The sequence below is a fragment of the Grus americana genome, chromosome 1, assembly GCF_028858705.1.
Source record: "Grus americana isolate bGruAme1 chromosome 1, bGruAme1.mat, whole genome shotgun sequence".
Taxonomy (NCBI): Eukaryota; Metazoa; Chordata; class Aves; order Gruiformes; family Gruidae; genus Grus; species Grus americana.
In genome coordinates this window covers 18,234,628-18,306,716 of record NC_072852.1, presented here as the reverse complement: position 1 = coordinate 18,306,716, position 72,089 = coordinate 18,234,628, and positions in this window count along the sequence as shown.

Genomic DNA, 72,089 nt, shown 5'->3' with positions numbered 1-72,089 from the left:
CACTTGCTGAATCAGGTTACTGAGTAAATGACATCATGCAGGACAAAAGTTAACAATTGCAATATCCCATCAAAGAGTTGATATTTGCATTTAAAGTCATTTGAAACACAAATCTGAATTATTAACTCTAAGTCAGCAGAGTTAAATCCAGTCTGAATTCCCTCTTTAATTACCTGGATAAATGCATTTGAGTCTTTTCAAGATATGAACATTCATTTACAAATCAAAGAGATTTTTTCTTAGTCCTCAGGCAATCCAGCCTTTTGAAGCCTTAAAAACTAGAGTAACAATTAACTGTAACAATACGTTATTGATACTACAGAAAATACTGGATGCTAGAAAAGTTCTTTCAGCTACCCATCCATTAGATACAGACTTAAACCCAGTCTTAAAGCCTATCCAAATCCCGTTTCATCACATTTTATCTAAGAGCTTATGATGTTTATTTAGACTTCTCTCATTTTGCAGAGTACAAGGGAAAACAGTAGTGAAAGAACTATGGAAAACTTAGTGAAAAGCATGCAATGAATTAAAACAGGCCCATCTTGCTACTTTTTTTTGGTAAAAGCCAATATAAATGCTACTCAGTGTGTACCATTCAATTAAACTGTTACTATTACTATAACACAGCTCACAACGCACATAGCTCGGTAATTAAAAACCCTGAGTACCTATGAAAATACAATTTTACCTTCTATTACTGTAAAAAATATTTTTATATAAAACTTATCGACATAAAATGTTGCACCAGCAGGGCTTGAGGATGTGAATTTAGATGAGTATTTTTTGGAGCTGTGAACCCTTTGCTTAGGAACAAGTTATACCAAATCAAAGATTGCCATCTTACTGTGGGTCAATTATCTTGCAAGTCAGAAATGGACTTTTTTTTTTGCTTCTGTAATGCAACCTCTCCTTCCCCCATATGTGAAGTATGTGAAAATATATGAAGTATGTGAATACAGATGATGGTGTCTATCAATTAATTAGGACTAGTTACTGCTTGTACGCAATGTAAAAAACCATAAATCACTTTTTTGATTATTGCATCATTGGGATATCTCAGGGTAGCCTCTTACCTCATGCAGTGTCCTGGTCAGAACAAGAGTATTACATACGTAGAAGAAGATGGTGGACTGATGCATGCTCTTGGCTCACTCCAGTCATTGACATAGGAATGAATATGTTCGTGTGTGCAAGACTTAGTCTTTCATTATATTTAGGAGATTTTAATGAAATCTAACAAATAACATTTCACACTGTTCCTTGAATAGTAAATGAAGAGTTATTATGTGTAGAAAGCACTTTTATTTTTACCAATAAAAAGATGTTTTCAATTCAGAGAAAGTGGTAACTGAAGTTTCTACATTTGACAATATGCTATAAATGTTCCAGTCATTTAAACAAAGCTGAGGAAAATAAATTTCAGCCATTGCTTTTTTTTATGCTTAAGATGATTTTACCCACTCTTCTATAAAGATTATAAGGAATATTATAAGGTATACATATCCCATCCCACCACCAGATGTTATTTCATGTTCATGTAGCCACAGAGGAACAGCAGTAACCTAGTCATCTACACTACTATCTTATGATACCAAAGAAAATAAAGCAGCACTTTTGACACTGACAGCAATTGGATTTTTCAGAAGATGCCTCGGTTTGCCTGGAAACAGTCCTGAAGAAGAATAAACACTTCTGCCTGCAGGGTTTCTGGAAAAGAAAGTGTCTAGGCAACTACTATAAGACTGGGGCGCTATTTTCAAATTGTCTGTTGACGTGTCATACATATTTGGACATGTTACCTCATCCTTATTTTTCCTCTCCTACCCTTCTTTAGTTTCATCTCTTTACACCATGCTTTAGGGCAGACATAGTCCCTTATGAGGTATGCAAAAAGAGGCTTCTTGAAGACTATTAGATATAACTGGAACTGAACCGAAAACTGGAATAGAAATAAATAGTAAGTAAAGGATCCTGGGCTACATCCGCAGGGGCATTACTAGCAGAGATAGACGTGATCATCCCATTGTACTCAGAGCTTATCAGACCACGTCTCGAGTACTGTGTTCAGTTCTGGTCTCAACAATTTAAAGAAGATGTGAACTGACTGGAGAGGATCCAAACGAGGGCATGAAGGCAATCAAAGGGCTGGAGAACCTGCCCTATGAGGAAAGACTGAAGAAGTTAGGTGTCTTCTCCCTGGAGAAGAGAAAGATCAAGGGCAACCTTATCAGAGTATTACAGTACTTAAAGGATGGCTACAAAGAGGACGAAGGCTCTCCTCTCTCTTCACAAGGAGCCACATGGAGAAGATGAGGAACAATGGGTATCAGTTGCACTGGGAAGGGTTTCATCTTAGAAGAAAGAAATTTTTTACAGTGAGATCAATCACTGGAACATGGTAGAGTGTTCATCACTAAAGGTTTTATAGATGCAGTTGGATAATCTCATCTAGGCTTCCTTTCTTATGACCAGATGATCTTTCAAGGTCCTTTCCAACCTGGGATGTTCTATGATTCTAAAAATCAAGAAGAATATGTCTATTTTTCTTGCTCTCCTTCCTCCATTTTTATTGGCCACATTTGTCTTGTATTTGTTCATTTCTTATCCTCCTTGCCACAGCATAGAAGGCATAACAAGGCCTTTTCTAATGACAGCAAATAGCATCACCTACATACATAAACAATGTACTATGTTTACATACATAAACTCCCATAGTAGGGAGTAACATATGAGCATTTGGTTTGCAAAATACAGCTCATGGTATCCAGTGTTTCAAGGTGTGCTGTGGTCAACAAGAATTTATTGCTGTCATAACAGCAATCTTTATCTTCAGTTTTGTTTTCTGGATTCTTTCAATTTCTACAAATGCCATTAACAATGTTTTATTAAAAAGATAAATTACACTTCTTCCTCAAAATCTCACCATTTAATGTGGATTTTGCTTTTTGTTTGCAATATGCTTTCTTTGAAAACTTCTTGCATGTTCATGTCTCTAGATTCCAGGAAATTTCAGAGTTATAATAGAGCACACAAAGTAGGCCAAAAAAAATTATCTGGGCTAAAGAGAAACTTCTGGAGTGGATCTTGACCTTTCGTTGACTGTTGTGTATAAGTATGTTCTTTCTTTAATAGAAAGGGCGGCTGATAATGTAGATTAATTTATAATCTTAATTAAGACTAAATCTCAGATTCATGTCACACACCTGAGTTGCTATGGTGTTTACTAGCTAAAGAAACCAGTAGATACCTTCAGAGGTCATTTCAGCCTATTACAATCTGATGGGCAGATGATACTATACCTGCCAGAAAGAGCTATTGCTGTTCAGTGACATTGTTTAGCAATATTAATCAGAATAATATCATTTTATTATTTATACTTTAAAAGAGAAGTCAGTTGTTACCTTTTTGAATATTATATCATCTTGTCTTCCAGCAAAAGCCTTTAATTCCAGTCAGGAAAAAAGGAAAGAACAAATAATCTCTTTTATTAATGATTTTATTATCTACATAGAATCCTTTAAACATGAATAAATTTTTCAAAGTTGGGGTGGTTTGGGTTTTTTTTGAAAATGAATCCTGAACATGTCATTTCAGTTTTAGTAAGAAATCCCAATATACTATCCATCAACAGTAATGTTGGCATTTAGCAAGAACTAAGAGAAGTTAAAGATATTTAATATCTTTTAAAGATTTGCAGTTGTTTCATATTGAGTACTTCAGAATAGATTGTACTTCAGATGATTGAGTTTTTTTCTGTATCTGTAAGGGAAACATTTGAAGCATAATTTGAATATTGTTGCAGGAGAGAGTGCTTTCTGCCACTGGCCTATCTCAGACACACATATTGATCTAAATAATTAAGAATTGCAAGATAGGATAATACCTTTTTTCCTGGATAGGTCTCCTAGTCTGTTCATATCTAATCACTATCAACATCCTGAGATACATTTTCACATTTCTGGTGAATGTGAAAAAGTCTGCAACAATGGGAAGTGATTTTAAAATATGGCTACCTACCATATCTTTACTGATTGACAGTAGACATAAATAAGTGATTTGGTATACTTACTCAATATTATTAGTATTTATGAGATTGCTTTTTGCGAAGTTATTCTTTTTCATTTGAAGTATTTTAGAAACTGATTAAACATGACAAATATTCTGCTTTATAGGTGAGGTAGAAACTCTAGATTTAAAGTTACATTTTGCCAGACTTGACTGGGAGAGGCTTCTAAGCTAGTTGGAATTATACTTTTATCAGCAGTGCTGGTCTTTTTCCAATTGCTAGAGAATTATCCCAGACAACCAATTTCATACGCCAAAATTTCTCATGGCTCAGATTTGGCAGGAGGACTCCCAGCAACAAGAATTGTTTAAGTTCTCTTTGCAGATTTCTTTGTACATACATTTGTATTTGTTTGAGTTTTTCCCCTATCAACCTCAGTTTGCTTTACTGTTTTTTTGTCAGCTGTTGAGTTCTTTAATACAAGACATTTCTTTTGTAGTGCTACAAAAGTGACTTGTGGAATGATCAAGTCCTGTAAAGATTTGTAGCAGATCAAAAAGGAGAATAGTCTTAAGATCAGTGAAATGTCATCCAAGAGATGACAATACATAAATAGGAACTTTCATAAACCGTGTTCTACTCTCAAGTCTGTACAGAACTCGAAGCCTGATTGTCAGTCTATTTAGGCCAAAGACTATATATATAAGTATTTTTTTTTTAATCTTAATTTTGAATGATCTGCATTTTGGCATTGTTTTTTACTGCTGAAAATAACAGTCATGCTGATTAATTACCTGGCAGAACCATGCTTTCCCAACATATCCTAGCTAACAAGATATATCCTACTCAGAGTAAATGTTAGTCTTTTAATGGCAATCACAGTATGTCTGGAATTTTGTTAGATTGCCATTAACAACAACATATCATTCTCCAACTCTGCTGAGTGTTTTAAAGACGCAAAATAATCAAATTGTGTGCTTCAAATTTTGTTTAAAGATGAACCATTGGAAGATATGGGTTGAATTGTTTCAGTGTAAGCTTTGCCTGCATGAGTTAAAAGATTTTGGTGCTCACATTTTTACTGCTAGTTGTCTAAGCTCTTTAAAAATAATTTACCAGAAGATATTTAACCAGCATCTGTTTTCTTTTGGGATTTACTTTCATACTGGAGATATTTCTAGCATCTTTTTTCATTTTTTATTGCACGGGTTATAATATCCATGGATTGCTATGGATACAAACAGTTGGATCAGTCTATTAACCTCCAACATACTTAAGAAGCCCTGTAAGGGTCAAATCAGGAGGGGGGAAAAAGAGGAGAAAAATGAAACACATATAGAACAACTGCTAGTCTTTCCTTCCACACAATATTTAACTTGGTCAACAAAGAAGTGAAAATTATTTGCATATTTAATTAGATCTTAAAAGTTGGGAAGCTAGTAAACTTGTTCTGTCATTCAATATTGTAGCCAGAGTTATTGGCACTTGATTGTCTTTCTGACAGCGAAAACATGATGTAAAAATCTTTGATGACAATATATCAAATTATACAGTCCAAGAACAAACAAATCTCATCTTCTGTTTCAGGATATATATGTATATATGTATTCATTTAGGTGGTAGTGGACAAATTATCATACGTAGACCTCATCTCTCAATCTCTGATATTCACAACACTATTTCCACTATGACTTCATATGCAAAATATGCAGAAGTTCATGTTTTGGCTTATGCAGAGTAATGTATTATATCTGAATAACATATAAATGGTCAAATGTTTATCCAGCCTTTAGCCAAACATTATGGACTTCCTCTGTTCAAAATGGCTTAAAGTGTATTTATTATAATTTTATTATTGATTTTATTCTATTATCTACATAGACTCTTTTAAACATGAACAAGGACATCTATATATGAATAATTGCAGGTACCTGTTCATGAGTACAATTTCTGGCAACCCAAGCTTTCCTTCGGACTGGAAGTGGGACACTGAAAAAATAATATTCTGTTACAACTTGTGTTTGTGGCACTACAAAGTAATCAGTATAAATGTAGAAATATCAGGTCTCTTGCAGATTATGTTCTGTGTGTTCTGTAAGTTATTACTTACCTGGAAAACATGATAGGAAATGGACATGGGATGCTGTACAGTCTACAGCTGAAAACAGAGATCTGATTTTTCTTCTTCGTGCATATAGTTTCTAGCCCAAGCAAAAAGGGTTGTCTTATGACACCATTCAGACTTAGCAGGAAGATATGTTCAATAGATAAGAACAGAGATTTAGTGAAGTAATAAAAATGTAAGAAGTAGCATTCCATGGGTGATAGCATATTGTGCATTCCTTAATTCCCAGCAGCTCCGTTTCTACTGCAGAAAGCATTAATTTTATATAGGACAAAACTGGAGCCACATGATCAAAGGTGTCTTCATCAGCCAAAGATCTTCAACCTGACTTCTGGAGGCAAATAATTTTTTGGTGGGAGAGTCACCTATGAAGCCAAAGAAAATAGTATGCACTTTCAAATCTTTATATTACTGGGTGTGAAGGTCCCTGTACTATTAAAAAAAATCAAAAGATACAAACAGTTTTAAAAAGCCAAAGGAGAAAATAAACTGGACAATCAGGACAAGAATGATTGGTAGGAAGCGAAACACTAGATATATTAGTGGAGATGGCTGCACTGGAAGGGGAAAGCTTTCTGTAAGTGATCTTTGAGAATCATTGAGTTTCTAGTAAAAGAGAAGTTTCTTGTAATTGGTGTATGCTCAGGACAATAGCAGACAATGAGTTGGAGAGATGAACTTGTTACAGACTTACAGCTAGTAATATGAATACCAAATTTGTAGACTCTTATTAAGACCAGATTGTCTTTAGGTATAACAGAACAAAGGTCCATAAACAGACATTAAAATGGAAGAAGCTGACAGTGGGAAAGCCAATGTGTCAAGTAGCAGATTAGAAATAAGCAGAGAAAAGCCCTAGAGAAAGCTGAAAGAAACTGACTGCAAGTACCAGCATTAAATCAGCAAGGAAAAAAAAAAAAAAAAATCAGAGATTAAATTGGCCAAGAACAGAAACAGAGAGAGTAAGAAAAAAAAGTCGGATTTGCAGAAATCAACAAAACTGAAGGAAATACCCTACACTCTGAAAGACAGGAAAACAGAATGGAGCTTTACATCCAGCTATTAAACTCAAGAGTAGAAATAAAGCAAGAAAAGGCTGCTATGGAGTCCAGCATGGGATGGGGTCCAGTTCTGGGCTCCCCAGTTGTAGTGGGTTGACCCTGGCTGGAGGCCAGGTGCCCACCAGAGCCGCTCTCTCACTCCCCTCATTCACCAAACAGGGGAGAAAAGGCATAACGAAATGCTTGCAGGTCGAGATAAGGACAGGGAGAGATCACTCACTAATTGTTGTCACGAGCAAAACAGACCAAACTTAGAGAGGGAATTCATCTAATTTATTACTAGGCAAAACACAGTAGAGGAATGAGAAAATAAAATCAACTCTTAAAACACTTCCCCCCACCCCTCCCATCTTCCCGGGCTCAACTTCACTCCCGGCTTCAACCTCCTCCCCCCTCAGCGGCACAGGCAGATGGGGAATGGGGGTTATGGTCAGTTCATCTCACGGTGTTTCTGCCGCCTCTTCATCCTCAGGGGGAGGACTCCTCTCATCGTTCCCCTGCTCCAGCATGGAGTCCCTCTCACGGGGTGCAGACCTTCAGGAGCAAACTGCTCCAGCATGGGGTCCCCCACGGGGTCACAAGTCCTGCCAGCAAACCTGCCCTGGCGTGGGCTCCCCTCTTCACGGGTCCACCGGTCCGGCCAGGAACTTGCTCCAGCGTGGGCTTCCCACGGGCCGCAGCCTCCTTCAGGTGCCTCCACCTGCTCCGGCGTGGGGTCCTCCACGGGCTGCAGGTGGAATCGCTACACCCCCTCATCCTTCCTCCATGGGCTGCAGGGGGACAGCCTGCTTCACCGTGGTCTTCACCACGGGCTGCAGGGGGATCTCTGCTCCGGCACCTGGAGCTCCTCCTCCCCCTCCATCTGCACTGACCTTGGTGTCTGCAGAGTTTCTTACATCTTCTCACTCCTCTCTCCGGGTGCAAAAGCTCTCCCTCTCTAAGTGTTTTTCTACTTCTTAAATATGTTATCACAGAGGCGCTGATTGGCTTGGCCTTGGCCAGCGGCGGGCCTGTCTTAGAGCCGGCTGGCATTGGCTCTATCAGACACAGGGGGAGCTTCTAGCAGCTTCTCACAGAAGCCACCCCTGTAGCCCCCCCCGTTACCAAAACCCTGCCACGCAAACCCAACACACCAGTTCAAGAAAAACAGGGGACTACTGGGGAGAGTCCAGCAGAGGGCTACGAGGATGATGAGGGGACTGGAGCATCTCTCTGATGAGGAAAGGCTGAGAGAGCTGGGGCTGTTTAGCCTGGAGAAGAGAAGACTGAGAGGGGATCTCATCAATGCTTATAAATACCTAAAGGGTGAGTGTCAAGAGGAAGGGGCCAGACTCTTTTCAGTGGTGCCCAGTGACAGGACAAGGGGCAATGGGCACAAACTGGAACACAGGAAGTTCCATCTGAACATGAGGAAAAACTTCTTCACTCTGAGGGTGACCAAGCACTGGGACAGGCTGCCCAGAGAGGTTGTGGAGTCTCCTTCTCTGGAGATATTCAAATCCTGCCTGGACGCGATCCTGTGCAACCTGCTGTAGGTGATCCTGCTGTAGCAGGGGGGTTGGACTAGGTGATCTCCAGAGGTCCCTGCCAACCCCTACCATTCTGTGATTCTGTGATTCCTCAAATAAACAAGAACAGTCCTCATGTGGAGTAACAGAACACTGCATGCTCCAGGGGCTGATGTGTATGTGACATAAAACCTTACAGAACCACAAGAGGACTGGAAGGAAAAGAAGGGAGGGAAGAGAAGGAAGAAGAGATGAAAGGGAAAGGGAAAGGGAAGTGGGAAACGGGAAGTGAGAAGGGGAGGGGACGGGGGAGGAAGATGAGAAGCAGGAAAGGAGGGAAGGATGAAAAGGAGAGAAAAGAGGAAAAGGAAGAGTAAGAAGAAATTTGTAAGATCCCTTAGGACTTAACAGGCTTGAAGTATCTCACATCTCTGCAAAGATCCCATTTCCTAGAATTATCTCTGGGACTATTTCTACGTCCACAGTGTTTCACTGTGCATCGAGCTGCAAACTGCAAAGTCCAACACAAAGATCCAGTTGGAATTATGTATAAAAAGAAGGAACCTCAGAAGACTTAGACTCATTGATGAATGGTAATACTAAATCAACAGTTAAAGAAACATGTATCTTGTCAGAAATATGAAGAATTCCAAAAGAAAAGATCAAGGATGAAAAATACAAAATTATACTTTCCCTTTTTACAAGGCCAGAGTAGACATCTTCCATCTAGACAGATACAGTCGTGTGATGAGTATAATAAATATTTTTGCCCTTTTTCAGCAAGTCTTCTTGTTCAAAGTTAATCCATCTGCAACAGTTGAAGCCTACTAAAAACTTCTGTACATTATGAAATTCTATGAATGGTAGTAGTTGGCGATGGATGACAGTTCAAGCATAGGAAATATATGTACTTTCATAGCACTGTGAATTGTATAGATAGACACTTTGTTTCTGAATTTTGTCAATGTTTTTAAATTAAGAGCTTATCTTGAAATCCATCTTATCTTGAAGCAGATAATACAATGGCCTCTTATCCCAAGCTGAATAAAGCAGTATCATTGCATCAGAAAAAATACTAGAACAATAATGCAAAATTAATTGAATATTTTCAGACTTGAGTAAGAATTCATATTGATTTTTTTTTAAATTAACAGTATGTCAGTTCTTCATGTAATCTCCTTAGATTCTTCTAAACATATTACATTCTGTATATAGAAGTATTGTCTAGTGTGAAATGATGACTGTTAAAATTAACTGTGTCAGTTTAATAGCCCAATTGTACAAAAATTTCTTAAACTGTGACCACATTTTTCAGAATCAGACCCTAACTCTGCAAGCAGAATGTGTGTTTTCTTGCAGGTCTGAGTTTGCTCCTACTGCGTCATCAGATGCCAATTTCATGTTCTTGTATTCTGCGTTAAATGGGATTTCCAATATCTACTGGCATTTTTATTTTTTAAAAATAAAAAAAATAAGCTAAATGAACTAAATAAATAATGCATTCCTGTGGTATGCTTGTTATGCTTAATTTATTTAAATCCTGAAATTTAAACTAATTTTGTGATTTTTCATATCTATCTGTCAGTTCATCCATCCATTTTTGCACCTTTCACTGCTGTGATATTTGAGCACCTAGCACAAATTGCAGAGAAAATTGATGTAAACCTGTTCTGAGGTGTGCCTAATTTTAGCTGATTTAACTTCCTGAATCCTTAAGCTTACTTTTTTGAGTGGTGCTATAAATTGCGCTCTGGGATTCTCACTTTCACCATAATTTTGTACAATGACATCATGCAGGCAGTTACATATTTATAGGAGAAGATTCAGTTCTATTTGAAAAGATATGTTTGCCTGCTTGGACTTGTTCCTCTTAATTTTTTTTCATATTGTGAATAATCTGCTCTTTAAAATAAGACCTTCTACAGGCTTAAAAATACAAAATGAAGAACATCTAGCAAATATATGCAAAATAGCCAACATAGCTGCTGAAAGAATGCAGATATTTTTTCCTATTGAAACTGAGTCTTGTGAATCACAAACTGAGTTTGTAATTTTATACCTCATCTCCCAGTGACTCATTAGTTATAGGTTATTGGCTTCCCCCCCTTCCACATCTCTCTTTTTAAGACATCGCTATTCTAGCCACTGATTTGTACAAAAAAGCAACCTAACTGTACAGAGAGCACTGTTCAACAGAGCCCAAGGAAAACAAAAGAAGAAAAAGAGGAAGAAGCCCTGCATAAATCCCACAAGGAAGCTGATAAGGGGAGGTCGCCGCCTGAATGACTCAGGTGGAGCCAGGTCAGGGCTAGGTTTAAGTTAAAAAGCTGAAGCAGTCCAACAACATTTGTATTGCCACAGTGCCAGTTAACAATCACATCATCAGTGTGAATCAGAAGCTGTGCTTTGTTATTATTACTATTACAAGTATACATCTGGAAGCTAGAGGAGAGCAACAGACTATAACAAAATGAAACTCAATCCTAGGCTGTTATTTAGGTCCAATATCTGAGGAAAGCTGGCAAGAGTTTGTAATATAGAAAGGTTTTTCCAGAAAAATTGTTTCCCTTTTTCTCCTCCTTGCTACACGCTAGGCTGTGCCATCCATTAAGTACGGATCGCTATGGCAGGACTGCATTCACTGTCAGCGGAGGGAGACATGAATGTCTCTACCTACTTGCTCTGAGAAGAGGATAAATAATTGTTTACAGCTTCACACACAGCTCCATAACTCACACATGTACTGACAGAGGTCTTGTTCCTCATTACCATTCATTCCCTCCATATGTATGTTCTTCCAGAAACAGTCTGGTCCCTAAGTAACAGCTAAAGAAGTAATTTAGCAATCAGTCATATTGCAAATGTGATTTTGGGAAATGATGCGTTTCAAGATATTTTTGAATGATACTTTTTTATTTGTAGAACAAAATTAGACTCTTGAGTTACTACTGACACAGTGAATCCTTTCCTATTACTCCTTCCAGCTATATAGACTTTTATTATTGTTTTGTATGGACCACATGGGACTAAATTCTAAAATTTATGGATGCCATATTTATAGTACACGTCAGTGAACAAGCATCAGGAAACATCAGTTTTATAGGGGAATTAAATGAGGTTGTTATGGGAAAATTTATTGTTTAATCCATGAAAGCTCCATAGACTTCAAAGGTTAGACCACCAAGTAATAAAGATAGAACATCACAATCATAATCTCAATAAGCAGTATAACATGGCCATAAAATAAAAATGGACAGAATGTGACAGAAATATACAGGTATGAGTAATATAATTTCCAGTTCTATTAACTTTGTCTATGAATCTGGAATGTGATTACTGAATTACAGGCTGTCAGAAGTAGATTTTAAGGTTTCTTTCCTTCCTTCCTTCCTTCCTTCCTTCCTTCCTTCCTTCCTTCCTTCCTTCCTTCCTTCTTTCCTTCCTCCCTCCCTCCCTCCCTCCCTTTCCAGAGACCTAATTTGCAAACACGCTTTTAATCTGTGTTGTCTTTGTGAAACAGGAGAGTTGGATCCTGCAGACCATGGAAACGAGAGCCGCTGTGGCCGAACACGTTGAAAATAGAGCCTCACAGCTTCTGACAAAATTTATTGTGCTACCAAATAGCCTGTGTATTGTTTCCTATTTACCATAAGACTAGGGCTCTCTAACAGTGTGTAAATAGATGTAAAACAGTGACCTGGCCACAAGGGCAATTGGCAACAAGGAAACACGATGTAACATTAAATGCTGACTTATAAATACAAGTCCTGGACTTTTTTTTTAAAAAAACACATGATGAGCCAGCAAACTCCAGTGCTATACAATGTTGACTACTTCATTAATAATATGCAGTGCCTTAAATAGCTAAATCATAAATAAATACAATGGTGTCCTCTGTGGACATGCCTGCAGTCCAGTAGCCTGTAGCTGCATTTACACTGTATTGTTGATTCACCCTGAGGACACTTTAAGGCCACATTCCTCAACCACAAATGTTGTGTAGCTCTTTGAGCACCGAATGGAGCATGGCAGTACCCCAGATGGCACAGCAAGGCTTGCTGTCTTGAGGGCACCATGCTCTTAAAAGCACCTGTGAGGACACCTCACACACATGCTCCTGGCCACCACCATCTCAAGTACCTCAAACCTGCCTCCACACCTGCCAAGCAGCACGCCTACTGCAAAGTCACTGCACCAGGCTGCATGGCCAGCACACCCAAGAGATGCCCATCAACCTAGAAACTCCATGACAGGGGCAGAATGGACCATGATTACACACCAGCTGCCTCAACAGCCAGGGATCTCCTGCTGGTGGCATCTCATGGCCCACTGAGGACAGCCTTCACACTCTTTTCCGTATGTAAATGGTAAGTTGCAAGAAAGGAATCCAGGTGTGAGATCTGTATGAGAAGACTCCTCCAGGCTGCCATTGTAGAGTCAACACCTGGCCATATTGCAGCACCTGCCAACAGCGCACCTTGGAAAAGGATTTTAATGTAGTTGTTCTGCTAACAATAACATGAAAATAATAAAGAGAGAATTTCATACCACAATTGATTTTAAATGCAGATATACTGACACTACATAATATTATGGAAAGTTAAAAAAGATGAAAATTGCCAGCTCTGCTATTTTGGCCAATTACCTGTTGCACACCTAGTGTGTCTTTAACCAGCACATGCTAGATTTCAGTCATTGTACTTTTAGATCCGCCAAAATTGTTAGGTAACTTTGTATCAGTCCAAGCATTCTGATTAACCAATTGCTTCCCCCAGCCTGTATTCAGCTATCACAGGAACAAGCACGTTGGTGACACGCAGTCAGAGGACCTGAAGCGCCAGAGGCTGGCCACTCCCTCTCAGGAATGCGCCCAAGGCTGCCCGGTACTGAGGCACATCAAGCCTAGGAGACAGTCTTCCAGAATTACAGCTTTGTTGTGTTCTTCTCAAAATATTCATGAATCATAGACACATATATTCAAATATTTCTTGCGGAGGTATGCAACACACACCACCTTCATTTTCCGAAAAACATCAAGATTTATATTGTGTCTCAGACTGCGTATTATTGAACCTGGTTTTTGTATGGAATAAATATCGATGTTTACATCGACAGAACTGAGTATCTTCCTCGTACAGATAGAAGACTGAAATTATTCACAACATCCTGCATTCTGCAAAATGCATGAAGGATATGATGAAAAATAATTTCATACAATACAATAAAATAACAGGTCTCTAAATTCCAGGGAGTATTAGTGATCTCAGTATTACAAACATAAAACATTTAAGTCATTGCTAGGAGTGTATCTTTTATGTCCTATGAAAAACTGTATTTCCTTTCTGTTGCACTGCCATCATGATTATCACCCATGTAAGCTATGAGATAATATGGTAACTAATTAGAAAAACACTAGTTTTCATAAAATTTCTTATATAGCTACTGTCTGAAAAAGGTACAAGTTGTATCGGGTGTCAGTCAAGTTCTATTGAAGCAGTTTAAGTGTTGTTACTGGGGGGAAATTTAGAAACATGATTTAATTTTTAACTAATATGAAAAATAACTATTTGCCCCTTTGACCTACTCTCAGGACTGCACAGGAAGGAAGAATTCTCTGCTATCAGCTCAGGAAGTGCTGCAAGAGCAAGGACACCCTCAGGCCTTGAGGCATGGCGGAGGAGCCACGAGGAAGCTTTATTTTTTAGATTTCTGTAACTATGTTCTTTCAGAGCACCTACCAACACCCTGTACCATCTTATCAGCACTGAGATCTCTACCATGGGCTGCTGGGAAAAGCAAAAAAGACGGAATTCTAACCTAAACCAGCACATAAGTGTGCTTGTCTAGTACTTTCTACTCCTAGATTTATCCCAGCATGTTAGCTGCTGATGGGTGATGCTTTTAGTTTGTTCAGAGGTTTTAAGGTAGATGTGATTTATGGGTAGAAAACCTGCAAAAATTGGCTTGTTTAGCCTTTATGCGTTTGCTGCTACAAAATATCAAAAGGCAATCTGTCATACACCATAGTAACAATTAGTTGTGTGAAAAATTATTTTTTAATAGAAAAATATAGCAAAGCAACTTACTTTATAACTAAAACCCAAAAAATCTTCATAATTTTATCTTATATTTCATGTTTATAAAGTAAAATCTTAAGAAAAGCACTAAAAATTATAGAGTATATTTATATCATACACTGATTTGTGTGATCTTGAGTTTAAACTGTCAATTTAAATAGACCTAGGGGCAAAAATTCAACATCGCTGGTCAACTTCAGCCTTGGTTTCCTCAGTGCAAAAGCAAGGAGACGTTTAATCATTACCTCCAAGGGACAAATAAGCTTCATATCTGTCATCATAATAAAAATCAGACAAATTTATTCTAATATAATCATGTCTTTTCATGCTGGTCTCCAACTGACACTAGAGATAAGCTTAGAAGGAAAAGATGGATGGATAGAGGAGAATAGAAATGGAGAAAAATCAAATTACAGAAAACCTAAGCAAGGAGATGACCTAAAAATGGCAGAAACAGAGAAGGGTAGAATAGACCCCCCAAGAGTATCGACAGAGCTGGCTGAAAATTGCATCACAACTACTTTAATGCACATGCACACAAAACCTTCTGATTTAAAATTATATCCTATACCAAAAACATTCACTGTTTTAATGTCCTAGATGTTGAAGAGTTTTGTTAAAATGGAAATGTCCTGGTTTCAGCTGAGATAGAATTATTTTTTCTTCATAGTAGCTGGTATAGTGCTGTGTTTTGGATTTAGCATGAGAATAATACTGATAACACACTGATGTTTTTTAGCTGTTGCTAGGTAGTTGTTGTGTCTACACAGAGCCAAGGCCTTTTCTGCCTCTCACACCACCCTACCAGCGAGGAGGCTGGGGGTGCACAAGGAGTTGGGAGGGGACACGGCCGGGACAGCGGAGCCCAACTGACCACAAGGATATTCCATACCATATGATGTCATGCTCAGCTTATAAGGGGCTTAGGGAAGAGGAACAGTGAGGGGGTGGCGGCGGTCAGTGATGGCGTTTGTCTTCCCAAGTCACCATTACACGTGATGGAGCCCTGCTTTCCTGGAGATGGCTGAACACCTGCCTGCCCATGGGACATGGGGAATGAATTCCTTGTCTTGCTTTGCTTGTGTGTGCAGCTTTTGCTTTACCTACTAAACTGCCTTTATCCCAACTCACCAGTTTTCTCACTTTCACTCTTCCGATTCTCTCCCCCATCCCACCAGCGGGGGGAAGTGAGCGAGCGGCTGCGTGGGGCTGAGCTGCCGGCTGGGGTTAAACCACTACAGGAAAGTACAAAGGTCTTCTAGATATTATTGGAAATGACTTTGCTAATCCTCCAAGCTATGTTTTGCTTTCCTTCTGCTCATTAAACACAATTTAAGTTTTTTTCTAGAAATAAAACATGCTATTCACATATTTTTTCAAAAGGATTTTATTGAGACATATGTTATTTGCTCAACATTTTATTTTAGCAAAACACAGGTATGAAGCATTTTAGAATCAATACCAGGCAAGAGAGAGACAGCAAACAATAGTGTTGCTCTCTCCTGGCTTGTGACACAGACTGTGATTGATGATGCAAATGTTGCTGATGAAAAAGGCTTGCTAGTTTGCCTAAATGAACTGTCTTAGTTTGCTGCTTTAAATTATTTGAAACTACTATTTGCCCCAGGAGGTAAATACAAACCTCACCAGGACTTCTCTCCTTCCCCTGCCCTCCTCCCCGCTGAGTTGGTATCCTTGCAGGACCTTTCTAGAAACAAAAGGGAAATAGATTCTTTAGTCCAATGCATTTATTACTTATATTTCATTAGTTGGTGATCTTTGAAACTCACCTGCATAGGATGAAGGGTTTTTTCATGCAATCATGTAGGGGAAAAAAAACATGTCTAAAAATAGTTCCTCGGAACTCACTAATTCAAAAGCAGACTGACATTTAGGAAATCAAGTTGAAACTCAGCTCGGCTGTAAAACTGCAGTCTCTGGGGTAGATTCACTCATATATGCTTTACCTTCAGGATGGTCCAGGTTCACAGTCAGGCCAGCATGTAGCCATACCTTCTCCATTAACACTGGCCTATGCAGAGGGCACTCCCAGCCTTGGAATCATTTTGGTTGGAAAAGATACTCACTTCCCACTTAGTTCACCACTTAGGGGTAAGTGTGTTATGCCAAAAGCATGGATAGGGTGTTCCACTCTCAAACTCCTTCCGGACACTGTCGCTTTCAAGCTGTTGTACATAGAGCCAAAGTAAACGTAGGTCAGCTCTCAGAAACGTGGAGCAATCCTGAAACTAGGGACTATGCCTAACCTAACACTATCTACCCCAAACCTGAATTTATTTTTTGGAGTCACAGCTTATAAGAAAAGTGAAAAGGAGAATCCATGACCAGGTAGGCCTGAGAAGGAAGCCTACAAGACTCCCAGTCCCTAGACAAAGAAACATTAGCTAAAAAGTATGAATTACCTTTTAACATCCATGTGTGTACTGGTAGGAGAAGGTACCTGATGAAACACAAGTCTGACATGATAGCACAGAAGGGTTAGGGTAGAGGGGACAGCTTTTTTATTTAATCTATTGTAAATCATTTTTTTTAGAGAATGAGTGACTGAGGGAGGTGCACACTCTGGAAAGGGTAGAGGTTGCCCTTTCATGTGGAAACCCCTTGCTCAGGACACCCCTTACTTTCCCCCTTGCTCTCTCACTTTATGTTATTCTAATAATTAAATATACAAGGTTTTATGCAGTTAAAGCTTTTGAGTTCAAAATCGGTATCTTTGCTCTTCTTTGAGGCGAATCTAGGCAGATCCCTTTCTAAGTGTTCACAGGTGTGAGGTTCTCTCTCACAAGCAGTTGACACCTGCAGTGCAATCTTAGTCTGGTTTTAGGGAAATGGCTACCCCTTTTTCCTCAAAATAATTGTCGCAGAAAAGAGTTCCTCGTATCAGGAGAGAACTCCTAACCAGTACAAGATGGTCAGAAGCTGTTGTATTGTCTTCTCAGGAGGAAAACCCTCTGACTTGGGGCAACTCCACAAAGTAGCACTCTGACATCTTCTATAGCAGAAGGATACACCCTCTTTAACAATTTAATACAATTAAATCAAGAGATAGATCATGAAATAAGATTAAAATATCCAACCCTGTCTTTTCTCAAGATTATATCCAAGAACTGTTACAGAACATGTATATTTTCAGCTCCTCTCTACTCTCCACTTCAGCAATGTTATTTTTCTTAGCTACAGAAAAGCATCAGTTAGAAACACTGCTTTCTTTTTATAATTGTTTTGAAGTCCAGAATATCATATATCTGTAGCGAGTGGTGTACTTGATCAATTATTTTTTGTCTCATCACTTAAACATGATTGTTTCAGATAAGCAGCACTTAAGAAAGAGAATAAAAAACCAGAAATTGTTCACTGAATTTATATATAAGCTCATCTCTCAGATATACAAATTACAGTCTCACTTCAACAACCAAAAATACTGCAACTACCAGCAGCACATGATGCTTTTTTTTTTTTTTTGTCATCTCTCCGAGTGTGTAGACTTCAGGCCAGTTATGCTGCCATGGGACAGAGTGGGAATGGGAAGGAATCTATAATGTTCATAGACAGCCTAGGGGCTGGCATACATAGAGGCTCCTCAAAAGCTACTGAAGCTACTTCAGTCTTCTAAAAGGGAAACACAAAAATGCACCACAGTATGAAAATCTAATCATCATCCAAGCAAAGTTTTAAATCAGCAAAGAGAAATTCCTGTATAGTCCAACACGAGTGACTGTTTCTGTGTCCCACCTTCTTGACATCTCAGTCTCCCTACTGTCTGGGTACTTCTGTGTTTGCAGCTCATTCATTTCCGTAAGTTGCTAACTGCCTTTTATTGAGAGCGCTGTTTCTGGACCTCTGATCTGATGTTAGACAGAAAGGGAACAGAAACCGGCAGTAGTTGCTATTGAAAGACAAGATCCATGTGAGAAGAAAGAGCATCAAAGCTGGCCAGAGAAAACAAAATGTTTGGATACAGCATGGTGAATAGAGCAGCAACACATTCGCTTGTGCTAGTTGCTGGAAGGTTTGTGCATTACCTACAGTGATATGAGCAGGAGGATTGCATCTGGCACTGTTGCTGGGAGTACTCTCATCCAGCATATATTGTAATGGACATTTGTAATGTTTAATTATATTGACAAGGCATGCACAGAAGGGACAAATACAGAAGCAGACACATGGCACTGAAATGGAAAATCTAGTCATTAAAGCAGAAAACATTATTTTGAAACAGCTCATGGGCAGAGCAGGATCAGGTTGCTGCAAGCTTCAGAAACATATCACCTCTGCTAAGAGACAGAAATCACAGCTGGAAAGGTGAGATGGAGAAAGAAAATATATTTGTTGTTCTGTCTCATGCTAGACAATGTTTGTTCAGGATTAATCAGTCGTATTTGGTCTGAACATACAAAACATAGTATGTCCTCCATTTTGAACTTCCTGTCTGGCAGTCCCATGGTATGGAAATTAAGCCATCTGAGGTGAGCTATTTCTTTCCCCTGATAATTCCAATAGGGTTTTGTTTGTTTGTTTGTTTTGCCATATTTTGTTTTCCTCAAATAAGTGCTGGAAAGGGCAGCCTGTCTATACAAATATCTGTGGGACTGGGACATTATGGGGCAATAATAGGGAAGGAGATGACTTAGATGAGTCTGCAGAAGCAACGAAAAATGCTCAGTGAACTGTGACTGCCCTGGAGTCATCTACTTGATCACTTGCCCACATATCAGTTGTTACAGCTGATGCACTTAAAAAGTTCATTCTCCTTCTAGAGATAGATTGTGCAAAATGCTGTGTGCTAAGTTGTCCAAAGTAACAAATGCCAGCTTACAATCTCAATGCTGGTTCAGCCTGTTACATAAAATCGTCTACCAGATCAGCAAAAGACTGAGATAAAAACAAACACATACAGGCAAAATGGATTGCTCAGATTGAAAGAATTGCAATAAGCTGACTTGCAGGCTTACTGTCAGAACACCATACTGTACTGGAAGAAGCTGAAATACCTCTGGAAGAGATGCTTATAGTAATATTTCCAAAAAGGTTTTGATTTATTGATGTTCATGAGCATGGAATCTCACTCTTTAGGTAGTGTTGATTGGACAGTCTCCAAAGGAGTGTTGATGTGACAATTTCATTTCTCCTTTTTCCAGATGTCCTGGTTTCAGGTAAGATAGAGTTAATTTTCTTCACAGTAGCTAGTGTGGGGCTGTGGTTTGGATTTGTGCTGGAAACAGTGCTGGTAACACAGGGATGGTTTCGTTACTGCTGAGCAGTGCTTACACAGAGCCAAGGCCTTTTCTGCCTCTCACACCACCCCACCAGCGAGGAGGCTGGGGGTGCACAAGGAGGTGGGAGGGGACACAGCCGGGACAGCTGACCCCAACTGACCACAGGGATATCCCATACCATATGATGTCATGGCTCAGCATATAAAGCTGGGGGAAGAAGAACCAAAGGGAGGATGTTCAGAGTGGTGGCATTTGTCTTCCCAAGTCACCATTACATGTGATGGAGCCCTGCTTTCCTGGAGATGGCTGAACGCCTGCCTGCCCATGGGACGTGGGGAATGAATTCCTTGTCTTGCTTTGCTTGCGTGCACAGCTTTTGCTTTACTTACCAAACTGCCTTTATCTCAACTCATGGGTTTTCTCACTTTCACTTTTCCGATTCTCTCCCCCATCCTGCCGTGGGGGGAGTGAGCGAGCAGCTGTGGTGGGGCTTAAATGCAGCATGGGGTTAAACCACAATGCCAAACCACCACTTCCTATGGTTTTAGGGTTGGGCATATCTGTATTTGAGCTTTGCTCTCCATATCCTATTGGGCATCCTGAGTGGACTAGGCTGGAAAAATAAAATATTTAATGAGATTTAGCTAATTTCTATGTAGCACTGCCTGATAGAACTGGGTTCCCATTATTACTCCTTCCTTCCTGAATTGTTTTCTTTCTTTACCTTATTTCTCCACTTTTCTATCATCCTAATCCTGTCTTCTGACTAGCAAAATTCTGATTCATCTTGCCAAGGAAGCTCTACTTTTTGCAACCTTATCAAGAACTACATTGTCTGTAGCACTCTGATCCTGCCATATGTTTGACAGATCTCAGAGTGGATGATGAGACAGTCCACAAGGCCCTCAATGAGATGATTATGAAACAAATCCCAGTGGCTGGTCACAGTTTTCAATAGAAATTACTAATCCAGGAGGGACAGCCAAATCATCAAGCTTTCTGCCGTGGTATCACATACAATGCCATCTGATTCCTTAAGGCTCTCGGATTCACAGGCTCACTGCATTGGCAGGATGCCTGTGTTTCCTACTTGGACAGTTTCCTGGTACCTCTCTCCTATTCTTCACGGGCTGCCCAGCTGGTAAATGGCCATATTGCCCATTTCCTCAGGCTGGTTGGCTCTGGATTTTCCAGCTGCCTTGACTTCCTGGACACTTACCTTTTTGGGCTACTGAGCTTCCACAGAGACCACCTGTTTAGGGACCCAGCATGCCTGCTGTCCTCCTCACAAGCCAGACTAGAAATTGAGAAGTACAAGAGGAAACAGGACAATGATTTAGTTGGTGGACTTAGCTAACAGGGAGACAGGTGATTGCCCCATGAAGAGGAAAACAAGGTCCATGAGAACATTTTCAATAGTTTTCATTCCTCAGACACTATTACATTGGGTTTTGTACACATGAATTTTCTGATGAGATTGATATTCTGTTTACCAACCTGGTAACAGTGCGTTTGGACTCAGGTCATCCACAGAGATAGCCTTATATATAAAGGAGAAAGAATCTGATGCAAAAGTGTAATTCTCTCATGGAAAGAAAAAACATGTTAGAAAGGAACTTGGTTGAGGTTGCACAGTGATGCACTATGGCATTCCTTTCCTTTTACATGCTGAAGTTTGCACTATTCATATTTTTTTTACTTAAATTTAAATTAACTTATATCTAACAAGAAAAAAACCTTTGCAATATATTCTTTACAAAGCTAAAGTGAATTTCCTCCTCCTCTGCATATTCTACTTCCAATTTTGAAAATTTTAGCTCACTCATGCACATTTTTGACACCTGTTCTAACAGAATAACTAAGGGAGTAGATTATAATCCTCTGTATGCCCATATATTGATCAGCTATGGGACGCCTGACAGACAGGTTTCACAAATATTAGCAGATAGACAGAGAACAGAATCACTCCAAGCTACGGACTCTGCTTTGGTTGGATGCCAGGTTTCATCCTTCTGGCAGATCTCTTAGTTCTGCTCCTCTTTTTTTTCCCCTCAAAGGCCTCTCAGCTCACTTCACTGTTTCATGAGCATGCTCTTACAGGCTTCTCATCACAATACAAGTACCTTTGTCCAGAAAGTTCTATTTTTGCTGGTTTAGGCTCCCATTCCAGTCCCAGCCTGCCCTCCCCTCCTCTCTTACAGTCCCTGCCACCATTCCACTTGCAATCAGCTTTTTATTCAGTCTCTTTGGTCAATCATTTCAAGTTTGTCCCTATATCCTCTCTTACATTCCACATTTCTTTGCTCTCCTTCTGCTGAAATTTGCCCAACCCAGCTCCAATCTGGAGTTCTTCTCACCTTTCCTCCCCAATTCCTTGGCTCAGTCCATTTCTCTAGGTATTCTGCTCCTCTACATGCTTTAACTCTTCATCAAATTTACGTGCCATGCATCTTTATCTTCCTGTTCCATTTCATTAGTTCCTTCTCCCATATTCTAGCCAGTCCTGGTCTTCCTAGTGTCCAGCACTAATCTCATTAGCCAGCTGCTGTCTGTCTCTGGGCACATGATACCAACCCAGACTGTCCCACTGGTCACATTTCCATTCATTTTGCCTTTTCTAGCTTCCAGCTCTTCAGATAGACAAGGCACAGGATGCTTCCAGATATAAAAACATCCTACAACTGTCTTGCTCTAACCAATCATTCCCCTTCTTCTCTAACCAATCATTCTCTTGAGTCATCTGACTCACGAAGTAGCCTTTAAAGCCTCAGTGTGCTGTGTTCTGCTACCAGTTCCTGAAAACAATGGCAAGTATTTTCAGACGGTTCTGACTGCATATCAGAGGACCCATTTGCAGACCTGGAGGCCTTAGATTGTGCAAGACTACAGTAAATCTTCTACTATAAATGCTCAAAACCACAGTGTTCTGAACTAAGCTTGGCCTGCACCATAGATCTCAAGGAAACCTTCAAACCAGGGCTACTTAGAGTCATGATAGATATTGCCTAAAACAACTGTCCATCTTATTACTGTCTGTCAGTTGCATTTTCTGAAAATCTATCCTGCATATCAGTGTGTAGTTATTACGATGGAAGGCCACATAGAGGAACAAGAAAGATAAAGACAGAAAACAAACTAGGTTTAATGTTAACATGGTTAAATCTTTTCCGCAGTTGAAAAAACTGAAGTAAACTATGGCAAAAGCATCCTTACAGCAAACACAAAACTATATTCTGCATCCAATATTTCTTGCAGACACAGTTAAAGTCTGCTGCTGAAGAAATGGCATTTTCCTCCATCCAATTTCTATGCAATTAAGGTTCCTGTCACACTTTCTAGGAGAAAGCACCAATATTTTCACATGGTTAACCACACTGGTTTTTGTAGTGAGAATGACAGAAGGTTGTATTAGGTATGTGAAGGTGGATTTACACTTATTTGGATTGTATCTAATTTTCTTATATGCTACTTGTAGTAGTCTCTGCATTCAAATCATCTACTTAGAAGTACTGAATTAATTAAAACACAATAACAAGGAAAAGCAACCTCCAAAACTCCCATGGCACTTTTGCAAAATTACAACAGTTGAATTCATTTTGTTTGCAAGTATCAGTAATCAGGTGCCTTGTGGTTCCACTGTTGTTTGTTCAAATACTTGTCACATACACTGGACCTGTCTACCTAATTTCAAAACATTTCTTCCAGAGTTCGCAAATACTGTGTGTGACAGTGCAATTTGCAAATGAATGTATGTGTGTGCATATGTGTGTGTGTATATATATATATGAATTTCACAAAAGCTTCTCCCTATGTCTCTTGACTGATAGTTTTTGAAAAATGACATGCAACCACTTCAAAAAATATGGTATTACTTATTTTACCTGAACATTTCACTTTCACAGTGTCACAAACACAAACTAATCTCCCAATGGATAAAAGATATCTCCTACCTGTGAGATGTTTGAAGACATTGCTACAGTGCTGTGTATAGGCCTATATACTTTGTTCTTTCATAAAGGTCAAATATTCCCCACTATATGTATTTATTTAAAGCTGTACACACATATTTTTTCATACATAAATCTGGGATCCTAATAGAAACACTGATCTGGAGTTACAACATCAACATTGAAACTGGTAGAAGTATTTTTAACTCTTGTTTTCAATATGACTTATAGTTAAAGCCAAAGCATTTGATGGACTTGCATTAACTTTAACAAAAGGTATCTAGATCCAAGACAGACTTTGTTGTTGTTTCCAGTGAGGAACAGAGATGGAAAGATAGATATTAAAAACTTGGCCTATTTGATAAACTTCTATTTCCTGAAAATGGTCAGACAAGATTGGGGTTTTGTTGTGATACAGAACACAACCAGATGTTTAAATCTCGAGAACTGTGGAATAAAAAACAGCTTGCACAGTCACTTTCTTTTTTTTGGGAAACTGCAACATTATTTTGCCTTCACATCCTTTCATTTTCTCTTGTTATTTGATAATCAAAGAAGCTATTAAATGAGCTGATGACAGCTCAGATAATTCATGTATACTACAGCCAACACATTTAAGCAAAGAGTTAATTTCAAAATTTAAATAAAAATGCATAAAGTAACCGTAAAAATGCATTGTCATCATGGTTTGAGACAGCCTTTATCATTTCAAACTGTAATTAATTCTAATGGAGAACATCTGTCTTGATCAAACAATTTGAAATAGATTCAGGAGGTATCATCATTTAGAACTGAAGCTTAGTGCTAAAAATGACAGAATTATGAAATAGGTCATCTAAGTGACTCTGCACATGAAGCGGTCATTTGAAAAAATTTCCAAGTACAAAAATATGTTCAGTACAAAAGTTGAATAAAATCTAAACTTGTCATCTAAACTCAACTGGTCATATACATTCTTTCTCAATTCATCAGTTCTACCATAAACTTTCTCAAAATGACCACTGTTGCACTTGAGTTTAGTTTTTAAAAATATTATATGCATGAAACAGAAATTAAATGAAACCCCACATGTGAAAAAGTAGACATTATATTAGTCTTCATAATATGATCCATGATTTCCAAATGTACTATCAATTCATTACCTTTGAGAAAGAAAGATTTATTAATAAATGCTTTCTGGTAATTTCCAAATCTAACTATTTTTGTTGAAGTTTTGTGCTGGGTTTTCAGATCACAGGTTGTTTAGACCTCAGGACAAAAATGATATTGTAAATGCTGCCAATTTTAATGAAGACTATGGATTGAAATGTTTACTTTGCTTTATCTGCATATACCTTGCCTTGTATTTCCATAGGCACACAGTAAAAATAACCTGAACATTGCAAATATTGAGGTTAGCTAATGGAAAGTCTTATCTGAGACAACGGACAATATTTAAATATTATGAGGTTGTGTGTTATGATAATGAAATGAAGCCAAAAGACAAACAGAGATATTGTTTCCTTTACCTCCCTCTATCTCTGTGCCAGATTAGGGAGTGTCAGTAAAAGATGATCACTTCATGATTGTTAAGGACAGCCAAAAGCAATGATCCAACATTATTACTGCTGAAGTTCTTCCTACAAATTATGACATAACATCATCTGCGAGTTCCTAAACTTCAAACCCAAAAGTTGTGGCACAAGGTGACCAGAATAAGGCACTGCAGGAGTGAAGACGCTGGTAAGAGATGGGTTACTGACAGAAGTCTTTTTCAGTAAGGGTCATCTTTTGTTAAAAAAAGATCCTACCTTTCAGACATCATGTCCCATCCTATCCCAACTTTGCATCATGCACTTTCACTGTTTGTTTACTTCTTCTCACCAGACCTTTTTCACACCCAAACCTTTATCCTCCCATAAAGCTTTAGTGGCAGCAGATTTCCAAAGTGTTTTCAAATGCAATCATTGTTTTCAACACAGCATATTAAGTTCTCTCGTGTGATGCATCGTTAGTGTACAAACCAGGAGAAAGTGAGGGAGCTTATAATAGACTAAAAAGACACAGTATAGATGTCTGGTCTGGCACGTGAGAAGCAGCTAACTTGGGAGGTCTGAAGAGAGCTCAGTCATTCAGGAGTCTGATGTCCTTAGTCCTTACCTGCTGTCATAGTCCTGGAGGAGTCAATAATAGCACAACCTGAAATCAGAGGTGTCAGTGGCAAACATCAGTGATGATAACTCTTCAAGAATAATGTCAGTGATAAACTAAGGAGGAATATAGGTACTATTACTCTGTACCAGAGATGTTATCTGTCTAATCCAACATTATACTGTTACTGGCACTAGGCAAAACATTCCACATGAGGTCGACATAAAATTATACACTATCAGCATGCCATTCTCACCAAATTGTGGGTGTGTTGTGGCTGTCTTCTGCTCCTCAATGTGGGGCGCTTTTTTTTTTAAAATGAAAAGAAAAAAGTAACGACTTTCAAACTGTCATTCACATTCAGTGGCTATGTCTATAAATAAGCACAAATGTTAAAGGAAAAGCAAGGCATAGCACATTCTTGGATTTTAAAGCTGTTATTATGCAACAGGAAAAAAGTTATTATACTACTACCCCTTGGCCAGGCATTGGAAGCCATAGATCTGTAGCTTCAGGTTGTATGCTATGCTGGTTGTACTTTTTCCCTTCTCCCCTACCTTATATATAGCAGGTTTGAGATAAAGAGAATTCTTTGTGTCATGCACCTGGGAATAGCCGTCTTTCAGTGGAATCACTCACCTCTCACTGACATCATCCAAGTGCAGGAAGCATGAAGGAGGTACGGCTTTTGCCAGTCTTTTTTCAGCAAAGGACAGTTTCAGCTTGGGTGAACATTTTGTAGCGCTCTCATTACCGATATTAGAAGCTTCTTCTGTAAGCTTTTCATTCTAATATAGTAATTCAGAGGTAATTATAAAACACAGAATGTCATCTCAAATGAGAAATCTACTAGTCAAGATATGAACAAAAACCCCCTTAAACCCCAAGACCAAGAACAAAATAGGAATAAATTATTTATAGCTTCTGTTGAAGTCACATTGCCTCTGATCCAAATCTGTCCCAGGGCAACTTTGCTTCAAAACTGTACTGAGTAAGAGCCCTGAGGCAGGCAGGAGCACAGTGGGGCAGGGAGCAGAGCAGAGCGGGTGCGGTGGTGCTGCAGCGGGATCGGACCCTGATGATGCTGCATTCAGTTGCAGTTGTAGTGCTGTTATGATATCAGTGTATTGCCCATCACTTCTTTAAATCTGGTAATAGCGGGGTTTTACTTCTTAGCAAGACTTTCTTATTTCACAGCTCCCTGTTTCATTTATCACTTTTCTTCAAGGGCTCATCTTATGACTTGGATCAGAATTTTTAATTTTTTTTTTTCTATAAACCTATTCTATTTACAGGCATTGATTGTGAAATTCTTAGTTGTATCAGTAGTCAAAGGGAAGTTGACAGAAAGAAGTCAGTTGGACAATAAAAGTCAATTAAACATTTGTTGTTGGAAGGACCGGCAGTAACATAGTTTTGAATAATTTTAATAAAAATGTATTGGAATGTTTTACATAGAACTCTGTATCACTCATGGAGATTTAGGAATTTTAGCTACTCTTTGTCTCCTCCAACTGTATCACTTATGCACATGTCCTCAGCATCATATGACAGGCATAAATTCACACTGCAGCTTTAATCTCACCTGTGTATATATTTATTTTAGATCTGGTTCAGCAATATCTGTGACTAGATCCCAGACCAGACAAAGATTTGTATATTTTAGCAGTGCTCTCCAATACACACACATCTGCTTTTTGCTGGGACTGAGTGGAGCAACAGGAGCCATTCTCTCCAGGGGAATTCTCAGTTGGTGACTTGCTGCTGAATTACGACACTTAAACAACAGACTGTGATGCAAAGTAAATGCCTGCAAATTTGTCCCTGTAACATCCTTCTTATTTTTTCTCTTTTTTTTTTTTTCTGTCTTTTGTTCTTCTGTTTTCTTTTACTTTACATCTTAGATATATTTTGGTAGTAGTTTCAATAAAGCCAAAGTTTCAGCTCATTTTATTGTGTCTTCCATACAAACATCTCCATTTTCTTGAAATTACTATCACAACATTCTTGTTATGAATAGGATTTTTAAAGCCACCTTTTAGGTATACATGTACAGTGCCTAGTGCATACCCTTTTTCCATTAAACATGCATACCACATTTTTTTCCACTGTAAATCAATATGTTAAAGAAGCCATTATATTTTCTATATTATCATTGTAAAGCTAAATTGAAAGTTAATGTTCCAAATCAACACACGCTGATTAAAATAATCCCTAAGTGGACATAATAATAATAATAATAATAATACTGTCCTAGGAAAACAATACAATAACTCCTAGATTTGGAACTGAGGGCATCCCCCATATCATCGGCTATGTACTTGCACTAATCAGGAAATTTTCATACAAAATACCAGCTCCCTTACAGAAGGAATTTTGACAGTAAAGGTTTCTCAGTTCCAGGAAAGAATTGATCAAAACCAGAGTGAGAACAAGAGCTCTGTACTTGCTTTCTGAATAGCCAATATTTCAGTGATTATGACTTTCACCTGGGACATGTTCAAATCCTTGCTCCATCAGCCCAGGCTAGGATCCAGATAAGCCTCCTCATCACTCTTATTCAGGTGTAGTTCTCTACTTTTAAAAATCCTGGTTTCATCCTAACATTGAATATTAAAGTTCTGAGAATAGGAGAAAGGAAAACCTAACTTTTTGTACATTTTTATGTTGAGACGGTTAGTTAGAAATGCAGAAGACAAGGTGTCTCATTGGTAGAATGGCCATAGAAGTAGATTCCATTTGGAATAATGTAATGGGATCAAGTCTGCTTCCAATACCCATCATTATAAAACGAATTCCCATGTCAACCAGTCCTGCATGGCCAATTTTCGTCTTGAGTTACACCAGAGCAGATGAACTGAATGCAGATAGGTTGCATTTATATCATTAAGTAAAGGTCTGACATATGCAATAAAAGTCCATATGTAAAAAATCCACTACACTGCAAACACCTGGCTTAACGAGCTTTTTATGACGCCATTCCCATGGCACAATATAGTAAATTCCCTGTCACATCAATATTTTTTTAACCAGTTTAAGTTATCATGATATAAATCCTCCAAAAAATGCAACAAATAAATAATCACTAAGATGTTTTCTTTTTTGCCCAGTATAGTCCAAGGGAGCTGATCACCATGTCTCCTTTCAGAGGGTCAGGGTTGTGCAGGTGATATAGAAAACATCCTAGAAAACATTTCTGAAATGCAATAAATATTCCCTTGTAAATATCTGCAAGCATTCTTCACTTTTGCTTCATTTTGTCAATTACTGTCATAACAGAAATATTGTTAAAACATGATTTTCTAAGCACTTTATTGGAGTGATTATTGCAGAAAGAACAGATCTTCAAACCCATCCACATCCATCTTGATAAGCACATAAACAGAAGCTTACTAAGTAGCCTACTTTGTCACACATTGTTGCACACATCTGAATGAGAAAGATTTTTGTCTTTTTCTTTTTATTTTCTAAGTCTGATATCCTAAATACCAAACTGGATATACATAACCTTTGTAGATACAACACCTTGCTCTTTCATGATCTCATTTCTGACTTTTGCAAGATATTGATTTTATGTCATAATGCGATGATGAACCCCTTCTCTACACGGCTGGTTGTACCAGGAAATGGTCTAGTGTTTATGCAATGGTTTCTTTGTGCTGACCTGAAAATTTATTTACGGCTGCACAATTAAATCAACTTTATTCTTTCATCTCTCCCTCCCCTTACTGTAGAGACAGAAAGAGAGTAGGATCGTGCATTCTCATTTGAATTTGCAACTACCACAACAAAGTCAGTAGCATTCTGTACCTCTGCTCTTTCATGCTTTCTCTAGTCATTTACACCTTGGCATCTCTGCATATTCTGAAGATCATGTGCAGGCTTTACAGGACTGAACATTTAATAGTTAGCAGAATAGATATAATAAGGTAGCAGATCCAGAGTAGAGGGAAATTAAATAGTCCTGAGTTATTTTATTGAAATTTCAGTTCTTCTGAGTTTATAGTTGTAGGCAGGGGTGGAATTTCAAAAATGCAATTTCAGACTACTTTTATGGAGTTCCTCGCTTGACTACTGAAAGCTGTAATCATCACAATAAAATCCTAGGATGAGGTGCCAGTATAGCATATCTTATGCCAGTGTAATAAGATATGTTCTACAAATAAACTCTACTAGATTCAAGCAGATTAATCCAGTCCTACCTAATAGCATTTCAGGTATTCACAGCAAGCTCTGCATGTATCCAGTATTTTTTTTTTATGTGTGTTTAATAAATATAATATTTTATGATGGAGTGCAATATTTTATTCATTGGATTTTGATTCTACAGGATTATATGGGAAGACATTGACTGATTCCTTAAGCAGAAAGAAACTACTTAATAAAATGCAGCTGATGCTCTTTAGCTAAGTACATCACAAACAATGTTTCCCCCCTAGAGTTCTGTTCACTTCAGGATGCTGTGAAATAACTCGTGGAAGTCTCAGACAGCTGGAAGTTCAAAACCTCACAGAAGGTGCCGAATGAATTGTTGGAGTAGGTTTCTTGACTGTAAGATGCAGGTGGCAGGACCTTGTTTTCTTCTGTCTCTCTCACGGGGAAGAACACAATTTCAGCACTTAATAATCTAATTGTAACACTTCCTTTGAAGGTGATGGATTTGTGGAAGTGGATTTTTAAACAGTTATTTATTTAGACAGAAGCTGGACCCCTTCAGACAAAGAATTCTCACATTTCAGTAGAAAAGGGCAAAGAGGACATGCATAATTAGATGAGAAAATCAAGATTAACGAGTATGACAAAATCCCTCCCCATCCATAAGGCTTGTGTTTGCTTCCTACTATCTTTCTTTAAGACAGACACTTCTCGTCATCACCAGTCATCAAAAGATATTGCTGTTACTTGAAATCTGCATGCTTTACGTGACTTAATAAGGCAGGAAAGATGGGTGCAGAGCAAGAATGTGCTTGTTTTATCTTTCTATACTGTTTGAAAGGTCTCAACTTTTCCAGAATAGTTACAAAATCATGCAAGCAAAGAAGTATGCTGTACATCAGTGAGCATTCTTTGGACTTAGATCAAAGACTTTGAATTCGGATGAGTTAAAATAGGCATTGTTTGAATGTACATGGCTTGCCAGAACAGTTGCCCTGACCACTTTTGTTTTCAAAATTCACAGTTGGAAGATTTAGCTGGTATAAGTTTTTCACTTTTCTCCTAGGATATTGATAAAAGAGATTGAATGGCAGTGGGCCAAGACAAACAACCTGCATTAACCCATGAGGAAGAGAATTTTCATTTGATTCAAAAGATTTTCCATTAGCCAGAGCTTTTGACATGCATAACTTAGCTTGTCTTTATTTCATTTAGTACATATCACATTGATTTTGTACACTAGTATTTTAAAACATGAATCACAGAGCTATAAAGCCACATATCTCTCAGGAGACTCTTTTACAAATTCAATTTTCTTTGTCAGTGTAGATTTTAAGTTCAGTTCTTAAATAAACTACACTTGAACAAAGTTAATTGGTATTAATGTTATCATTGTATCAATCTTTTGTATTTAGATAAGGGAGTCCACCACAACCCAGCAGTAGACTGTGTCCAGGAGTGATGTCAGAGGCTTTGACATATTTATATTTGAATCTTGCAGTTTTTCCCTATCAATATTGACACAATATTTTTTCGAATCTTCTCTATCTGTTCTTGCATGCTAAGACTGGTTAGAAAGTAAAAGCAGTGACTCAGGGGGCTCCTTAGAAAACTTTTGAAAAACTGATTTTTTTTTCTTTTTTCACGTTTAAACATATTTTTATTTAGGAGATGATGATTAATTTTCTCCATAGTTATTGCTGAATGGAAATATATTTTAACTTTGCAGCAGGAAATGTATAATATTGGCAGTAGGGAGGATTAGGATCAGTTTATCTATATGCAGTTCTTTAGCTAAACAGTCCAATTTTTGCAAATAAATGTAACTGTGGCTCAGGCCATCAACACCTTATCCTTTCTAAAAATACTTTGTTCTCCAGCAATTTTCAGGAAGTTTTTGCCAAATCAGTAGCACTCACTGTCCTACAAACACCAAGTATATTTTTGCCTAAAGCAAAGGAGAAAAACAAATCAAAGAAGGAGAAAATCTCTCTTAATATGAATAATGGTGTTCCAAAGAAATTCCAAATAACAGCTGTCTAGTTAGCTAATGGCTCAAAGTCTCACTGCAGTTCAGCATAACATCCACTCTGAAGCTCTACTCACTCTTCCAGTGAGCATCCCAGGTAGCCAGCAGCAGTTTGCTGCTGGTCTGTTGCAGTCCAGATGCCCACCATACCAAGTGCACAATCATCTTGCATTGGAGACCCCAAAGGAAAATGGAGCCCTTGGGCAGGTCCGGGCACCTCTGGCTGAGCACTTCTGTCTGCTGTGACTGAATCTCTGCTTTCACTCACAGTTCAAATGATTCTACTAGTGAGTTTAAGGGAGCTCACTCCCTCCATGATATATTCTTCACAGTACCCGTGGCTTTATTAGAAGCGTAGTGATTTCCACCATTTTTATGTTCAAACCTATTTCCAGGTGAATGAGTAAATCTCAGTAGGCAGAACTATAGGTAAACAAAACTGTAATGTAATGTATGCAAGTTAAGTCAGCCAGAGGTGATCTTTATGTCTTAGAGAGAGAACAGGATTCAACTCTTCTAACTTTTAAAACTAACTTTTTGTCTGGATTTCCTTCACCTGAAGCAAAATCTACATTTTGCATTCCTGAACTAGACCGAGAAGTTCTCTGGTATGAGAAATTTGCTGGCCCTGAGTGTGTTTATAAACTATGATCAGTCTCTTTCTTATGTTTTGCTCAGGCTATGGACAGATATATTTTTGCATGGTCACTATTTATCATGACAGTGTTATCCTACAGCAATACAAAGTGAAGTTTACTGTCTTTCAGGGCAGAAATATGAGAGCAAGTTCATGTGCTTATCACCTTATTTTACTAAATACATTAAGCTTCTGAACTCTCTAATATTCTCTACAGAGTGGAAGGGGTGGGAGGTTTCCCAGTTCATCTCATGCTTGTAATTCTTTTTTCTATTTTTCTTTTTTTTCCAAGCTTTCCAAATATATTTGCAAAACCTAAATATTTACCTTGAACATATGCATTCCAGTACAGATTTCAGTAATGCTGTATAAAGAGGTAATGTCCCCATACCAGCTTTATCCAATATGCTCCAGTGCATTTTTATTTCTCTAAGATCCAGATCTCATATGCTCCCCTCCAGTTAGTCTTGTTATTTAGACCATAATTTTTTTTTTTTTTTTTTTTAAAAAAGGCATTTAAAGGATAGGAACATCTTAAGTGTCTAAGTGACTATAGGTAATTACAAAATGCACATATGTCAGGATATGTCAGGATCTTAACCTGAAAATCAACACAAAACAAAAAATTAATCATAAAGCTTCAAGCAGCTGAATAGTCACAGTGACAACTTCTCATCTGTTTTTTTCTCAGATACTGAAAAAGTGGTGTCATAAAGATATGTGACTTTAATCACATTATCCAGCTAGATTTCATTGACACAAGCTCAACACAGAATCTTTTCAGACATGCTGTTCATGATAGCATTTCTCCAGAGGAACGATTTTAGTATCTACTGTGAAGAGAATACTATGATGTATATTCTCACTGTCGTCCTTGCAGCGCTCATCTACTCAGTGTCTATAGTGTCTCTTGCTCCCACCCAAACACGTTGCTCCACAATGTAAAACTAACACGTGCAGAAAAAATATTTCCTACACAATGGGATACATTGGATCTATTATCTACCTTCCACTTAAACTATGTTCTTGGCCAGAACTGTAGACTGTGTCCTCAATAAAATACAATACCAGTGGTCAAAGTTTCCTAACAATAGTACTGAAAATTCTAAGATATAGAGATATTTTCCACATGGAAAGGATTTTTTTTTTTTTTTAAAGAGCGTACATGTTATGTAAGGCCTTAGAATTTGTGACATCTGCTACTAATGCAGCATACGTTGTACTAGGGCTACTTGAGGAGATGCTATAATAGCATCATAATGTTTACTGATTAATAGCAATACATTATGCCTGCTTACTTGCCCTTGCTCACCCTCACAGGAATTCCATCAGAGATTTCTACAGTGATTCTACTTTTACACGTTACTGCACTGACTGGGCCATGCTTAGCTGTTGTACGAGCTCCTGAAATGCCAGGATGTATGAGATCATTATTATATGGTATTATACGCACAGCCTATGCAAACCTTGCAAAAGTGTTTGTTAATAAGACAACGTAGATGATACCACGTGTCAGGTTTAACAGAATCTTACTATCCACCGAAGCAGTTTCCAGAATGACATTTTGAAAATACACCAGCAGCTACTGTATTTGCTCACAACACTGAGCTGCAAGAAGGAAAGTATTTAAGAAAAAAATTCAGAGGTATTATGGGCAGCTTAAGAATAAAAATAGGAAAATCAGATATCTCTGCTTTGTCGTGGAGCTTTGTCACGGAGCTTGCAGAAACAGCAACATCATGCCCCTCTTCTCAGGTAGACCCATGCACTTCCCCCACCTGTAAGACCCGGACGTCATTCTCAAGAAAGAAGCTACGGTAATTCCCATAGTATGTGATGGACAACACCATTTAGCCAGAAAACGGACCGTCTTTCCCTCTAAGCCACCATGCTTTTCTATCCCGTGCTTTTTCCTCTGTCCCTTTCTCAGTTATCCAGTTCCCCACCATTTCCTTATGATTCCTCCTCCAAAGGAGTCAGGAGTTGTTAGAAAGGGAGACAGAAATAAGATCTTTATATCACAAAAAACATTCTGTGGCTGAGACTCTAAATGTAGAAGAACATCTGGCAGTCCCTGTTAAGCCATCCGCCCAAGTTATGGAGGGGGGGTTTGTTGTTGTTTGGTTTGGGGTTGGGGTTTTTTTGGTACTGGTTTCCATAGCAGACTAGTTCCCTTTCACTAGTTTCTTTAACTGACACAACACCACAGCTGTAGCCATTTTGGTACACTTGAGGATATGTCAATAGGTATAAAAACAAACAAATGAGGATGCTGAAAAAAAAGCACAAATAATAAAAATCAGGCTGAAGAACTAATTAAAAAAGAAAAAAAGATGAGTCAAGAGAGAAAAAGATAAAGGCTTCAATAAGGAAAAGGAGAAGTACAGATAAAGAGCTGAGGCAAGGGAGCAGGAAGAAAGGGAAAAGAGGACTGAAAAATAACTGGAGAGATGAATGAGGGAAAGAAGATAAGAGACAGAGAAAGAAAATAGTAGAAAGAGAAGAGTGAAGTGAAGGGATGTGAAGAAAGGAAACAGCTCCATGTCGGAGACTCAAGTGAAAAGAACCAAGCTGCAATGTTGGGATAAACAAATTTAAATAAGATATCAAAGACAAAAACTTATGAATGTACACTGAGAAAAAAAGTAGGCTGACTGTGAAAAACACAATTACTAAAATGATAGCTACATCATGCTATGGCATGAGTGGACATGAGAAGGTTTGAGATATGAATAGCATTGAGAGAAGAAAGGGAGTTTTAATGCTGAGTTCACGTATATGTACCCCTGTTACTAAAATGCTGCCTGTTATCTATTACAAATGTGTAGTATAGGCAGGAGCATGTGCATCAAACTTCAGTAGAGCATGAATAAAATAAAAGTGATTGCAGCCATTGTAGTCTTACTACCACTGCATTTTCTTCAGCTCTTGGGTGAGAGAACAGAATTACTGTGTATGTTATTTCAGTGGCTACGCTCATCCTGTTATGTCACTACATTCTCATTGTTTAAAGCAGCTTTATGATGAGTGACATATTTATAGTGTTTCCCACATTAAGGTTTTTATTAAGTGGCACACTAATGTAGCAAGAAAAATCCATATCAAATGAACCTCCATTTTTAATGGTTTACTGCATCTGCTCTAATTTATGACTGCTATTTGGTTTAACTGGAGACTGAGAATCTTAAAATGTTTTGTGAAATTAACACCTTACTGGAAAGTGTGCTCCTCGAACCAAACCCACCTAGAATAAATTCCATCAGGCTCTGCCTTTCATACCTATACACCTGGAGCCTGAATACCCCTTTGTATATCTGATTCCTGTTCCTGCATTACAGGTATTTTTCATTTTCTGATTATTGTCCCCCTCTCCCAAGCACTTGCTTTTTTACTATCCCATTTCCATGACGTGCGCTGTTCAATTGGTCCATTTTCAGATAAGTCCAACGTTAGTGCAGGTACCGTTCCTTCACAGGTGCTTTTCCTCCCCAGGTGCTGCACATTTACACGCACACTCCAGAATATTCCAGCATACTGCAAAGCCAGATATACTGCCTATCCATGCTGTTGCAACCAAATTAATATTCTGGTTACTTAGGTGTGACACTGGGGTTTTTATAAGCTGTCCTCAGGGTCCTTAGTGTGTTACTCACTTGAACTGGTTCACGCATTAGGGTGGAAGCGCCCTGAACTGTTATGTGTAGCGGATGGCAGAGCAGAAGCCACCGGAGCACACACAGTCTCACCGGTTCCTCATTCACCAACCGGCAATTCTGGTGCACAATAGTATGGCAATGAAGAAGCACCATCACCATCCAAACAAACGAAGGCCAGTTATATCAAGAGAACCTGTACATGTGGGAGTACATGCTCATAGTATCACTGGAAAAGTTCATCTGCCTCCCAAACTAGGAGAGACAAGCCCAAATCCGTATGAAATGGGTTATATTTATCACTGAAAAGTTGTCAAGGTGGATTTCCATAGCTGCATGAGTAACCAGTATGGTGCCAACCAATGAAGTACCTAACAGCACTCTAGTGAAAGTTTTTACTTCAATGAGCACTGCAGTTTATTCAAATGTGACAAAGTTGGCTGAAATAGCATTGAGCTAGCATTGAGATAACGCAGACTTGAAGCACCTTGGGGACTTTTATGGTGTACATGTGCCCATGTTTTTCTGAAATGATGCACAAAAAAACCCCACATAAATTACAGACATTACCAATGCTTCATAGCTATGAAGTAATTAGATAAGATCTGTTTCCCCAGAAAGTGTTACCAATGGTCTTCTGCATCCTACCTATGGAGCAGAACTCCTGAGTGAACTATTCCTTGAACTATTCCATGATTTTTTTTTTTTCTCAGAAGGACATAGCTAGTTCAGGAGAGCCTAGGTCTTATCTAACACGTATGTAAAGTAGACGACAGGGAGACTGGGCCTGGGAATGAATCCAGAACTAGATCATTTAGCAGAATAGGGGTGCACCTAAAGAGATGTCCGTGTCTTCCTCACATCCTCCGTGCTTCTTTTCAATTAAACTATGCCCTGATAGGCAGAAGAAGGTTTAATGAAACAGTTGGGAGTTGTAGGATGGTGGTAGCCTGAGCACTTGGCAAGCTGAAAGCAAGGTAGGGCTGCTTACAACATTATTTATATGCCAGTATGGTCAACACCATCTGTACTACTGTGACCTGCTGTGACCCAGCACAATATCTGGGTCAGAATTTTCACCAAAAGTGAAAAAAATCTCAATCACTTCTAGTTTAGACACATCATGCAGACAACTAGAAAATGTACCTGTCATTTCTGGGGCAGATGCAAGCAAGCTCCTGACTGAATGTCCACTGCCAATATAGCTGAAGCAGCATGAGAGGGAATTTGTTATAGTGTTACTCCCATAATTTTTACATTCTCATAAAACCAAAATCAGTCCTGTCACTTTCCCCTCTCTGCAATTATTATGCTTAAAAGGCAGCATGAAATATTACCTTTGGTAGTCAAAACACAAACTGCTATAGTCTTTTAAGATCCCAGGCCCTATTTGCAAAAGTATTTAAAGGTGAATTCATATACTACCAAATTCTGTTCAAATCCTATCCCTGCAGTTTAAGCTAATGGGGGGAATTATTCTTTGATATGTTTCACTTTGATGGTATCATGCATCAAAACCTCACTAATCTGCATTCCACTTATGTGTGCATTGTATGAGCAGCCCAAAACTCCCTTCAGCATCTTCCAGTCTCGCCTTTAAAGGCTGAATATAGAAAATTGCGAGTAGTTGTCATAATAAAAAGACTTCATTTTTATAGGCTGTGTTCCAGTATGCATTTGAACACTATCATACTCACCGATGGAACATCCCAGCAAAAAGATGTGGATGATAATGAGGAAGAATGACAAAGTTATGCTCACTTGTGTGTTTCCCAGTGTGGTCTCTTTTTTTCCTGTGGGTGTCCTCTTGATTGTAAACTTCTCGGGACAGAAATCATTTTTATCATCATAGCATACATCAGATGTTTTACTATCACTTAATTAAAGAATAAAAAAATCACAGATAATTATGGCCAAACTACAACTGTTAAAATGAATTAATGAAACATTTGTGGATTAACTACCTTCTGGTTTTCATTATTTATTCACTTTGATGCTAATTTGCAAAATTCTTTAATTCACCATAGCGCTCTCTATCATTAATGCAAATTAACAAGATGCTACTGTAATGCAGATATTATTATCTTCCCATGCATATTATTATCTCTCCTTGGCACTTAAGGACATGGTTTAGTGGTGGACTTGGCAGTGCTAGGTTAACAGTTGGACCTGATCATCTTAAAGGTTTTTTCCAACCTAAATGATTCCACGATAATATGATTCTATAAATGTACAGACTTGTCTAATTAAAACATGCTGTATTTTTTAAAATCAGATTACCAGGCATAATGGAAACAGAAAACACAAACAAAATACTCAGCTGTTTAGATAAAAGCTAGGAGTATTGAGAATGACAGAGATCATTCTTTTTATGTTCAATAAAAATCAGTCAAATGAAAGAGAGAAATTTTAGTGAGAAGGCAGAAGTAAATGTTGTCTTTTAGAAGCACTGCATTCGTATGCATCCATTGAGGATCATTAACAAAGCGCCAATCCACTTGTAGACAGATTATACAGTTGTATGTTACATACATGAACTTAAATTGTAGAAGCGAAAAAGAAAACTAAACATCACTTTATAACTTTTAATACAGAATAAATAATTTTTCCTCCTTATCAGTCCAGCTGCTCTTATAACATACATGATTTTTTTACTCATTGATGACAAATATTACTGTGAAGTTGCTCAATAACAGCATTTTAGAAGTGGTCTAAGACAAAATTCTACATTCACAACAGAAATGGAAGAAAAATTAAGATGGGCACCCAAAATATTAGTAAATGATTCTCCTTTTTTCTTCCTTTTGTTTTTATGTTCAATAGTGTTCATCTTCAGTGTCTTTCTGAATTTCAGACATGCATAGCTTAACAGATGATTTTGCTTTTATATACAAATGAAGGTTGTTGTGTCACAACATTTGGAAGGTACACAATTTTCTGATTGAAAAGTGATATCGAGCTCACCTATTCTGTCTTTCATTTATATTGGCTTGACTTTTGATGTATTTTCTAGTATTTAGGAGGAAGAAAAAGTTGTAAAGTCTTACCATTTTCACAGTTGAACTTGTTACACCACCACTCTCATCAAGATTAACTGAAGAGAAGGACTGCAACACATGCGTGCTTTAAGAAATTTCCCTCATCAGGTGTCTTCTGCTGTCATGCTAGCTCACTTGCAAGTTCATGCTGAAGCCCAACTCTCCCAGTTGTCCAGAATAACTGCTTGTTGGCTCACACTTTTGCTCGACTGCAGAGCAAAGTGACCGGATCCTCAGACAGATATGCTGGCTCGTGTTCAAGTCCCAACTCTATAGGCTGTCTGGATGCAACAAACAGTTGTCTGGCACAACAGGGCTTGCCCATACTCACTCAGACTTGGCCTAGCTGTATTAGTCGTATCTTGCTGTTGCTACTTTTCCAGGTGATGAGTGATGTGCCAGCAGCATCTGGATTGCCTTTTTGTTTATGTTTTCGTTTTTCTTACACTATTTCTGAAAAAAAAAATGAGCACATTCACCTTGTTGAAGATTTCGGTATGGCAGCTTGGTCAGCCCCCTAAAGAGGAAGAATGGCAGGGTGCTGTAGTCAGACAAGGAAGACTGTATAGGTCATATAAAATACTTCCCAGATGGAGATGGTAAGTGCTTATTAAAGAGGAGGGAGAGGAGAGGAATAAAAGGCAAGAGAACTGTAACACCAAAGGTAAATGCTATTTTTAGGATTAAAAACAGGAATTATCCAGGATAAACATGATCCCAGAAAATGAGGGAGCCCTCATGTTTAGCACAAAATGAGGGAAAGCAGGAGGCTGAAGTGGAGGAACCACTGGTTGACTGAAAAGAGGGAAAGGAAAGAAAGGAGTGATTGACTATGGGAGAAGGAAGGGGAAGATATGGATGAGGAAACTGCAGTGGGGAATGGTGTTTGTAGCTATGGAAGTCCTGCCTATAGAGTTGGCACTTATATGTATGATGCATCTTGCTGCAATTTTATGTATATTGACATAGACTCTCTTTCCTCTTCCTGGCTGCAGAAAGAGTGTCTACAGTGTAATGCACTATATGTACTCTATATAGGCACCTGCAAAGTTGCACAGAGTTGCTCACCAGGTGCAGGATGTAGTGATAACTGTATATACCTTCCCAGCCATGGATCCTTTCAGGTGAGCATCATTATACAAATGCAATTTGTGGCCCTGAATAGCCAGGGAAAGCATAACAAGTGGATCCTTTTTTGCCATCTAGTTGGGGATACTGGATATGTGTGATGATGTCACACACCTGGATGCTAATGATCCAGATATGAGCTGTAGCTGTCTGCCTTCTAGGAAGACCTGTGAAAGTGTGAATCAAAGCTAGGTAGCTGGCCGATGAGATTGTGCTTGGCTCAGAAAGCTGGGCTCAGCTCTGATGTGCATTGTCAATACAACCTAAGGCACTGGGGTGATTTCTGGCCTGAAAATGGCTGCTTATCCTAGCAGCAACCTTTAACCAAGAATTTTATCTTTTTCATGGGAAATGAGGAACTTGAGTGATAATGGAGTAGAAGTAGAGCTGCCTCATGCAATAAAACAATTTTGGCATGTAATGATCTGGGTTGAGGTAAAGCCTGCAGAAATAAGTTGTACAAAAGCTACCTTCTGTCTCCTGGAGAAAAATTGCAGAAGAGTCAAGTTTTTCCTGGAAGACAGAAAAAGTTTTTTATTTTAGTTCAATGAGGAGAAAAGTCTCTCGACACCGCCCCATACTAGGACCTGAGTACTTTAATGTGTGAGGAAAGTACCACATATAATAGCAAGCTTGCATAGGCAACACCAACAGGACACAAGCCTGAAGCTTCTACTCCAGGCTCTTGCGCCCTCATAAACAAAATGAGCAGATGCATCGGCCTATGTAAATAGATACCACATGACCAGAGTGTTATCCAGTGCTGTGCTGAATGGGGGTGGACTACACCAGCAATAACAATCACAGGAATTAGAGACGAGTGTGACCTATGGGGAAAAAAAACAAGCAAACGGGAGGTCAAGTAATTTATTTATTTGTGGAAAAGGTTGTGGTCTTTTGTCAAAGAGTTTCTGCAAATGACAGACAGTGATAGAATTTTTGTGGGATAGATAATACCAGTTATGAAGGAGTAAAAGAGAGGAAAATCTTTTGGCAGTTAAAAAAATATTATTATATGTCAATTAGTGTATTCCTAAATTTTAGGAGCACTCATGACTGAAATCTGAATGTTATGACTTGAGTGTATCTCTACCTTGTCCAGACCTGAAAGCTGAATTTTTTCAGTTCTGACATGTCTTCTGAAACACCTTGGAGGAAAAGAGGGAATCTCCTATGCTAGGAAAGACGATATTAAAATAAAATTCAATGTTTCTAATCTGATTTCTTTTTACATTGAAAAAAAAATAACTATAGACAATCTCTTACTATATGAACAGCTTCCAGAAGTAATTGACTTCTCTTACCAAGAAAATTTACTTATGTTTATATATTTACTTTCCATTTGCAATTGTTTGCATAAAGAGTACAAAATCTAAATTTCATTAAAAAAAGGATCAGTGTTAGAATGGCAAGGACCCCTAACCTGCAGCTCATAAATGAAAGCAAAGAGGTGAAAGGGTCCTACATTTCTCCTAATTTGTGGATGTTACTTGTGTGTACCCTGTAGGGCTTCTCAGTTGATGTCAATGCCTGCTATTGGCATAAGTGAAGCTGCACTGATTTACCTCCACAGAGAATCAGGTTCACAATGTGTTAAATGTAGTAGATTGGAAATGAATGTGGTATTAGATTTGAATTCCAAATGAGCGCAGCATTATTTTTTTCTTTCTTATCTGACAATTGGAAAGTTGGAGACATTGTATGTGAAAAAGAATAACGTTACGCTTATTTTGAGCAGTTGACAGACATGGCTGGAAGTCTGATATGATTAATACCTCAATAATAGGGCTTCAGTAAGTTGGTCCCAATAGATTCCCAACCTAGAGAGAGTGCCAAGATACTGCTAATAGTTAAGTGACTTTTATTAGATAAAAAATTCCATTTTTAGCTCTGTTTTACCATGGAGCTTTTATAATGCATTAAAACCAAAAGAATTAAGGACATCTCTTACGCACAAGTGAGTGCAGAGGAACTAGTTGAAAGGGCTTGTGAATACCTTTTCTGACCAGAAATAGTCTGAGGTACCTACAAATTCATATTCATTTTCTTTACCAACACCCTGAGACTTTTTCCTTGAGATAAGTATTCAGATACGGGTTGGGTTCGTTTTTCTTTCCTTTCTTTTCTAAGGCACTAGCAGAGGTGCTGCCACACACCCCGTAGGGAAAAGAAAAAGTTTAAGTTCAAATGCACAGAAGCTCAGCTGCAAAGTAGGGCCAAAACCCATCACAAAGTCCTCCTGCCTGTGTTTCCTTTCATGCCTGAAGCAGGAACATTCAGGTCCCTGTCCTTGCCCTCACTAGACTCAAGGACAAGAGGTGTCTTTATACTGACAGAAATTCAAAACTTGTAGAAAGGGTTTGGCTATGCATTCCTCCTTTCTGCATCAGCCAGCAAATAGAGAGCAGCCAAACGTACACAACAGTATCATTCCAGGAATTATCCTTATCCAGAAAATACAGTTCCAGGAATAATACTGTATTATTTGAAATGTTATTTATTACTTGTTTTACAGCAGCTTTATGGATAGGCATGTCAGCTGAGCCAATGAGCAATTCTGCTGTAGATCCAGAGCTGAGAGTTCAAGGTTTGCTGTGGCCTTGTGCCAAAGACCCCAGCAGGCAGCTCAGCCCTGAGGGGCTAGCTGGTTATTCGCACGGGAGAGTCAGAGGCAGTGGCACAGGTGCTGACCACTCCATTTTTTTGTGTGGCTTTGCTTTGTAGCCTGGTATGCCTTTACTAGATGGGTTATCCAGGCTCATAAGTGCGTAAATCGGAGAGGTTCCGGCTGTGATAAGAAGCTTATTGAATTGGGCATTGTGCACACTTGTTACTAGAAGCAGTCCCTGTCCAAAAAAGCTTTAGTCTAATTAGAGAAAATGGGGAGAAGAAGGAAGTATTTAATAGGAATTGTGAGAAACTGAATGAAAACAACTTTTAGGGGAAAATAAAGGCGTTGAAGTAATCTCACGGCAGCAGGGAGTGCAGCAGCACCTTAAATGCTGGACTCGGCAGAGCAGCAAATGGTGAACCCCTGCAGGGATGCGGAGAGGGAGGGATGTGGTCACAAGGACAGGCTAAGGTGCCTTCCAGTGTAAGGCCTTTTATGGATGGGAGAGAGATGAGTAAGATGATACAGTGGTGAAGGTGGAATACAATGAGATGTAGGCTAAGTGAGAGATTGAGATATGTATGAGCAAAAATTAAATGGTAGGTGTTAAGGAAGAAGTTTTATAACAAATGGGGGAATGCTAAAAACTATAAATCCCAAATTATAGTCTGGAATAAAGGGAAGAAAAATATGTCAGCCAGTATGGAAGAGGACGTTAAGACTGTGAGTTTGCTTTGGATATATTTAGATCAAACTTCTAATGGTGGAAAAAGCAGAAATCTGCTCTATCATTTTACAAGTGATCTTGAAATATGGTGATTTTCCTTTTGAATTATTTTCATTCAGAAGTTAATTGTGATAAATGATACTTTTACTAAAAAGTGGATTAATTTACTTAATAATTTTGAAATTGCTATTCATCTTCCTACTTTGAGAGGATTTATTCTGCTTTCTGCGTCTATTTGAGCAATAATTTACTTTGAAGGCTACCTCCAAAGCGTGCTGCTGGCTGCTGTTCTTTATCTGCTGGTGAATGGAGCATGTGGATATCAACTCCAAAGTGAGTTATGTTTAAGTTGTCTTAAAATGACAAAAGCGATCAGATATGACAAAGTGGTGATTTTACACTTTAAAAGTATAAAAATGTAGCTTACTTACATTTTGATTGCAGTTTGAAATATTCCACCTCTTTTTCTCCCTGAGTTTCACTTAAGCCTTGGATTTGAGCTGATAAATCAATGCTAGCATACATTCCCCAACTAGTGCTTTTAATGGGCACTCTCTTTGAAAGTTAAACATTCTAGTAAATTGCTCAAACACAGTCTTGAAAGGTTAAACACTGCTTTGAAATCCTTCTCATGTTAGGCAAGGTTGTCATAAGCTTTCAGCATAATTGTAGAAAGGCCAAAGCCTTGAAACTGGAAATGTGTTATAATAACCAATTTCATTGCTATAGTCATGGTAATCATTATGATGATCCAAATATCCACCATTGTGTTCACGGAGATTTTCAATTCCTGCATGCATTATTTTTCAAGTCTTGTGTGCCATCTCATTTTCAAAATTTCAGAAATATTCTTAGTTGCTGAACAGATGAACAAACAGCAGACTGTCAGCAGATCCTTTCTGTCTACTCACTGTGAGTAGCAACATCTTCCTCTCACTATCAAATGCCTTCTTTTTTAATGCTCAGTTAAATCAAATCAGTATGAGCTAAATATTTAACGCATATAGACTATCTGAGAAAATCTTTGTTTTAATCTTACTCCTGTTAATAGTACAAGGATAGATCTTATTTAAATGTGCAATGTGAATGTAATAGGACAAGTATATTTATAGGAGCTCTCCTATTGTTTTCTCAACGATGAGAGAAAAATCACTGCTCACCCTATATTCATTACCTATCTCTTTGGAAAATGCCAGTTGCCCTAAACTCTTTGATGTCCATTGACAGCAACTGCTAGTAAAGCAATTCGCCCAGCGATGATGAAGACGGTCCTCACAGCCACTAGCAATAACACTGAGCACTGCGTCACCGCTCTGTGAAACATTTGCCAGCCTAATATTCAGTTCTTAAATATCTCACACACTTCCATGCCTCCTTCCTCCTCTCCTGACAAAGAGCAAACTCCTGACATCTGCTACTGAATCCTTTTCAGAAGTGTAGCACTCCAAGGAGAGACTTGCTGTCATGGATCGGACAGAAATCTGGAAGGCAGGAGTTCCTTACATCTAATTTTCACAGTAGTTTATATTTTCCTTATGTTCATCTGTGAGTATCTCAATTTACCATAACTTAACAGTAAATAACTGTGGCCTTGAAACCATGTTAATACTGTAAAAGCGAGCTGTCCTTAAAAGCAAAGCAGAAAGAGCTCAAGGCATCTCCTGCGGTGAGACTACCACTCACCAGGTCACAGGGGCACTACTTGAAATACTCAAACCGCTCTAAAAATTGTAAGTACCACCTACAGTACATTGCTATTAGGCTAAAAACACACCATAATAAATGGTGAAAGAAATACTGTTTGTTAATTTATCAGAATTAGGGGAGCATTTAGTTTTCACTCATGAGAGTACTAATAATTGTATTGACTCAGAAAATTATAGTTAAACGGAAGATATATTTAGAAATAATGTATGTAATTTCTGCATTGTGTATTTCAAATCCACAGAGAAGAACTACTAAATGAGGCAGTGAGCACCAACAATGGGATATTGTACAATTAGACAGCTCAGAGATTACCTCAAATAGACTTGATATACTGAGTAACTCACTTGCAAGATTAAGCAAAAGGTGCAAGAGGGGAAGAATAGCGATCACAAGGCGATCACTTACACAGGTGAGATAGTGACCACCGCTGCAACAGCAATGGTCGAAACCCCACAGCAAAGTGAAAAACACTACACGTGATACCTCTACTCTCTGGAATAGCTTTATTAATACTATTTCATAGAAGAACTATCCAGTGGAAAAAAAATATGTTCTGCAGTTGTGCAATCTAGCTCATTGCTCCTGTTCAGCAGCCTGGTTTATATGAATTAAAAATCACTGAGCTGCTTTGTGACTGAGAAACAGCATTCTTCATACATTATGATCTAATAATTGAGCACATAATTAAAACAGACTGTCATACCTTGCATCTATCTAAAGGAATTCTGGCCAAAAAAAAAAAAAAAATCAACTACAACAAAAATAAGAATATGCTTTTGTGAGTTAATGTCTATCAAATCCGAATACTTTACAAAGTAGCAGATCTCCAGGAAGGTAGAAAAATGTTCCAGTTTTGGCTTTTGTCCTCCCTATTCTGCTAAGTTGTTCTCTTTATTCGTTGTCATTTTTATTCGAGGAGAAACAGGTAAAAAATAATACATTATCCTATGCACCAGTGATTCATGATACACTGACAGTTTCGGCATCAGGTTCTCTAAGGCTTCATGTTTCACTCTATAAACAAACAAATTCAATGATGTGTCCTTGCCTTCAGATCTAGTGTAGGCTTCTTGTATCCACCTGTATTTAAAACCGTTAAATATATACATATTTATTTTATATATTTATTTTTTCCTCAAACAAAAAAGTGGGACCTTTCCAACAACATGCCCAGTGAATTTCTCAGTCTCTTGCTTTTCTCCCTGTCTTCATAAAGATTTCCCTTTAGTGAGGGAGAATTTTCAAAACCAGCCAGAACAAGCCAAAACCCTTTTTCTATGAAGACATATGTAGAACTGCTCTGGATTTTCATTCTATTTGAATGTGACTGGGTTGGGGTTGGTTTTGGTTTTTTTTTAATTTTGTATACAGGGCATAAAAGTGAGGTATTTTACACTTTGCAGTGTTCTTATGACTTTGGATTGTACAATATTATATGGAGAACAGGACTGTTAGCACCTAGTGCTGCGCGGCAGATTTAGCAGTCTGAATTGTCAAGATTTCCTGGTAGCAATTTGTTACCAGTTCTTTCTCTTTAGAGTTAATGTGGCTTCCATATGTGGAAAAGAGTAAACACAATTTACTTTTATTAAAATGCACATCAAATTAAATCCAACCCTCAAAATCCACATAGGTAACTAAAACTCTCTTCTTCCTTTATATTGAACCTAATATATTTTGGCTTAACACAATAAAAGCATACCCTGATCTTGCTTATCCTGTAATTATGTACATTAATCATTGTAAATTGTCTCTGTCAGCAAAAAGATATAAAACAACTCCCCTTGAATATCACCAGGATTAGCACTAAAACGTTTAATACTCAAGTAGACAAGTAAGTACTGAAACTATGTAACTTTCCCCAGTATTTTAATTAATAGTCAGTAAGAATTAATTCTTCATTTATCTAAGTGAAGTACATGAAAACAGGCTTAAAACGCAGGAAAGTTTTACCCATGAAAGATGATAAAACACTGCAGTTAAAGTAAGAGTTAGGGATGAAAGACCTGGTTAGCTGTGGTGTACCACCCAGTATTAAGAGTGTGGGGTTTCTGGTGACAGATAGTTATTTTACAGACTGCCGCATCTGCCAAATTCCAGCATAAAATTACCATGTGCGGCATCCTTGTAAAGGAGATATAGAGCCTCAATGACTGCTGTTTAGCTCCAATTTCACACTGGTGTAATTCCATACGGGCATTATGGGATACAAGAGGAGGAGAGCAACTACGAATGAGAGGCTAATTTAAAGAGGAGGAGAAGAACCTTAAGCTTGAATGTAATAAAGAGGTAGAGCCAGTTTAAAACCAAATAGAGACATGAGGAAAAAAGAGATGAGGGAAACAGCAAAAGAATAATATAGTCTTTTTAGTCTGACACCTGTAGTCTACTTTTAAGTGTTTAAGATAATACTTTTCATTATGTTCACAAATGTGGTTTAAATAATGAACCATTAGTAATATGAGGCTCCCTGCTGCCTTGATCTGCTATTAAATCTCTGCAAGAAAGCAAAGTGACACAGGTTGGCAAATCAGTGGTGTGAAAATTAATGAGCTTTCTCTATGCTGATCAACAGTTGCCCTCCCTCTACCAGTGGCTGATTTATGTTCACTTTAAACACTTTAGGATTTTAGTCTGAGCAGCCCCAATGTCATTTCTGTATATGGGAGTCTTACATTTGGTACAACTGCAAAAGAGATGTTTTAAATTAATATCACCCTTCTTTCAAATTTTTCAACATTGCCATTCCTTCTGCTGCATCCAACATTAACAAATATCTTATATTTTAATAATTCCATTAACATTGAAACCTTCTTAATCTTTGCTGACCTTCCTAGTGCTGGATTGTAAATCCAGATTCTTTATTTGCTTCAATACTCGAAAGTAGACAACATGAGTCCTAGTTCCTATATGACTAATGTTTGATACACTTCAGCAGTCAATTAGATGAGAGTCTAGTGATAATTCAATATTGTCTTGATTAGGTGTGACTGAAGTAAACAGATAAACTCAGTTTGAAAATGCACAGTAAATTCAGCGTAATTCAATAAAGTCTGTATAAGCAAATATATTTTACTAGAAGTTAGATACCCAGCTGGGCAAAACAATTACTTCCCAATTAATTGTTTAAAAGGAAATATAGGCTTCTAAAAATAAAATATTTTATTCAAACAAAATATTTTTAATGTAGCTTTCATTAGGAGAATTTTCTTAGATCCAAGATCAAAAAAAAAGCAATCGACCACCTCCTGAAGTTAACCAGGTAAAGTACCCAATGTTTAAGCTAAACACCTTAATAGCCAGAGTATGTGTCTGTCTGGTTTTTTTTTCCTCTCTCTCTCACACATTCAGATATACTCTTATGTAAGTGGACTAATTGCTCCCAAAGGAGAACAGTTCCGTGAAATAGACTTACAAAAGGCCTTCTTTACATCAAATCCTTACGAAAGTCTACTGGCATGAAGGAGACAATGTCAAATTCTCTGCTTTGAATGAGATGTAATGACGAGGAGAAGCAGAGAGATGTGACCAGGCCACCACAGGTGAAATCCTAATCCCTACTTCATACAGAGATGATACATGTCTGCGTGCACATGTATAAGCATATTGAATTTGGTTCCCTTTTAAAACCACAATGTTCATAAGGGTTTTTTCCAAGAAAGCAATGGGGGTTGGATACCTTTCTGCATGTGTATTCCAATGTTTGATACAGAACTCACTTTGAAATATTTTCACTGTGTACTGTGTTCTTGATTAAGTAAATTAGCACAGCATTTTATGAATTTCTAGCATACACAAATTGCCTGCCCCATATTGCTTCAATAAATGATGCAAGACACAGAATTAAGGTTCTACTAGATATACAAGAATTAAAAAAAAAAAAAAAAATCTGAGAAAATAATTTTACCTCTCACGTTTCTCATAGTTCTATTACAATGCTTAATTATCCAGACAGGAAGGATAATTTGTGTTCCATTCCTGAATCCAAAAATATTAAAATGCCATCATTAGCATTTCTGACAGGACAAAAATATCAATATCATATGTGTTTTTTCTTATCTTCTATAATCTCCAATTTTTAGTATAAAGACAAATATTTTATGATGTTTTTAAAACATGTTTTGTCTTTCTGTGCAATAATTATATGATCTAGATTACCAGCAGAACAATAAGTAAAACCAACTGTCTTTTCAATATAAGAATTTTAAGTTGTGTAAAACTAATTTTGATTATGGTTGTAGCTAGAACTTACTGTTTCAAGACTCAGATTCAATGAAATCTTCAGACATAATCTATAATAACTGCAACTTCTGCATATCAAGTGTTTTGCAATAGGACTGTACTGTGAGACGGCAAAAGAAAATCTCCAAAGGGAAGAAACTGAAGCTAGGTAAATTCAGACCTGAAATTAAGTGAAATGTATGTAACAGTGATAGCACTTAATCATCTGAACAATTTACAAGGGATCTGGGGAGTATGGGTTGCACTCTTTCTACCTCTCCCCCTGTGCCAGATTCCTCCATGCCCCCAATTTGCTCGAGTTAATGAAAAGTATGAGCTTGACACAGGAATTACTGGGAAAAACTCTCAAAAACCTGGCTGGAATATACCCTTTCTAAAATATAAGCGCACTCCTAGATTTTTAAAACATACGAAACTGTCAGCTGGAAATGTGATTAGAATATAAATATTTGTGGCTTATTGGAAGATTGAGAAATAAATTCTGAAAAAGAATCTGAACAAACAAAATATTTTATTTACTCATATAATAAAAGTGTAGAATAAAAAAAAAAAAAACAAACCCAGCGACATTCAGCTAACCAAACCTGGACACCTACCATGTAGATGTCTGCAGCTAAGGCAGTTTCCTATCCTAGTTTCCCTAGTCAGTGAAAACAAATAGACCTGTATAAAATCAACTTCATCACTTCCCAAAGCAAACTTCTAAAACAGGTTGGATAGGCTGCAGTCTTAAAGTCATAGATGAAGATAAGGTGTCTAACTGATCTGGATATCTACGCAGTAGATCTCTATGGCATCGGGTTGCATATTGTAAATACTTGGAGATAGTTCAGTACTAACCTATGTTTGCTGTTTTTTAAGACTACGAGCATATTTGAGAACATCTTAAACTTAAATTACTGTCTTTGTTGAATAAACCCTGCCTGAGTGTGTTAGACAGTAAAAAGCATAATAGACTACAATGATCCTTTCGTGTTTACTATGGTGCTGTTTTGTTTGTTTTCTATTGTCCCAGTAGGCTACTACAGAAATTCCAGTTTCTCACAATACTTATACAAGATACAAGGATGTCTGACAAATTTTGTAATCCTATTAATATATCATCTACTGTATCTGTTAATTTATTTATTCTCCACTTAGTGTAGCAGTAGTCTCTTGAGTGTTGAGTTTTTCTTGAATCCAGACCTCAAAGACGGTATCTATTTTCTGTGTTATCCAGATAAGAGGTATCATATTCTGCATAATAAGCCAAAGCTAGGATATATATACATACCAATATATATCAGCTTCAAAAGAAGCAAGAGTAGATTCTTAGTTAATAGCTTTATGAGTCATTAGTTTTATGTGTTTTATTCCAAATACTAAACCCATTTTTAAACCTCTATACTATGTGTTGTGAAAAAGCCTCAAAGTTGGTCAATGGATAGCTGAGTTATTTCATATCAACCCATTAAATAAATAGTGCTTTATGAAACAAATAAGAGCAAAACAAACAAACAAACAAAACAAAAAAAAAAGCCCAACACATTTAAGTATGGGTTTAACACTTAGGAAAAAAACTTTCTGTTCTCCAGCACTTTACTACCAGTAAGTAAACAAAATACTCAATACTCATCTGTAATTTTTTTATCTGTGATTTTTATAAGGTTTTTCTAGTGGATCCTACAATGAAATCTTGCTTTCAGTCTACAATTACAAACATGTAGTTATATCTGACACTGCACTCATTTGTTGTGGTTCTGTGGGTTTTTTCAGGTGAACCAAACAAAATCTCAACAAGAATAAATTATAGAAATTAACATAACTTTGTTACTCATTCTGTTGAAAATTGCTCAACAGTCAGTAGCTGTCAAAAGACAAGGCAAATGTAGATAGTATTGATAACACCACTGAAAACAAACCAGAAATTGTTCATCATGTCAGTTGTGTAAATACATTGTACATGTGCTCTAGGATGTTATTTAGTTTGCTCAACTTTTGCCACCAAAAAACAAACAAACAAACCAGTTCAAAGTAAATACAATAAGTCACCTCATCCAAAATTGTCCAAATGATATAATTTCAGAGTTGCCAATGTGTCTCCACCAGTTAAAGAAGAGCCCAGATGGTGAGCTGTAACCAAACACCTAACTTATAAACAAGTACACCGTCTGTCCTGGGCAAGATTCATTCTACCCCTTGAAAACTGCACATGGTTTTAACCTTCCTATCTTTGAAGGGATATAGAAAAACTAGAAAATTACCAAGAACAGAGATTCAAAAAATATTTCCATATAGGAAAGACCGAATAGATCAGATCTCCATATTGGAAAAGAGACAACTGAGACAGGGCATCACTGTTTCACGTGTGGGTAAGAAAGAAGAATGGGATATGATTATTCACTTTTTCCCGTGCCACAGAAACCTGGCCATAACCAGTGAAATTATTTGACAACAGGCTCAACTCAGACAAAAGAATGACACAAAATGTTTTGTTGAATTGAAAAAGGGATTAGTTTGGTATATGGGGAAAAGTCCATCAGCAGCTATTAAAAATGAGTCCTGTGCCTAACCTGCAGCTCAGAAGTTCTTAATCCTCATGATTGTCAGAAACTGATAGGATATAAAAGGAAAATTGCTTTATAATATTTTCCATTTTCCCTTAATCTTTCTATAAGATTTTTCTGGTTACTACTGCTACAGACTAGCTATCGGACTAGACAAACCTGTGGTCTGACCCTGCACAGCTGCTCCTACGCTCTCAGACTGCAGAACTGCATTGCTTGTCTGAACAGAGACAGACAGAAGGAAGCCTATGGGTATCAAACATAGAATCTTTACGTAAATAATAAGTAGGGATTGTATTATTCATGTTAACTGACTTTCTTTGTGTTTACACTACAACATTATCATTATTTATGCTGTAATTTTGGTTTTCAACTTTGGATATTTAAACTTATTTTCAGCAGCATTCTTGTCACAGAACATTTCACGTTATTTGCCGTTCAGATTTATTGGACTTTACTCCCATTTTATTCCCCCAAATATGATACAAATTAATGTAAGAAGTTTGGTGTTGAAAAGCAGAATCTTACTTCTGAATTTCTAAGCAGCTGAGGGATCTACATAAGGTGGAAAATTGCCCTCTTCAGTTTTCATTTTGAATCCCTGGCATAGAGACTTGATTCATTCAACCTATGTCGCCTGAAATGCCACATGCTGAACAAGTTCAAAATATTCAAGAGATGATGGTATGTGTCCAAGGAGGCAATTCCACTTTTACTTCTACTATACTTTGGTTTTGTCGATTGATAAAGACCAAGAAAAACTTTACTGCAGTACTGCCTGCACCCTTTGTGCCTTCCTCTGGGGCTGGTGAAGGGCTTTGGGGCTGGGAGGAGAAGGGGGATTTGAGTACACTCCATTTGGATTTCAGGTTGTTAGGGTTTATCCTAAAGAAATGGACTACGTCTAAGAGGTTAGAAAAGCAGCAGTTTTTAAAATCAAACTGTTTGCTTTCCTCAAGCCTTTTTCCTTAGAGAAAGGAAACAAAACAAAACAAAACAAAACAAAAGACAAAGAATTACACTGGCTTTTCACTTTATTTCATTTTTTAGTAACATAATCCTGAGGCAAATACTCAGAGACTATTCCGTTCCCCACAGAAAAACGCCATTTATGTCTGAATTAGCTCAGAAGTTGTAGAGACGCCCTGCTGATTTTTTAATAGAGAAGGGAACTGAAATCACTCCTCATAAATAAAAAACATAATAGGATAAGCATTTACTTTCCAGAAAAAAAAAAAAAGTGGTTTGCAGGATTTTCCATTTGTAATGGTTTGTCGTCTGTAATATATCCTAAAGCTCAGGTGGCACCAAATCTCATAATAGATCAGCAGATATGATGCCAAAACTGTATACATTCAAGTCTTTCAACTCTTTCTGAACTTACTCTGCTGCCTTTGAAATCCAAAGGTGGTCTTCTATGAGCTTCAGTTGGAGCAGGCTCTTCTCATTCAAAACTATCCTATGTCAAGTTTGGAATATTTCATTGTGCAGGAGGTGCCAGCGAGGAGCTAAAACCCAGAGTCCGCTTGTCCGAAGGTAAAGCAGTGCCTGGAGGAGGCTGAGAGTACACAGAGTGGTTCTGCCTGGGCAGCTATCCGCATCTCATGTGCAGTTAGAAGAGCTGCACATGCGGTCATAAACGTAATTTCTTCAATGTTTTTAGTTCTACATGTCAACTGCCATTTTATTTATTTTTTTTAATTGTCCCTCAGCTTCTTTCAGGTAGATAACTCTAAAAGGTAGTACCAGAATTGTTTTTGTGTGTATCATATCAGGGAAATATATAACTGTTACATGTGTTTTGTTCAGGTTCATTCAGATGCTGTCCCTGTACTAACACTCTGTTGCCAGCAGGCATTTTCCTTCATCTTATGCCAGGGTTGCACATCAGATGAAACATTATTCATGGCACTTGTTTTACTATTGGATTGTGTTTTGTATTCATGTCAAAGGGGCACCTGAGAACAGTAGGCTTTACCAGTTTTCAGAAAACAGCTATTGTCTTCATTTCATATTTGTAGCTGACTACAAACCAGATATAAAAAAATAAACAAAATATGGACAAGAAGGCACACTGCATGATGCATGTAAAGCTATACAGGACAGTCTTAGGAAATACAGCACAGTGTACCCTGGGGAACATTTCAGTGCTAGCAGAGGAATGGCCTAGAAAATTTATTAGATTTTATCCAGCCCTAGCATCTATGACTCAGAAAAGCTTATTGCTCTTTAAAACTTACTGCCTGGCTAAGGAACTAGTCCTGGCAGTGCTTTTACTGTATTGCTACTGAGCCAATTCTCGGTGATGCTTTCTACCTGCTCCCACAGACCACCCGTGGCAAAATGCACTAGATAGCAACAGTTGTTAATGTATTAACATCATATATTAACATGTATAGGAATGTTGGAATGGGACACCTAAAATGTTCTGGACGGCATTTGCCCCAAATCGATAATGCTGAAGAGGAAGATGATGATAATCATCAAATGGATTAAACAGTTACCAGGAGATTACCAAGAGAATCTGAAACAAGGGAATTGGCTTGACAAGCGACACCAAAGTGTGAAGATCTGTAACGGGGGAGAGACCCCGGGGACAAACGGGGTGGGCAGGCGGGTGGGTGCTGCCCGCTCCGCGCAGGCCGGGCAGCGCTGCCTCCCCCGGAGGGGACAGGACGGGGCGGGACGGGACGGGAGGGGACGGGACCCGCACCGGAGTGTGCCCGGCACCGCCGGGGCTGCCTCACCGCGGGGGCGGCGGGGGCGTCCCTGGAGCCGGAGCGCCCGCCTGTGCCCGGGGGGTGCCGGGGGGCACCCGCACGGCCGGGGAGGGAAGGGGAGAGCGGGGTGCGTGTGATAACTCTGTGTGTGTGTCTGCGTGTGCATCCACTAGAACCCTTCGGGGTTAGGTATAAAGGCACACTGAAAAAATTGTACGTGTTCGTTAACATTTGTGACTTATGTTTTGAATCTGTTATGTCACTGTTACGGATCCTGAATCTATAGTTCACTGATTGCCGGTTAATTTTGTGTCATTTATAAATAAATAAAGCACTTTGATCTTGATTTGCTTTTAACTACATAAACGGAGTGGTTTTCCCCTGCAGCAAGGACCATAAACAGAAGCATGTGATAGCTCCCTGAAATGCTGGCCCTGTGTAGATTGATAGATTAGATAAGGCCAGTTCAACACGCCTGACATTGGCTGGGTTTGACTCTGTCCAGTCACTCTGAAATTATTACAGGAAGCTGGAGGTTGACTTCAGCAGAATCTGACAAATGCACTATGTTCTTCTCTGGATAATATTAAAATTAAGCACTTTCACAGAGCAAAATCTGTCAGCAGCTTGCTGGCTATTTCCATGCTCAGACCTTGTTTACTTGGCCCAATTAAGAAGACAGCCTGGCCTCAATAAATACCATGCTCTGAAGTATTACCCTTCTAATATGCTTGTTAAACCACTGTTTTTTCTAATTTATACTTTCATTTTGCAGTCATTTTCAAATAATATCGGTTAATGTTTTAATGAATCTCTTTCCTTGCTGGCTATACAAAACATTCATTTAAATATAGATCAGTTTACAGCATCTTCACCGTGGTTGTGTTCTTATTGCAATTTAATATAACAGGCTGTTAACCAAAATAGCTGATGCCAGAATAATGCTAGTATCCAGTCCAAAAGTTCCAACTGAAACCATTGCTGTGTCTTATGCTTATTTCCCAATTAACCAGAGCCTCTTCTGCTTAAAAATCAGTACCACAAACTATACATCACTAGTGTACTTATGCTGAGCAAACTACTGAAGCCTAAATTTTTTCTGCCTACATTTCTGCAAAGCTCAATACTCATTGGGGTTAATAGAACTCATCCTTTTCCCTGTTCTCTCATTCTAGTGATAAGGATATCATTATCTCCTCACCAAAACAACCTTTTTTCAGTAGAAAGTTGTAGGTATTAGGTATATAAGCCCAAATGAAGTTATTTAAATTACAAATTCAAATAACCTAACTAGCAAGAATTTATTTAGCATCTAACAGTATAACAATGTACGTATAGGTGCAATCTAGACCTCTGCTCCGGAGCAGGTGTGTGCACATCCACTGGCCACAATAAACCTCTTATCTGGTTTGGTTTTATTCAATTCCAGTGAAGGGCATTCTATATTTCAATATTCATATATAAAGCTTCTCTCATTATTGAGCCTAAATACTTTTTGCAGAGACATATATTGTTCTCTTCCAGTACCCATTTTATAACACCTCTTTCACATGGAAGAGGTAACATCTCTCCTCAGACTTCCTTTTTAAGGAAGAACAAACCAATTCTTTCAAGTTATCTTGAAATTTTTTATCATACATGTTGCTATCATCTTCTGCATTCTTTCCATCTTATCTATATCTTTCTCCAAGTGTGTTTCGCAAAAAATATACATAAGACTGGTATAAACCTTTGTCAGTCCAGAACCATATATATCTTGAACTCACAACTCTTGCTAAGACATCCTCGAATGTTCCTTTTCATTTTTGCAAGAATATCACATTTTTGAGTCAGACTGCAACATCCATATCCAATATTGTTGCTTAGTCAGTTTGTCTCAAGTTTCTAATTCAGCTTCTCTTAATACATAATATTTCACCTCTTTGTCTTGAATCTCAGCTTATTTCTTTCAAATCATCCCTTCTGTTTATCAAGACTATTTTGAATTCTCATCCTTCTCCCCAAAACAACTATTCTAGGTTTGACTTATCAGTAAAATGCATTATGTTCTTTACTCCATCACCTTATCCGCTAATGAAAATATCAAATAGATTCAGACCCAGAATAGACTCCTGCAAGATTTTACCTGAACTGTCTTTGAGGTGGGCAATAAATAAATGAGAGTTCCTCTAGGAGCAGAGTTTTCCACCAAGATGTGTGTTCATCTGATGATGTTTTCATGCAGAACATACTTACCCAATTAGTTTAAGAAAATGTCACCTGGAACTGTGTTGCAAACTTTGCTAAAAGCCAGGCTATATCACATTTAGTACTTCATCTGTCCAGCCAGTTAATCTATGAAAACAATGTATTTGATGCCCCTTCTCCACATTATTCCTCCGATGCTCCATTAATCTGTAGTCTCCGTTCCTTCTGCTGTAACTTTTCCAAGATGCACAGAGCACCTCAGGATTCACTGGGGTACCAAGGGAAGCAGGAGAATCAAACAGGATGATCTAGAGCACATGTACATGCTCTGTCCAAGGGTGGTCTGAAATAGATGCATACCAGTCGTCTTTGATTCTCTGCTAGCCAGTCTGTGTCCTAATCACTAAGCCAAAGACTCTCACTCTTACAGACTCTCCGGACCTATTAGTACTTTGATTCCCCTTTGAATGTGGACAGACTTCAAAGAAGGGATGAGTAACAAAAAGTAGTCTAATCTTGAAGTAGAGTAGAGAGAGAATGATATATGCTTGGAGGTCAATATTATGGGTTTTAATCACTCCAGGCAGAGGCAGAACTTAAATTCAGGGCCTTTTTTTTTTCCTGGCTTGTGCTTTAATTGCTAAGTTACTTCTAAAAGTGAGCTGGCAGCTCTTCGGTCCACGTTTAGAAGGAAGGCAGCAGTAGCAATCTGATCCGAGAAAACTGACTGAATTGAACCTTTCGGGTAATAAAGGTGAATGAACTCAGAAATCCTGAATGCCCACAGTGACTGGTACTGAGCTGTTCAGCACCGTTAAGACTGGCACATTTCTGTGAAAAAATGAAGGCAGGTTGTTAGAAGCCTATGGAACTAATGTAAAAAAAATTAATACAGAATACCTCAGGCAATACTGCCTTTGGAAGGTAGCTGAGATGAATTTTTTTTTGAATACAGTACTGAGTTTAGCTTATTTCTGTTTAAGAGCTCCTTTAGCACCTAAAAGCCTTACTGGGCCCAGCTGGAAGTTAGGGAAGCTAACATATAAAGCAAAAATATAAATGATCTTAAGGTGTGTCTCATTGAACTGAACAGAAAGGGCAGCGAGTTATTGCATGTGAAAGTCCTGCCATTGAGCCCAGACCCAGCAGTCTGGCGAGGTGAAGAGGAGCCTCCCAGAAATGAACTTGCACCATCCATTAACACCTCTTAAAGTCAATGACAGAACTCTTAAGCAGCAGCAGCAGACTCAAGGCATGATCTAAGCTTGTGCTATTTCTCTTGAAATATTTTTATTCACAAATCATTTTAAGATTTGATTCATGCTGAAAAGCTGGATAATTATTTAATGCATGAAGTTCATAATGATCTATATCTACCCTGCTTCAGCAGTTACATTAATCAGAGAATAACTGTTGTGCAGCAGCTCATATGACTTAATAAATTGCATAAGCAGGAGTTTACTTTTTCTTTTCTGTCCTAAATGCTGGATAACAATTACTGTTTAGTACGTGAACAGGGCTATACAGCAGGTAACACAACCTTAAACACTTCGAGAATCACTTCTAATCAGCTTTTCCTGAATTTTGCCTGCTGTGTGGAAAACTCTAGTATATTTGTAGAATGATTGTGCTGATTTGCTAAATCACAACCTAACTTTCAAATGGAGGGAATGGTCATAATCAAGGGCACAGATTTTAAAGATACGGAAAATGTAAGCAAATAGAACATGCTTGGCTGATTGTCATAGTTAGATTAGATCATCATGATAAATATATTGTTAATTACATGTTCTCAGATTGCCAAAACACATTTTCTTTACTCCTGGTATCTCACAGTATTCTGAAGTTTAAATATCCCGACTGCACAAACATTTTAAATATTAAATTTATCCTTGTGGCTCCCCACTGCATTGCACCTGGCAGACTGATGATATCCATGAAGCCAGAAAAGCAAGAACCAAACCTAGGAAGGCAGACCTCAAAATAAGGAGTTCTTGCAAGAAACCAGTGATACTGTTCATAATTTGAAGGCAACTATAATCAGCTTGCATCAAATATACATTCAAATGTGAAGGTTTACCTGTTCTTTAAGACCAAAGCAGCTGGTTGGCGAGGGTTCAGTGTTACTCAACTTCACCAAAACAGCAATGCCTACTGGTAAACCTTTCCCTTAAACTGTAGTTATATCATGATACTACTATTCTTTAGACGCCCGTCACAGCAAAAGCTGCAATACTGTATGGAACTTTTCAAATACCTTAAACTCACAGTAAGTAGACAAGCTTGCAAAGTGCTGGACTAATCTTACTAGTCTTCTTTTGTGTGCAATGCTAGGATAGTTTGGAAATGCTGTCTCCCCTCTCTTCCAGGGTTTCTTGGCAGCCATGGGAAGAATTCCGCAGGCTTGAGACAGCTGAGAGGGAAAAACTGGGTTGAAAGTTGTGCCCACATCAAATATTTAGCAGAACCATGGTACAATTTTCCCTGCAGTTACATATTGACTAAACTTGTTCTAATCACCTGTAAAGACACTGCAGCCTAACTATACCCTTTGTTTGCTCACTTTTCTGATCAGCCAGTAAAAGCATGACAACATGAGCAATGAGTCAGATTATCTTGTGATAGTACCAAGCTCTAGTACTAGAATTAAATACCAGGTTCAAATGCCCAGCTCCCATAGGTGTGCCTCAGCACACAAACTGGGCATTTGGGGTCCCTTCATGGCCAGTAATGATCTAGGCACTTCTGGAAAGGCAGGCAGAAAGTTTGCCTGTTCAACTCTTCAATACCTCTCTGGATCGTAGACATTTAAGGCATCCCATATCAGTAATCAACCATCGGTCAAATGCGCAGGGTAGATATCTATATCTGAGTTTGTCACAGAAGTTGCTTTTACAATTAAATAAGTTAAATTGGCACTAATGGGTGCGACTCACCTCATTCTGCATTCGGTGCCTAAAACAGATGAATCATGCTCTAAAAGTGCCTTTTTTTCCCCCTGCTGCCTGCAAATTAGCTTGAGAAAATGCATTTAGATGCAATCATTGGAACTTAGGTTCATCAGAAGTTAGTTCAGATGAATCATGCACTGCCTGTTTCCTTCTCCTCGAGCTGCAGACCTGAGAGCCTTGTTCTGTGGATCGAAAACCCAATGGGCAAGGCCTTTTATTTTTTATGAGATGAGGACCAACAACGCTTTGTAGCCTCATGAATAGCATACTTTGCCTTGGCTGTTAGATCTTGGGCGGGAGCTGTAGCCACCAGGCTACAGGCTTTGGCAGACATGCCTTTTCTCCTCCTGTTGAAGCTGCCCACTTAGGTAGTCAGGAATGCAAGAAATGTAGACGTAAAGGGAAGCATGATTTAGCGTACTGATTGGGCACTCAAGAGCAAAGAGCAAGAAACATGAATTTAATCTACTGATTAGGTACTCATCAGGGAGAAATCTTAGGTTCTGGTCTCTCCTCCCTTGATTATTGATATTTTAATACTATTTTCTAAATAGAAACATTTAAACAGTTCAGGAAGCAACATATAGCCAATGCACATAACTTCTTGTATAGGTCTCAACTCACTTCCACACAGCTTGTAGCTCAACTAAATGAGTTCCACTGTTCATGGCAGTGATTTTCACTATAATTATGCTAAGGGTTTATAGTAATCACACCGCAGCAACACAAACTTCTAAAAATACCCTTGTGATTTTTTTACAAGTTCAGGCAGATATTTTTTTTCAAGGCATTGAGTATTGTCTCTTCAAAATATATTCAGATTCATTTAACATAGCCAATTATGAGCTGCCTGAGGGGTTTACATAACCGCTTCATCGACCCCTCTGAAGTTAGTCCCATTAAACATGAATGAGTCCAAGCTGGACTTGTTATGTTGCTAGTTTCTGAACTTTCCCAGTGGGCACTTAAAAAAATATGCAGCTATTATACATTTAGGAGTGTCTTTCTTTGTGCGGGTCTGTTTCATTCTTTTTATTTCCTTTTTTTTTTCCATTTTTTTTACCCTTTTTTATTTTTATTTTTTTAAGATAGAATGAAAACAAACAAAGCACAGAGCCCAGTCAGAACTTCCTGAAATCTCTGGCTTATTTTGCATTTTCTATTCCAGTAGCGTAAAAAACCTGCTCAAGGAAAAGACACAAAAGGAGTCAAAGTGCCATTGGTAGCCACTAGAAGTACAATACAAATAAAAAATGCCAGCAACAAGCAATCCTCTGAGAATTTGAAAAGCATCTTGAATCAAACAAAACGATGTTCCAGCTCAACTTCCCATTAAAAAATGTCTGCTGCAATTTAAGCATTAGTCAGCTACGTCTACAAATCTCATGTGATTTCTTCCACTTAGCAGCATGAAAAACAGCAAGCAGGATTCCAGTACATTACAGCACTTGAGCATATGCTGCTGTCTACCTCTAGAAACAGACTAATGCAAAAAAATGAAATTAAATCTCTTGCTTAAGAGCTTTCATGAATCAAAAGATGAACTCTTTAAGTAAAACCTGACTCTTAAGGAATATTTGCACAAAGGGAAATCTTCACTGTCCTACAGAAAGAACAAGAATTTAATGTTTGTCCTACATCTGCTTTAATTTACTATAAGCCATGGGGATTTTACCCACTATTATTTTATTACATTAGTAAATGATAACTAGCATCAAGTATCTAGTGTTTTTCTAGTGAGATTTTTAGTAATAGAAAATAAATATAAAAGCCACTTGGACAATGAAAAGCCAAGCCCTCTAGCAGGGAAAAGTTTTTGCAAAACAAAAAAGAAAAATAGTAGCTATTGTTTTTTCATTCTCATTCCTCTTGCCATTTTATTAGGGGTTTAAATGTAAGCACTTTGTTGTTGGTTTTTTTCATGAAAAATATCCTTAAATTCCTATGATATATATCCTTTTCCTTAAATTTATTTTATTTTAAATGCCTATTTTATTATTTTTTAATCCAAAGGCCATTAAGTGGAATGTTTTAATGAAAGGATTAATTCTGCTGTGAATCAGTAGCTGGAAATTGCAAAGCATTTCATGATATTGCACCTATATGAGAGAAAAGAAAATGTATTACAAATTATTTAATTTTTGTTCTCAGTGTTGTAGCTGCCACGTTTATCATGTCTCTGTCACCATTCAACAAGCTGTCTCAAAAAGTCCTAATAGACTTTGGCAATGAGCCGTATTTCATACATGCTTAATTGAAGATCTTGGCCTAATCATTTGCTATGCCATACATATGCATTTTAAGTAAAGTGTAAGTAACTGGGACTACTATTAATTACAGAACAAATGCAAATGGATTACATAATGTATTTCTGTAATGTATGTATTTTGAGCCAATAAAATGACCTTTGAAAATTACTGAGATCTGTGAAAATGCCATTTACTGTAATAGGAATCAGCAAAAGAAGGTGAACTGTAGGTGAGGCTTAACACTTCTTACATTTTCAAAATCTAGGCAACATTCAAAGGCCGTGCTGTGAATATTTAATCACCTTTAGGAAATACATGCGGTACACATGCATCATGCAAAAGTGTTAAGCTTTGTTGCCTTCACATTTAAACGAGCATGGTTTCCCATTTTGACAGTTTCTTATTAATACTACATTCATTTCTAATCAGAAACAGAAGTAAACGCATGGTATTATAAGACATTTGTGAAATTATAATTTATTAACACTACCTGAATACAAGCAGAGCTTTTGACGAGATATAACATTTAAAAAGTAAAAAGTCCCTGAGTCGAATATCTTACAGGTTAAAGAACAGTGCAAAAGGCAATAACGAATTTGGAGACTGAGGCCATTTTGTGATAGAGGTTCCACTAAACTGTAAAATTAAAACTCAACTTTCACTTAAAGTATGGATTCAGAATGTTGGAAAAGATAACATGCCCTCTTGTCAAACTTTCCACTTCCTTTGAGAACCTGACGAATTTTCCAAGGATAAAGTTTTACAGCTGTTTTTTACAGGTGAAGTTGTTGTTAATTGAGTCATTAATGAAATTTATTTCCCAAGTAATTTTTTATTTCCACAAATGATTACAAGAATAAAATAGAAGGCATTCTCCCAATCTCACTTAGAACTAACAATGAAATCCTGTTCAGTAAGTATTAGCTAAGATTGCTTCTGGTTTGTTTAAAAATGTTATAACTGTACAGCCCACTAGAAGAAGGACAAGGCCAATGTCTCAAATAAACTTTAAATAATACTAATTTGAAAATATTCAGCCAGTCATGTCCAGAACTTAACAGGCGGTTGGAAGCTAAGATGCATAGGAGGCAGGATCAAAATAAAAGTCCATAAAGCACAGAGATACCATTATTTGAGGACTGGCCTTCCACACAACCTTGGTCTCACTACCACAACCCTTTATACAAAGGTATTCACTGCAAATGGTCCAGAGTAGCAGTGAATCATATTTTGAGATAAAATTAAATGTTTTCAGGTTTGTATTATATATGCCCTTCTCAGAAACACTTCATGTATGCATGTCTGGCAAATTTATTTTTTGTGTACTGGGGGTTTTTTTAGTAATTAGTAAAAATAAGGGATTGCACTTAGAAAAATTACTTTAAGATGAAGTTAAAATTGAAAGGATAGAGCAGAAATTGTGGAAGGAAAACAGTAAAGAAACATTGCATCATCTCCAAAGTGAGCATCTTCAAAGTCATCAATTAGAATCTTAAGAATCTAGCTTAATGAAATCTAAACTTTTCTCATTTACAGAAGGTAAATGAGCAGAAACATACAGAAATGAGTATTGAAGGCAACCGGACTTATATTTGTTTGCCTTGTCATTGTATGACAACAATAAAAACAGACAAGAAAAACTAAGAAATTTTTAAAAATCAGCTTCATTGGAGGATTACAAATAGTAGGTTTTTTAACTGTAGCAACAGAACGCTATGCAGTCTCTGCCGTGAAAAGTCAAGATTTATTCCTATTTATGACTGCCTTAGAAATTAACCATGGTCTGAATTTCACTCTTGTATCACTTAAGGCCAAAAGGGAGCATTTTGATCATCTGCTTTACCTTCTAGGGAGCCGCACTGACATTTTTTCATTATTTTAATATGCCTTCATATGTCTGTGTGCCGAGTGCCTTTGAATCACAATGAAATTGTCAATGGAAGTTTCAGTTTCATAGGTTTTAAGGCTAGAAAGGACCATTTTAATAATTTTGTCTGACTCCCTGCATAACACAGGCCGTTATTTTTACCAGGTGATTCCCAAATCAAGCACATGAGTTCTGGTTAAGCTAGATAATATCTTCTGGAAAGTAATTCTGTTTTGATTTCAAGCGCTAAAGATTCTACCATTATTCTCAGGAAAATGTCCTCTTTTTTAGCCCCCATCACCCATCATTTCTAATTGCAGCTTGTTTTCAGTTTTCAGCCATTATGTTACATTAAGATTTTTTTAATCAACTTAAGAGCCCTGAGGCTGAGATGGTTTATTTTTTAATATTTTAATAGGCATTCATCTATCAGGATTAACTCTCTTCTTAATCTTCTTACCACTAGCATTCTTTGTGCTAAACTCATTTGATGACAAATCTTTATTCTCTCCATCAGTGCCACTTTCTTGCCCTTGAAAACACTTTCAGATGTTTTTCTTTTAAAATTATAATTTAAAAATTTTTTTGATCATATGCTCTCTCTAAAAGAGTACATCTAGAAAAGAGGCAAAAATTCCTTTTAATTTAATAATGTAATATTTGTAATGAAATAACTTGTGTGTCAATGCCAGATTTTGCTGTGATTCTTTGCACATACGCACATTTCGCATACATGTCTAAAATTATTCATACTTAGCTCAACATACGTGAAAGAACAGTCTGGTCCAACAGTTTTTCAGAGCAAATGAAGCCAACAGAATGATCCTAGAATGACAACAATAGAAGCACAAAAGGTATTAGCAAGCTGCAGAGTGGGGTCTTTAACCTTTTAAACATTATGTTACTAATAATAGTATTGTTGTCATTCAAAAATTAAGAAGAAAGCCCAATGCAAAACACTTGTTCAAAGTCAGGATGAAACAAGCGGGTAACTGAGACGCTAATTTGATCACTAAGTCTACAACACTATACACTTCAATCCAAAAGTGGTTTTGTATTGGAACGTTTTGTTGCAATATCTATAATAAGTTTGGAAATTATTTTTTGTCATCAGAACTATGTTGTAAAAAACTTCACTACAGTACAGTATTGTTCTTTTTACATATATATATAACTGCATTTAAGTTTGGAGATCTTTTCTATTTTAGAAAGAGTAAAACAGGTAATGACAGACTAAGCCTAAGAGACACTGAAAAAATAACACAGTAGGCTGGTGAGTATAGTCCCACGGCCACAACAGCATGAGAGAGAAAAATAAAAATTACGTCAAGAAATACAAACATATTCTAGAAATGCTGCTAAATCGGCCAAAATAATACATAGTGTAAATGCCATTTCTTGAGCTACATGGAAATGTGATACTCTTCTTTGAAAGCAAAACAGAAACAAGACAACTAGCAAATTGAACTCCTTAATCAATGGAGCTGTAAAGTTATTCATTAATGTAGTGTTTGCATACTGCACAATAGATATTTAATGTGATGGCTGGTGTGAGCAACAGACCTTGTATTGACCTTCTGAACAAAGGCAATCTCACTGAGAATTCATAAGTATTCAGATTGTCTTATTGCTATCAAAATAAATCTGGACATCAAAGTTTAAATCAAAAGGGATATAAATGATTCATATACCAAAATCACTAGAAACAATGCAGAGTAACAATCACAGGACAATAAAAAAGGCCGCCTAACAATAACCCAATGTAGTGCCCCATGGTGAAATATAAATAAATGTTGAATGTTCTTTAAACCAATAAAGACCCAAAATTGATGTCCACCCTATTATCAGAGTCACAAATTAGGTAACTAACTTACACTAATGCTAACTTATTCTTTTTCTTTTTTCTTTTTCTCTTTTCCTTTTCCTTTTCCTTTTCCTTTTTTTTTTTTTTTTTTTTAAACATATGTGTGTGTGTGTATATATATATATAGTATGGACATTGACAGATTAGCCTGATGAGTTCTGGAGCTGATTTTCACACCAGAGTACTAATGCTGATTTAGAGGGCTTTCTCTGTGTTGCAAATGCTAGAAGGAAAACAAAACCTGAACCTTATTTAGGGCAATGTCCTAGAAAAAAAGGATGGATGGGCAGCTCAGTAGAAGGGGCTGAGACCTCAAGTTTTGATTTCCACATCTAGAACTGTCTCTCTTTTTCAGTCATATTCTCCCATAAATATGCACCTGTGCCATAGGACAGGGGTTGAATCAGTGCTGCCTTTTTCATTCTGTGCAGGTGAGACCTGTGTTTCCAGCTGTGTGCTTGCTTCAACAAGAGCAACCTGGACTCTTCTGTCTGCCATCCCTCAAAACACCCTGCAATTTTGGTGTGGTTAAGGGGGTCAAGCCTCCTCAGCCCTGAACATAGGCTTTTGAGATACTTTCAGCATCATTGTGTGCTGGAAAATGAGATTGACTTTTCTCCATTAGGCGTCTATCCAAAGCGGAAGGCAAGGCAGTCTGAATCCCATATGAAGCGTCCTTTGTTTTTACTCTCAATTCCCCATACAGACAACAGAGAGAGATAAGGTATAGCTTGGGTTCCCACAGTGACTTCCAGATGTCTTCAGAGGTTTCTTCTTATTTCCATTGTCAGCAATATGTTAGGTCTACGGGGGCCACAGGTGTAAGCACAGTACCATTACTTAATTACAGATAGTATTTGGATAGATTTTAATGACAATTGCCAGTCTTTCAAGAAGATAAATACTAAATGCTAAAAAAAGCAGTGATTAAACAGCCTGTTTGTGTGTTTGAGCATAATGGCACTGAGAGCATGAAACACCATGCCCTGTGATCAGAGCACGTAATGCCATACCACTTTTTTTTTTTTTTTTTTTCCCTTGGAGACCACAGTGACAGTTTCATAGAATCATAGAATGGTTTGGGTTGGAAGGGACCTCAAAGATCATCTAGTTCCAACCCCCCTGCTGCAGGCAAGGACATCCTCCACTAGACCAGGTTGCCCAAAGCCCCATCCAACTTGGCCTTGAACACTTCCAGGGAGGGGGCATCCACAACCCCTCTGGGCAACCTGTTCCAGTACCTCACCACCCTCACAGTGAAGAATTTCTTTCTAACATCTAATCTAAATTGACTCTCCTTCAGCTTAAACCCATTACCCCTTGTCCTGTCACTACACTCCCTGATAAACAGTCCCTCACCATCTTTCCTGTAGGCCCCTTCAGGTACTGGTAAGCCACAATTAGATCTCCCCGGAGCCTTCTCTTGTCCAGGCTGAACAACCCCAACTCTCTCAGCCTGTCCTCATAGGAGAGGTGCTCCAGCCCTCTGATCAGCTTTGTGGCCTCCTCTGGACTCGCTCCAACAGCTCCATGTCTCTCCTGTACTGGGGCCCCCAGAGCTGGACACAGTACTCCAGGTGGGGTCTCACCAGAGCAGAGTAGAGGGATAAGATTTAAGCTATTGTTTCAAACAAAATGTGATCACTTGTGTTACTGTGGAAATGACATTATAGAGTAAAGTTAACAAAAAATACTTGTATTAAACAACAACAACAAAAAAACCACTAAAGAAGTAGGGTTTTTAGTAAAGGTTAAACAGGCTTCTTACTGGCAACTGAGGAGATTAGCAGCTCAGTGTGTGCATGTCTGTCTTCTCAAGCTTTTGGGCAGTAATTCTGGGATATTTCAGTATATTGAGCTGGCTGAATTCTCTGTGCATTCTAGAGGAATAATCTACTCATTTCAGATGATAGGACAGTTTTTAAAAACTGAGTTGTGTCTGCAGAAGTAGAAGGGCTTTCTTTCTCCAGTTATGAAATGTTATAGTTGTACTTTGCATTAGAAAGGGGGATTTTATTCCCAATGAGCTTGACAGGATTCTTCTGTTTGCAGACTCCCTGATCTATTTGCAATACTCATTATGATTTTTTCTTAGTATTGAAAATATGTTTAACAATGTTTTGCATACACCAGCCAAAGAAGGGTAATTATTTATCAGCCAGTGTATTCTAAATTTTTCATTTATGCTATGATACAGAACATTTTCAAAATTACAATTATTATGCCTTGTTGTAAGGTGTAACTATAATTTCTCCTGTGTTGAAAATATTGCTTTCATCCCTAATAAATGCAAAATTAGAAATAAAAACAATATTAGAAGTTGCCTATCTTTTCAGGGAACTGAATCAAATTTCCTCTAACTAAAGCAGCTATTACATCAACTATTACCTTGCACCTGCCATTCATCTCTGTGCAGCCTAACTGACAATGCAACTTGTGCTTTCTTTGCAAAGCCTACATTTGTGACAGGTGTGTAGCAATCTGGAAAATACACGATATTATGGATACATACATCGCAATAGGCACAGGCTACATGGTCACTGGGGAAATCTGGTTGATGTCTTCCTTTTCTGAATTGCCTTGACTTTAATCTAATAAGTCCCTTACTAACCTCCCACAAATTCTAAAAACCTCAGCTTTCTACAAGGTGTTTGAGAATAAGCTAAGGTTTCATGGGTTGCTTTTTTTTTTTTTGAGGGTGGGTGGGTTTATTTTTATCCTTTTATTACCACATTTACTTACATGTTACACAGGGATCTGCATTCTTATGCAATGTATGTTAAAGAGATTTTGTTGTATGATCACATAAAGGTGATGATCACAGTTATGAGAAAATTAATAAAAGACTACAATTACTGGATTCCATGTTTGCTTTATTGTGAACTAGTCTTGTATATTAAAAGCAAAAAATATTAATTTAGTAACTATGAAAGGCATTGAATCAACACTAAAAGGAAGAGAGAGTCATGTATTACCATAAAAACATTGCAAACTCATTTCAGCTTACCTGCATATAGATTTTCATTGTAAGCCATGCAAAGCAATAAAAGCAAGTTATTAAATGATTAAAGAAGTGGACAGCAACATGTCTGTGCATACAGTTGATTAGAAATATTATCCATGAATGCATCTAAAAAAAAAAAAAAAAGAGAACAAAAGGGAAATATATAATATTTTTCTTCAAATAAAAACTTAAAAAAGATCCCCAGAATGCTTTTTCAAGTGTAATGAAGACATTTTCTCCTAAATGTACAGCACAGAACTGAAAGTTTTTTCCCTTTCCATAAAAGATAAAATTAAAGATGCATAAAAACTTATATCCCTTATTGAATCATATCCACTGTATGGTATGCTGGTATGATATCTGGAGTGCTGGTGAAAACCAAAACATTCTCTACGGTTTGTTTACAAGGAAAGGTCAATGAAAATTATGCTTTTTTTTTCCTTATTTATGAATGAGAGAAGAAGCTGTATGTTTATAATGAACAGCCCAGCTGCACAAAAATAGATGCTATCACATTATCCTTGTTAAATAAGAAGAAAATATATAATTGCATGAGACCATGGAAGAATAGGTACTCTGCTGCAGTCAATGTCCATTTAGTTTTTCTAGTATATTTTTCATTTCTTTATTAATGTTTTTGCTAGCACTGTAGTAAAGAATGATTCTTTATCTACTATACTAGTTCCTTCTTATTATTCAGAAGAATAATTAATTTAAATCACTCAGAAACATTACCCAGAAAGTCTGTAGCAACTATCTTTCTGTAAATTAAAACACGTTGACTTTGTGCTCACTAGAAAGCATAAAACTTTATAACTGGGCCTTGAACTTTGCTGACCACAAGTGTATGCTTCCAGATTAACAATTCCTATTTAAAGTGTCCATATCTGAGCACCTGATTAAGTAAATGGTAAAAGTCAGGGGGAGGAGGAATCTCAGATTTTCTTAATCCAGAAAAGTGGTTACTTTTAAAAAATATAAAGAACATTTTATGAAGTTGAATATTAAAACATAAATTTCGAAATAAAAAAGTGATTGATATTAGTCAAGGATAAACGGACTTCTATTCTTTTTTCTCTCTCATTCCACAAGGCATGTAGAACAGGAGACTTGGGGTATTTCAGACCTGATAAGTAGCATGGCTCATAAGTCAGCCTATTTTAATTCATTAACAAAAATTGATTGCACATTTATAGACATGTAGTTTACTGTTTAACTAGTGCAAATCCATATTGTGAAGTCATTTTAAAAATAAAAGCAAAATATTTTTTTTGTGGGATATCAAGTCATGACTTTGTACATTAAAAATCAAAAAGCAAAACAATTTGTTTAATCACTTGCTAATCTAATACCTCTCAGCAGTTCAGCCTTTGCCCCCAAATTTTACCCTGAAAAAAAATATCCAAATACCATGTTTTCAGTCAGCTCATTTGAGACTCCCCACCAAAATTCATCAATTAACTGTTGGTGTGAGAATATCTATGTTGCAATTTAGCTATTAGCAATTAATTCCTTTGAGCAAAATGAGAGAGAGAAAGAGAAAGAGAAAGAGAAAGAGAAAGAGAAAGAGAAAGAGAAAGAGAAAGAGAAAGAGAAAGAGAGAGAGAGAGAGAGGAAGGAAGGAAGGAAGGAAGGAAGGAAGGAAGGAAGGAAGGAAGGAAGGAAGGAAGGAAGGGCAGAATCTGGATTATCATCCTTCATTCTCACTAATTGCCATGACTAATCATCAATCCAGTAATTCACAGAGTAACACAAGGCACATGAGGGAGTTGGTCCTTGGTGTCTAGGCACCAGGATACAGAATTTTCCCTGCTGTCTTAGAGATGCAACTTGAGTGGGTCACCTCCCTTGGGAAAAGGGTCTCTTCCACAGACACTGTATTCTTCACATATGGATTTCTTTATAGTTATGGAGATAGGAAAGTACTTTTACTGTCTCACCCTAAAGCAGGTATGTAAAATGGGTCAGAGTGGTTGTATGTAAACTACCTATTTCCACCATCAATTACAAAGTGAATCTGATCAACTGACTCAGACATAGATGTCTACTTTATAGATATCTAAAGCTATGTGAGATGTATTTCACCAAAGGAGGCTACAAAACCATTTAACCCCAGCACAGAATTGTCTCTCTTCTGAAAGTGAAAAATTGTTCATCCGCTGTTGTAGTGCTCTTTCACTCTTATGGGTAGATCATGGAACTGAAAGGATTTCAAGAACAGGAATTAGTGTTTGGTGGTGGAATGATGCTGGGAGAGGACATGACAAAAATCCTCTAAAATTCTAAATGAAGGAATCAGTTTTAATCTCCATCAGAACTGGTCTGGCTTTCTGAACCAAGAAATAAATATTGTCTTGCTCCATTATTGTACAAGCTTAAATTTCCTCTGCTTAAAAGAAAGAAAAAAGAAAAAAAAAAACCAAACAACAAATTATTGGACTGAAACATGCAAACATAATGGAAAGCCATCCAAATTTTCTGAAGGAGATAGTAAATACATGATAATTTCATATTCCAGAGAACATGGAATTTCTTGTTCACCAAGATACATTTTAACATTTTTCTGGCTGCATTTCAGACAACAGAATGCCTTTGGGACAGTCAGTCTGGATGTCTACCACAACAGATGTCTGTTACAGGTATTGTCAGCTTCTCAGACAAAATCCAGAGCTGGTATTCA